Below are 65,121 nucleotides of genomic sequence, written 5' to 3'. Positions count from 1 at the left end.
ACACAAAGATGGACTACAAGCCGTCAGGAACAGTATCCCCGATACTGTCACGGCTAACCTGGTGGCTGAACTTTGTGACTTTGTCCTCACCCATAACTATTTCACATTTGGGGACAATGTATACCTTCAAATCAGCGGCACTGCGATGGGTACCCGCATGGCCCCACAGTATGCCAACATTTTTATGGCTGACTTAGAACAACGCTTCCTCAGCTCTCGTCCCCTAATGCCCCTACTCTACTTGCGCCACATTGATGACATCTTCATCATCTGGACCCATGGAAAAGAAGCCCTTGAGGAATTCCACCATGATTTCAACAATTTCCATCCCACCATCAACCTCAGCCTGGACCAGTCCACACAAGAGATCCACTTCCTGGACACTACCGTGCTAATAATCGATGGTCACATAAACGCCACCCTATATCGGAAACCTACTGACTGCTATTCCTACCTACATGCCTCTAGCTTTCATCCAGATCATACCACTCGATCCATTGTCTACAGCCAAGCTCTACGATATAACCGCATTTGCTCCAACCCCTCAGACAGAGACAAACACCTACAAGATCTCTATCATGCATTCCTACAACTACAATACCCACCTGCTGAAGTGAAGAAACAGATTGACAGAGCCAGAAGAGTACCCAGAAGTCACCTACTACAGGACAGGCCCAACAAAGAAAAGAACAGAACGCCACTAGCCATCCCCTTCAGCCCCCAACTAAAACCTCTCCAACGCATCATCAAGGATCTACAACCTATCCTGAAGGACGAGCCATCACTCTCACAGATCTTGGGAGACAGACCAGTCCTTGCTTACAGACAGCCCCCCAATCTGAAGCAAATACTCACCAGCAACCACACACCACACAACAGAACCACCAACCCAGGAACCTATCCTTGCAACAAAGCCCGTTGCCAACTCTGTCCACATATCTATTCAGGGGACACCATCATAGGGCCTAATCACATCAGCCGCACTATCAGAGGCTCGTTCACCTGCGCATCTACCAATGTGATATATGCCATCATGTGGCAGCAATGCCCCTCTGCCACGTACATTGGTCAAACTGGACAGTCTCTACGTAAAAGAATGAATGGACACAAATCAGACGTCAAGAATTATAACATTCAAAATCCAGTTGGAGAACACTTCAATCTCTCTGGTCACTCGATTACAGACCTAAGAGTGGCTATCCTTCAACAAAAAAGCTTCAAAAACAGACTCCAACGAGAGACTGCTGAATTGGAATTAATTTGCAAACAAGATACAATTAACTTAGGCTTGAATAGAGACTGGGAATGGATGAGTCATTACACAAAGTAAAACTATTTCCCCATGGTATTTCTCCCCCCCATCCCACCCCACCCCACCCCCCACTCAGATATTCCTCAGATATTCTTGTTAACTGCTGGAAATAGCCTACCTTGCTTGTCACCATGAAAGGTTTTCCTCCTTTCCCCCCCCCCCCCCCCGCTGCTGGTGATGGCTTATCTTAAGTGATCACTCTCCTTACAGTGTGTATGATAAACCCATTGTTTCATGTTCTCTGTGTATATACATTTCCCCACTGTATTTTCCACTGAATGTATCCGATGAAGTGAGCTGTAGCTCACGAAAGCTTATGCTCTAATAAATTTGTTAGTCTCTAAGGTGCCACAAGTACTCCTTTTCTTTTTGACTTAGTCATGTTTCCTTTCATCTGTCATAATGTTGGATGGCCATAGACAAAAAAGAGCAGAAGAAATAAGTTAACTGAAAACTACATAGTGATCTAATGGGTGAAGAGGGTGCTCTGTCCACAGTCTGTTAAAGGTGCTCATTCTGTCTGCCAAAAGTCCCAACTGATATGTTTGTTAGGAGATAATTACAAGACCACACTGTGCCACTCATTTTTAAACAGACATCTCCATTGGAGCTAATAGTGAGTTCCAGTTGAGAATGGTGGCATGGTATAGCTTCTGTGGTGGAATCTTTTTCAACTAATCAGATCGCAGCTTTCATCCACACCATTTGTATACTACACATATACTTGTTTGTCCAATTATAGAGTGGAATGCACCAGTATTTTTCTTATCTATAATGTGCCATCAATACTCCGCTGATTGCCAGGATCCTGATTCAATTGCCTTGCAGAAGTGTATTCATACTGGGCCCAATCTTTAGTCCTTTGAAATCAGTGGTGAAACCCCCTTTCCATAACCAAAACCAGGACCAGGCTCATAATGTGCTTCTGGTTCCCATTTCCCTGGAGGCATGCTCAGCTCACTCAAGATTTGCATAACAAGAGGACATTGAAAATCAGATTGACAGAAGGCCACGAGGAACTTAGCAGGCTCCAAGCCCTGGCTTGTGCAGCACGCTTGGTGTATTAACTTTTGTTGTTCCATTTTCTAGGTGGAACTGGTTGTGTGTGCAGTCTTCCAGGGGCTATCCATAAGACTAATTGCCTGATTCTGATCTCACTAATACCATTGTAAAACTGGTGTAACTCTGTTAACTTCCATTGTCTTACTCCTAATTTACACCAGTGTCAGTGGGGTTAGGATCAGCCTATGAGGAGGGCTGGATGCTGCTCCCTCCACGGTCTGTTAACACTGCTCATGCTGTCTGCCAAAAGGTGATTGCCACAGAGTGGAAGGAAATGCTCCAACCCCTATTTACCTAGGGAATGAAGGACTAAAGAAGACACACAAACTTGAATCCCTCATGTGTGGCCATTAGACTATTCTGGTTTCACATAATCTTACTGTTTAGGGACCCATTCTTACTCATGTTGAGTAGTGCCATAATCGGTTAGTAGTGCCATCATTTTAATGAGACTGCTAATGGAGTAAGGTCCTATTTGAGGTAGCAGAATGTAGCCGTAACCTGGCATATTTCAGAATGAGTGCAAGGTTGCTTTACCTGTTTCTTTATATTACCAAGTTTGAGAGAGAATACTAAAACTCTGGCAGCTGTTGCCCTCAAGCTGTCCTGATTGAATGGAATGTACTTCAGCCATTTGGGAAACTGTTATTCTGAAATTAAAAGAATTATTACTTTGACTTTGGCATTCTGGTTAGGGCCCTCACTCAAAATCTGCATTATTATCACAGCTGGGTTTACCTTCCCTTAAATGTTGCTGATAAGTGAAGTGTTAGATGGGTCTTTTATAAAGCACATTCTCTTATTAAAACACATTTAAAGGGACTTGTAAACCCTAGAGATTAACCCCAACATTTATAGAGAATTTGAGGATACTAATTCTTGCATACTTGTCATTCCAGAGCATGGCCTGATGGTGAACAGTCCTTTTCTTCACAAGAGCATGTGCATCAGCAGGATCTGTCCATGCTCTGATGTCTTAGGGGAATGAAATGAGATGGTAGGAGGGTGAGGAACATAGGAATTGCCTTTCTGGGTTGAACCAGTGGTCCATTTAGTCCAGTATCCTGTCTCTGACAGTGGCCAGGACCAGATGCTTTAAAGGAAGGATCGGGTAACCCCATAATGAACAGTTATGGAATAATCTTCCATATGGTAAATTTCTGGTTAAAACCTGTCAGAGGTTGGCTTATGCCCAGAAGCAAGAGGGGTTTTATTCTTTCAAACAATTTAAAAATATTATTTAATGCAATATATTCTTATCCATGCATATTCGTATCTCGTCTTTACTCCCAATCCTACTAAGTACTTGGCTTCAGTGATATCTGGTGGCAATGAGTTCCACATACCCTCAGCTTCCTCATCAACTAAACATCTATTACCTCACTGGCTCTATTGCCAATTTTTTCTCCTCCAGGATTAGTAGTTTGTATCATCTGTTAGAATACTTTTGTTCATACCTCAGAGAAATAGAAGTCTTGACCAATGCACTTTGTAGGTCTCTGCAGAGTCAGTCCTGCCAATTTTCAGAAGAGGTGTGAGAAACGCCTCTGGGGGTAGCACTTCATTGGTAAAGGGCTGATACACTAATTAAAATGCCCAACAGACATTCCCCCACTCTTCACTGTACACACCAGAGCCTTCCATCACCTCACATCACCCTCTCTACCATGCATATCCCTCAGTCTCCTCCACTACACACATTCACACAAGTTATATTCACACAAGCCACAGTTTTCGCTGCTTTTTCTTCTTCTTCCAGGTTGCTATTGCTGCCCAGGTCTCCTTTAGCTTCCTCCATGTGATGTTCCTCACTGTTGTGCCTTTCTTTCCTCGGGCGCCAGGTGATGGCTTGTGCTGCTCCTCGCGGCCCACTCTGAGCCTCTTCTCTGCCAGTGGTTACCAGTCCGGGGATGTCCTTTTCTGTTTTTTCCTCACTTCTGTAAGTCTGGGTGAAGCAACAGCACCAGCAACTCCAGACCTCCCTGCGGCTCAAGTTGTGCTTTGCTGCTCTTGGTCTTCACTGTCCTATCCTGTTCATGCTCACATTCCTGTCTTCTGGCCCTCCTTCAGAATTTGCACACAGCACGTGACCTGTGTGAGGCACCAAAAGCAGGACTGGCTCTGGGTCTATGACTTAAGATATTACTTACTTATTCAAGCTTTTGGGGAAAAACTTACAACTTCTGAGAGTATCTTTTAATTTTTTCCACAGCTAAGATTTATATGTCATCTTCTTCCCGCTCCTCCTAGAGGCAGTAAGTCATGTCAAGATCACAGTACTGGGGAATGAAGTAGATGTCTCACAGCAGCATCTACAATGTGAAAGGCTGAAGGGCCATTGATTTACATGAAAAGCCAGCTAAACCTTCTACCCTGAGCTGACCTGGCAAGGCACTGTGGCCCACTGGGATCTCTCTATCATATCTGGCTCCTGCTTCCTGGCTTCTCAGGTCTGGAAGCAACAGGGAGTCAGGAACAATCACGGTGCAGAGATGCTGAATGAGAGGGGATGCTAATAACACTTTGCTGGCCTGAACTAGACAATTTAGGTTCAAGCAGTGCTGTTGTGTCTGATACAGGAAACGGGTACAGAGGGTTGTGCTTTGCCAAGCTGCAGTGATCCCTAGTAGAAGGTGATGAAAAAGGCATGAAAATTATGGACTGTCTGGAAGCTGCAAGGAGCCTTGGCCTGATCCCTGTTATCTAGAGCCTGTCTTGGGATGGCTGATTGTTTTTATTGACACAACCATCCATTCTATTTGTTTATTGTTAGGGCTGACCTTTTACTTGCTGTTCCTACTGTACAGTGGTGGCCACCACAGCTGTTTGCATTTGCAGTGGCTGTGCCGAATGTTACAAAGTGCCATGGCAAAGGGACAGGTTGGTCTTGGCGAATGTCAGAACAATAGCAAGGTGTGGATAAAATACACTGTAGTCTGACCAAAGGAGGCCTGGCAGATGGGTGACATTTCATTAAACTGAATGGAGAAGCTTTCAAAAATAAGGGAATACATTTGCAGGACTGGGGCATTACAGCTGTGGAAAGTGGGTGTGAAAAACTACCATTCTGATATGGCAATTTTTGCACTAACTCTGCACGGGTATAACAGACTGACTGAGATGATCAGCCAGCGGAGACTTGGGCTCTCAGCATCCAGGGAAAATAATGAGGCTACTAAATTTAATCAGAATAATAAAATAAGTCACATCGGGTTGTTAGGGACAGTATTTTCCAGCTGAAATCTTCACCCACCACCACTAAGAAGGGGGAAAGCACTCACTGCCCATATTTAAGGTCTGACTTATTTCCCTCCTAGTCGAACAAATTAAAAGATAATGATAACTCACTATAAAACATGTGGCCAGGGAAACTCACTGGTAGTACAGGTGCCTCATCATAATGTCATGGGAGACGTTGAATTTTAGGGAATAATAGGCTCTCTCACTTCTGTGGTTGGCCACGCAGCCTCCTGGGAAGCATGTGGGAACGTAGCACCTGCTCAGCAGTTACCAGTTTAGAGATTTATGCTGCCCTCAGTGTCGTACTGGGTCTCTTTTCAGATAAGTGAAGCAAAACAGCTGATTAAACCTCAAATGATATTTTCCTGTTTGGATGAATACTAGACAACAAAGGACGTGGATCATGAGACAGCAGAGTGAGCCTCCCAGAATGAGCAAATTACTCTGATTTCCCTCTTCGATTGTGTAAGGTTCCTCCAAACTTCAATATATACTATTAGCAGCCTAATTTTAAGCTGTATTGTGGGAAGCCTTCAAACATATCACACTTTAGCTTTAGTTTCCCACTCATTTTCCTGCCATTTTTGACACTTGTTTTTAAGCAAGCACAACTTTTCCCCTTGGGTATTCGTCCAATGAAATGTTAACATGCAGTTCTGCTCTGAAAAGTGACTGTCTGCTCCCTGTGTTCATTCAAAGTCATGCTGGCTGACATTAGTGACAAATACAAGTTTTTACCACTTTTTCCTCCTGTTAACTCTGAAATGCCAGCACAGCTCTGTGAGAGTGAGCTGGAGTCTATTCTGGTTTTCATCCAAATAATTGTTAACAAAATACCATTTGCAGAACCAGCTGTGCAACCCCATTGAAGATGATGGCTTTCCACAGGAGTAAGTGAGCACAATTTGGTTTATAGACTCTTGTACTATTGATGATGACTAAGCCAGAAAGAACCCAGTTTGATTTGCAAGTAAAGTTGCGTAGGAGGCAGTTCGGAAATACACACAGGGTGAAATCTTGGTACTACTAAAGTCAGTGGGAGATTTGCCATTGATGCTAATGGAACCAGGATTTCACCTGCCTTCTTTTATATATAAACCAAGCAAATTATGGACCTGATCCAATTTCCAATGATTTTATTGGGAATTGGATTGGGCCCTTGATCTGTGAGACTATAAACACAGAACCCTACCATGCCACTTTCAGAAAGTCACTTTTCAGAGTGGAATCACACTTACATCATTTCCACGGCAAAATTATCAAGACACAAATGTTGGATTCTTTCTTCACTGTAGGATCAAATTGAAGGAGGAACTGGATTATGAAAGAACAAATTCTAGTGCTACTTACAACATCTGAAGCAATAGCAAAGGGAATGCAATTGTTTGTACGCTGTGCATATACATTTTTAAAAGTTTGCAAGAAAATAGAAATCTTCCATGAAAACAAAAATTTGTGAAAAGATAAGAAAAAATGTGATATATAACCATTGCACACCCATTACATTTTAAACCAGTCCTTTACTCTCCCTAAATTCAGTCTGTGTAACATAAGATGTGACTGGAATATCTGACACACACAACTGCAAATATTTCTCATGTGATAATCACCATTTGTTTGATATGGTAATATTTTTCAGCACCATTAGCTGTGCGTAACAGTGAATTAGTTTAAATGAGAATCTACATTGAATAGGCTTTGAAGAATTAGAAATAAATATACAATGAGCCTGACAAATCTCTCTTAGGATACATATGCCATAGATACCACTCTCCTTTAGGGGGATGCTAACAAGCAACACTTTACAATTGTATATATTTAACCTTTCATCACCAAGTTCTTTTTTTACCACATACAAAATGTGCTGCATGCAGTATATGGACCTGAGAGGTTATAGGTTAATTGAGGTTAATTGAGGAACAATCATAGTTCCTATCTCTTTTAACCATCCTCTTCCACAAAAACCCTTCTGCTGCCCTCTTTTCTAAAGCATAGTGTCTGACTTTGCTTGTAAGGTATGACTTTCGATGTGGTATGTTTTACAGTTCTCAGGACTAAAAGGCTCAGTTGGTTTCCTCACTCCTCTTTGGGGCACTAAGCTAGGTGTGCGAAGGGGACAGTGGGAGGGGCTGCGGAAGGTGTGTGGAGCTGCTCTGACCAAACATCTGTGTTCTGTGGCATTCTGACTGTATAGGGCAGGCGGACAGGAAGCCCCAGGAGACACTGGAGAATATACCCCACATTACATGCCTTTCAGCTGCATTTGAAAAGAGCAGGCTTAGCTCCTATCAGTGCCTTCTGCCTGCTGCTAGCAGGTGTGCAGGGAGTGGGCATCAAAACCTGGCCAGGCCTTCAATCTGGAGTGATATCCTCCCCACACGCCCCATTGTCAGATATAGGTAACAGCTCCACTGTGGGTGGGAAAGGAAGAAGCTCCCTATACTACTCTTCTCTCCAACCCCTCACCTGTATGACTGGAGATGTAGTGAAATGGTGACATCACAACAACCAAGAGAGTGACAGCTGAGGGACTGAGACGGGAAAGGATGCCTCATTAGAATATTTAAAATTTTTTGGGCCATATTTTCTGCTGGTATAAATGGCTTCTACTCCATGAATTTATCCTTTTCATCCACGGACACCAGCAGAGAATTTAGCGTTTTGTTTTTAGTTAACAAATATTGAACTTCAGTGATTACTTAACATTTTGGACAAAAGTAGCCACTGTAAAAGAGCCAAACCTTGCACCCTTTCCAATAAGGTGTTAGAGTTCACTAAAACCATCTTTATTCCCTAAGGCCTTGAGGGTCTTCCAACAAAACCAAGGAAGACTAGATCTAACATTTCTGATATTTCTAAGGTAAGAAATAAGCAGAAAAAAATCTTCAAACTCTTTCTGACCTTTCTTATACATCAGAAGTTAAAGGGGATGAAAGCCCAATTTAAAAAATAATCCTGTGTAAGCAGGGCCGGCCCTCAACATTTTGGTACCTGAGACGGGGAGCTCAAATGACACCCCCCTGCCCTCTCGCTTGGGCCAAAACTTTGAAAGGTCTCAATTCTGCCTTCTTCCTAGTGTACTCCTCTCATGGTACTGCTCTGCTACTTACCCCAATAAAGGAGAAGTAACAACTTAAAATGCCTCATTCAAAAATTTTAAGTAACGCTTAACTTTCAAAGGCCTGAACAGCAAATGTAACTTTTCTTGTCTGCATAGTAAACACTGGCATTTTTATCTGTTTGAATAGTCAAAGTGGTGCTTTCCATGCCTTCTTGGTTGCAAAGATTTGAACTGCCACCTGCTGAAGGTCCACAGTCTGGGCCAGCTCATGCTCTATTGAGATGGTTGCAAGACTAATCAGCCTCTCCTGTGTCATTATGGAGCATAGATGTGTTTTTATTAACTTTAGCTTGGAGAAGCTGCGTTCTCCACTGGCAACTGTTACAGGAAGTGTTGGAAGTATATGCAGAGCAACAAAAGCATTTGGAAAGAGGGTGGTCATCTTATTTGTGCACATATATTCCAGGACAGCCTTTGGAGATGATCCTGCTGAAATGTATCTTGAAAGGGCTTTCAGTTCATCACCTAAATCACTTGTGTAGCTCTTCTTCAGGTATAATCAGGAGTTTTGGAATATCCTACAACATCCCAAATATACTGCTGTGTTCCTTGAGCTGCATGAAACGTTCTTCAACTGACGGTATTGCACAATCTAGCAACTTTCTAGCAATCTAGAATTCAACTTTGAATTGTTGTTTGGGGTCTCTTATGAGATTATCCCGTGCCTCGTAATCAAAATGTCTTCTTCTTCAGTGACTCTTGTATTCTTGCATGGGTGGGAAAATAGCTTCAGAGTGAAGTTCCTCTGCCAACTTCTGTGCACTCTTCAGAATGTTTTGAAATCCTTCATCTGACCGGTAAGACTGTAGGTATGACTTTACTTTGTCCAGTTGTTCCATTGCTCCAGATATATCAAAGTCAACACCTTGTAGTCTCTTGCTTACAACATTTATTCCAAACAGTATGTCATGCCACAACACTAAGCTACACAGAAATTTGAAGCTATGTATGTTTCTGGTGATTCCATTTCCCTCTGCCATTGTTCTCCCACAAACAGTTCCTGTCATAGCATTATCCTCCATAATGGCAACTATGGCATCATCTATCTTCCCAATTTGGTGTTCGATAGGTTTTATCGCCACCACTCGACTTTCCCATTGTGTGGCACTCAGTGATTTCAGTGTCAGAGAGGATGTTTCCAGATGTTGCTTCAAAATTTGCCATCGATGAGTTGATGCAGAGAAAAATACATAGAAGCTTTGAATTACATTAAAAAATTCAGCAGCCTCACTAGAAGCTGATGCTGCATCACTGACCACCAAGTTCAATGAATGAGAACTGCATGGGACAAAAAAAGCTCGAGGACCCATGGCTGTGCTCCTTTGTTCTTTCCTCTCATGTTGGCACCATTATCGTAGCCCTGACCTCTCATGTCAGCTATTGCAATTCCCGTACCTTCCAGCTTTTTAAGAAGCACATTTGTCATACCAGCTCCTGTAGTATCATCAATGTCAATAAATTCTAGATAATGCTCTCTGACAGTCACCTTTGCAGGGACATTTTCACGAGGTTCTGTTGTTGTTACAAAACGCACCATTAAAGTCATTTGTTCCGTATGGCTGATGTCAGGTGTGCAGTCCAGAATAACAGAGTAATATCTTGCTGACTTCAGTTCTGCCACAATCTTCTGTTTGACTTTTGTTGCCAGTAACTGTATGATCTCATTTTGAACTGTTTTTCCAAGGCAGTGGGGTGTGTACATTTCTTGGGTGGTGACTCTTCTTAGTTGCTCCTGGAGTACAGCATCAAACTCAGCCATCAGCTCCACAATTTTAAGGAAGTTTCCATTGTTTGGCACAAACAGCTGATCTGAAGTGCCATGCAGTGCTAGGTTTTGGGTAGCAAGCACTCCACAATGGCAATGAGCCTTTTCAGAACATTTTGCCAGTAAAGAGAGACTGATGCAATCTTCTCTTGATGCTGATCATCTATGGTGACCTTTAACCTTAGTCTCATCTCAAGCTCTTTCCACCTATGGAATGCTCTCTGGTGATTTGCTGCCTTCTCATGGCATGCCAGATTTCTAGCCAGATTTTTCCAGTCCTTTGTTCCTGTAGAACTCAATGTGGCTGGAACATTAGACTGGAAGAGTTTGCAATAAAAACAGTATGCAGCATTCTGGGTTTTTGAGTACATAAGCCATGGACTCTTCACTTTATCACCATTGGGGATGTCACGCCAGTAATGTGTTGGGTGGAAACATCTATTTTTCATTGTCTTTGGGGAACATGAAGTTTTTCACTCGCTGTGGCTCATGCAGTACAAGGAAGTCCCTCAGGCTACTGCTCAAGTTGGCCCACAGTCCTGGATCATCTAGATTTAAGGAACTAAACTCAGCAGCAGCTGTTTCTTGTGCCTCCACCACACTCTTCTCTTATCTACACTTTTCTTCAGGCATGTGCATGGTTACATCCTTTTGAGATGCAGATATGGATGCTGCAGTAGCTGCCAGGTCACCTGCACTCTGACTAACTGGAAGATCAGATATCTCCTCACCACTCACATCCTCACTGTGGCTAGAAGGCTCACTGTGAACATTTGTGTCTATGTATCTTAGGAGAACTCCTTCCTGCTTAGATAGAAAAGCTTCCTTTCTTTTTCTGAATGCTGCCCCAGAGTGGTGTTTTCTTCTTTCACTCATGACTGCTGTTCTGGGCCAGCTATAGTGGCTCTCAACACTCAGTTGAAGGGGACAAATAAGCAGGCTGCTAGCAGGGCCTGAGTGAGGGAAGATATCAGCATCTTAAGGGCCTAACTGGCTCCTAATACTTCAGTTGACTGCCTGTTCTTCTGAAGTGGGTTCAGGGAAGCAGCAGGAAACAGGAAGCTCCCTGAGAAGCTGGTGTTAATCAGTCCAGGTTCCTGGGGGTGCTAGAGAGGTACATAAGAGGCTCCTCCTCCTCTCTCTCCTGCAGCTCCTGCTGCTTTCAGTTATTCCCTCTCACCTTTTCTCCCGCCTGCCTGTTATGTCTCTCATGCCCTCCTTCCTCCAGCACAGCACTCCACCATCTCTGTGCATCTAGAGCAGAGAGAATACATATGCCCCAGCACCAGACACAATTTTCTACACTCTGGGTCCTAGTGCCCCCCCCCCCAGGCTGGGACCTGAGGCAGCTGCCTCAGTTCGCCTCATGGTAAGGCCAGCTCTGTTTGCAGGTCACCTTGAATTTAGTTGTAACTGTATTTCAGTCAGGCCCTAGAGAAGAAGAAGAAGAAAAAAAAAGAATACACCTATGACTATGCCTTTATATGAAATGTGATATGCAATGGAAAGTTACCATACAGTTCTGGGATTTTAATGAAAATTAATCAATTGGTTATTAAAAATGTATAATGCATATTGTTTTACATAATACGTATTTTATTGTATAATGCATATTATACTGTAATATTTTATATATATTGTCGGGAAAAGAGCTGTGGTAGAAGGAGAAGGAAAAGATGACCTAATAGGATTTTTTTAATCTGCAATTTATATTATTTTTTGATTAAAAACTAATGGCCTGACTTACAGTTTTCACAAATATATCTGTGACACCATTTGATTTAAGCCTTTTCCTCAGACATGTAATATGGAGACAGAAAGATACCTACACTGGAGGATTAACTTATCTGTCAGCTTCATATTTCCTTTTGGTACATCAGTACATTGCATAAGCCCAGACCCTCAGCTGGTGTACATCAATGCTGCTCCACTGACTTCAGTGGAATGACTCCGGTATACAGTGAGGATGTGCCCCAATGTGTTTTCTCTGTGCAGCATTAAATGAAGCACAAGAGGAGCATAATACCACAACAAAACAAGCGCACAAAAACGAGAGCAAGGAACAGTTGATACATAATCCTGAATATTTAATCCACCACTTGAGCGCAGAGATGTTGCCAGGAATGTAAAAGGAATTCTGCTGTACCCCAAAGGGAGTTTTATATAGCACCTTAATCAACTGGATGAAAGGACTTTATTAGAAACAGCATCTGTGTTAATTGCGATTCCTGAGCTGTTTGGCTAACCTTACTGATCTATGTCATCCATGTTTGCTTTTGCTCAATCCAGGGTGTATCCATGAACTGTGAGGTCCACAATGCTTTCTGTTTATTGGTTCTGTCCTGTGGTAGTAGTACCTACACACAGTGGAACAGGATTCTGAGAATGCTAATCAAATCTTTGGCTTGGTCTGAAATGGTGGACAGCTATAAGAAACAAACACATAAGATGGGAGGTAGAATAAACAGATACTGTGCAATATCACATACCTCTTTTCTGTTTTGAAAAATCCTGGTAATATTTTTTATTTGGGCCTCATCTGCAGGGGATGTCTTGTTCCTGAGGAAGAAAAAAGTGGAGGGTAGTTCAATTAATTGAGGATATTTTTGCTACTTATGAGTAGAAACCTTTTAAAGGCATCCAAAGAGATGCACAACCCCAGAATTGTGTATTAGTGGTAATATATGATGCTTTACATAGCTTAAAGGTGCAGATGATCTATGCAGCCTGTCATTTCCTTTGATGGGAATGACATGTTCATCCAATGTAGGGTCACATCTTTGACCATACAGATTTACAGCAGAACCCTGGTAGTTTCTAGGAAAAACCTAGTTTGGCTACATGTGAAACAATACAGTGGTACAGCTACAGTAGTGCTTCAATGTAGACACTATCTACATTGATGGGAGAGATTCTTCTGTCGGCATAGGTAATCCACCTCCCTGAGAGCTGGTAGCTAGTTCGATGGAAGAATTTTTCCATTAACCAAGCGCTGTCTACACCAGGGGTTGGGTCAGCTTTTTTCACACCTGTGAGTGATGTAGCTGGGTTGACCTAACTTTTTTGTGTAGACCAGTCCTGAGAATTCTTATGTAAGATGTATAATGCATGGACCAGAAGGTCTGCACTTGCCTCAGGCTATAGCAATATCTGAGTGAGATGATATTCTGCAGTCTGACTCCATTCTAGAATAAAGAATAGAGCTGCCCAAAAAATGGCAATGAAAACAACATTTTGATGTAAATCAGAAACAAAACAAATGCCATTTCTTTTCCATTTTCAGACCAATTGTTCTGAGTGCCTTCTGAAGCTCAGTCCTTCTACATTATGTGACAGGGCAAGGCCAGATGGCTATGGAAGAGTAGTGGGAGATAGATATATTAGCTCCAGGCTAAACAAATCTCTGGGACCAGGTTAAGTGAAATGGAAGCTGCTCCAGGTCAATTAAGACACCTGGGGCCAATTAAGAACTTTCCAGAAGGCAGGGAGAAGGCTAGGTTGATTGGGACACCTGAAGCCAATCAGGGGCTGGCTGAAACTAGTTAAAAGCCTCCCAGTCAGTCAGGTGGGTGTGCATGTCAGGAGCTGTGGGAAGAAGTTGCGCGGTTGGAGAGGTTGAGTAGTACACACCATATCGGGCACAAGGAAGGAGGCCCTGAGGTAAGGGTGAAGTGGAGCTTGAGGAAGTGAGGGCTGCTATGGGGGAAGTAGCCCAGGGAATTTTACATGTCATGTTTCTAAAAGGTCAGCTACCATAGCTGATACTCTTAGGGTCCCTGGGCTGGAGCCCGGAATAGAGGGAGGTCCCGGGCTCCACCCCCCCCCACCTTTGCCCCTGATTCATCACTGATTCTGGGAGACAACAGAGACAGTGCAAGGAAGGATAATTTCTCTTCACCTCCCTCGCTGGCTTATGATGAAAATGGCTCAGTAGACTGTAACCCTTGTCTCTAGAGAAAGAAGGGTTACGTGGAGGGTCACAGTGAGCCTCTGAGGCTAGCAAAATCCACCAGGAAATGTGGGACCCACGGAGCCAAGGACAGAGCTTTGTCACAATTATTATTTCTATGACGGCAGCATCTAGACACCCCACTCTGGGATCAGAGGTCCATTGTACGAGGCAAACATAATGAAAATATGGTTCCTGCCCCCCACAAATCTTACAGTCTAAACAGGACAAGAGATGACAGAAGGATACATCAAAGAGATGCAGAGAGCACATGGTATCAGTAAGACAGTTATGATTAGAGTAATTAGCTGCAGTCTCAGTTATATTAAGTTCCTACTATCCCATCGTAAAATAGAACTTTAGTTCATGATATATAGCTGTAGTGCTTGCCTCAAGTCTGAAGACTGGATAAGGAAGAGAGAGATTCTCATAACATGGCATAGGAAAACCGTTACCCTTTCATGGATACCTTTTATGCAAAATAAGGTCCTGATCCTGGATCCTTGTGCCTGGACACTACCATACTGAAATCAGTCAGGCTCTACAGTCTGCCTGCATGAAGCTCTTTGTAGGATCAGGACCTGAGTGAGGACTCAGAAATGGCTGAAATATTGAACTTTTGAAAATCCGTCTTCCTCCAGAATGACAGGTTTCAGAGTAGCAGCCGTGTTAGTCTGTATTCACAAAAAGAAAAGGAGTACTTGTGGCATCTTAGAGACTAACAAATTTATTTGAGCATAAGCTCAAAATTTTTCCACCAAATGCATCCGATGAAGTGAGCTGTAGCTCACGAAAGCTTATGCTCAAATAAATTTGTTAATCTCTAAGGTGCCACAAGTACTCCTTTTCTTTTTTCCTCCAGAATAACAGAGACAAGCAATGTAGCTATTTAGTCAGTGTGAAAGACTTTATAAAATAGCAAATGATAAAGTATGCAGAAAGGAAATAACTTTAAATGTTTGAACATGTACAATATGACCAGTGCAGATACTATACATCCTAGATTAACAGACGTAGCAAACAAATTCATTGTGTGGCTGAAAATTATTTTTGCAAAGTCATGGAAAACTGAGGAAGTAATGGAAGGCTGGAGCTAAGCAGATGTAATACCAATCTTCAAAAATAAAATAAAATAAAATAAAATAAAGAGGGAAGTGTGATCCTGGCAGTTACCATAATATAAATTGAATTTCTATCCCAGTAAATTCATGGATCAAACGTTAACAGAAAAAATAATTTAAAATCTAGAGAATAATAGTATCTTGAACAATAAGGATCATGGGTTTATAAAGAACATACTTTAACAGACTAATCTGATTACTTAATTACAGAGTTAATATGGTTCCCTCCCTGCTTGCTTTCAGAGAGAGGTAATCAGCTCCTGCCCTTTACCAGTAGCAGACTACTTGTCCCCCTGCATCAGTTCAGCTGTGCTGGTTGGTACTTTGAGGGGCAGAATCAAGTCTCTATTTTATCTGTGTGCCTATCTGCCTATGCTCTCTCCACATGAATGGGGGATGTAATAGTTCTCCTGAACTTCTTGTGCCCCCTCTGAGTGGTGAATTTGGGAAGCCACATTGGGGGAGTGTAGAGGATGTGTCTTAGTCTCTCCCACTCTTAGAAAGCTATATAATAAACCCAGGCCATCGTCTTGGCTCTAAAAGAGTGGATAAAGGGAAAGCAACAAATATAAAGTATTTGGATTTCAATTTTAAAACTGCATTAAATCTCACTCTCAAAATTAATTCACATCTGTCTAGATATGTGCACTGTCCTGTCAACTGGAAACGTGCTAAAGGACAATAAGCAATACATAAGGAATAAGTACAGGATCCTTTCTTGTGGGCAGACCTCAGGCAACTGTGTGTTCCTAAACCGGACTATGTTTCCCTTCAACACACAGCAGATAGGCTCTCTTAGAAAGGAGGACTGCTCTGAATCTTATTCTTTCTTCCTCTCCTGCACCCCCAGATTCTGCCATTTATTTCGGTCTTGTGTTTGGATGTTCAGACTTTGAGTGTCATGTTGATGGATTTGGCCTCTTTCTCTATTGTTCTACATAAAATTTCTCTAGGTTTTCTCTTTCCAAGTGGTGTCCATATTACCACTTGCCACAGAAGTTATGTCGGCAGCAACCTTAAAGCGTATCCTAAATATGTTCTTCATCATCTTCTTACCATATTTAATATTTTAGATTGGTTTGCTCTACTTATAATTTCTGAAGTTGCAAGAAACTCTTTCCAATGGACTCTGAAGATCTTCCAAAGGCATTTACTTTGGAATGAGTTGATCTTCTTACCAATTTCCATTCTAGTTTTCCATTACTCTGCTCCATAAATAGAATAGACATGATGCTGGGTTAAACATTCATATTTTTATGTCAGAGCCAATCATGCTGCTTTTCCAAATCTTTTCACGGTTATGAAAGTTGTTTGCTGCTTTTGATATTAATTGCTTGACATCTAGCCTGGTGTCACCATTGTTGCACATCTCACTCTCTAGACAGGTAAAATGATTGACTTCTATTAATGTTTCTCTGTCCACGCTAATGGTTACTTTGGGGCTATTGATAGCCATATATTTTGTCTTCCTCTTGTTGATGAAAAAAACAGAATATTGCTACAGAATATTGGAGTCAAGTTCCACTACATAAATCAGAGTGCTGAATTTTTCTAATTAGGGCTGGATCAGTACAGGATAAAGTGTAATGCTTTGATATTAGAATAATTTTCATGCTGATCAGCCAAACTGCAGGAGAATGCTATACTCTGTCGAAAAATGTCACAGGGACTTGACTCTCCTAAAATGTTTATGCAATATCCTTCCCTTCACCACTGGTGGAATTAGCCTGGTTCACTTGAAACTTATTTCTGAATTTGAGAGGGTGTAATTTACTTGATGTTATCCTGGTTCCCTCAGCTCCCTAATCCATCACCCACCTTACTGTATTTTCATGTGCTATATTTATACAACTGCTATTTTAAAAGACAAACATATGTTATAATAATAATAATAATTAATAATAAAACACCACATTACTCTCAAAGGCATTCACACTCATTAACACTCATCTGGATCTATGCAAACTCATTTTATACCTATAATTTGATTTCCAAAAATGCTAAATTTTTACCTGTGCTCTGGAATTTACCTACCGGTAAAGTTTTTCTGTATGAATTGGACCATTGGTACACTCACCATAATGCATAATACAAGGTGCAACAGAAACATTTTTTGACAGGGCTATATGCTAAAAATATACAGTCCTGACATAATGCCCCTTGTCCTATGCAATGACACAACTGATATACTAATATTAGATCACAGAATAAATATTGACTATTGGTTGTGCCCATTTCTATGGTAATTTGAAATTTTATTCTATCAATTACTTTTTTAAAAATGATTAAATGATATTGTAATGTAATGTGAATTTGATGCTTTTAAATTTGCTGCATTGGCAGTACTAAAATTGATTTCTCTGTTTTTGTTAAGAGAAAGTAGAGTATGGACATCTATGGGGCATAGACTTCTGTCATAAATTATTTGTTCAGCATTAAATAAAGAAGAAGGATCATTTCCTGTCTTAGTCCATTAATGCCTGTATTTATTTAGCCCCAAATCACTGCTATTGCCAGATAACATTTGGGTTTTTTTATACCATTGTCAGTTCATAGCTTTAGGGAAGGTAAGTGCTCAGCAGACAATCACAGAGGGGCAATCATTGGAAAAAGAACACTCCCTCAGAAGAGTGAGTTTTCAGGAGCTTTTAAAATGCAGTGAAGGAAGATGCTTTTCACCCATTAATGGGAAGGTTGTTCTCGGGGCAGGCCTGTTCCAGCGTGACAGAAATTGTGAAATTATGAGGGGGTGAAAATGATGAAGGTGAGAGGTTGGGGCAGGCATGTCAAAGCAGGAAAAGGCATAGGATGAGACAAGGGCCAAGTCTAGCCTGATTTTTAATGTCTGTGGCAATAATCCTGTGGTCACTTCCCTTAACACTATCCAGTTGAACATTCAGAGAAGAATATTTTCATAGCTTCTTATCTATGTTTCCTTTCTTAACCGTTGTGCCACTTTCAGAGATGGAAGCATTCCTTTTCTGCGTGTATGTTTCCTGAAGGTATGTATAGATTCAGCTCAAGTCCTCATTGCACCTTACCTTTCCTAGATTATAGACGTTTAGTTCCCTCAGGCTCTTATTGTCTGTCTTACTTTCCAATCACCATATCATTTTGTAGTTTCTTTATAATTTCTCAACATTTTCTATACCCTTATTAAACTGTAGGGACCAGAACTATGTATGGTATTGCCTGTGCTGTGGTACAAGAGCTATATAGAGTGGTACTATTAAAATCTTTATCTATATTCAAATAGCATTGTTTGCAATGACATTGTACTGCACATTCATACACTGACGGCTATCTTCTGTCACACCCCAATCTGTCTTGAACTCACTGCATGAGGGCAGGACTGAAAAAAGTCCAGCTTTGTCAGCTCCTTAAAGAGAGAAACTGCATCTTTAGTGAATTTTAGTATTCACCTAGGGCATGCTCATCTTCTTTCTGGGTCTCTATCAGCAGCCTGAAGGGTTAAATATCTCATTGTCTGGTCCAGGCCCATACTTCTTAGTCTAGTCTCTCTCAGAGAAGCAGCCTTTAACCATTCTCTGTGTTTAGAGACTTGAAAGCTGGCTCACTGCCCACAGCTTTTTGTCAGAAACCGGAATCTTTTCTCCTTTCTGAAAGCATCAGTAGAATTGCAGCAAGTGTGCCTTGCCTGACAATGTACCAGCTGGATGGTGGTGTATCTGCTGTTCAGAAATGTTTCTGGTCTGGTGACTTGCTGCTTATCTGGTGAAAGCATTCAAGATCCAAGATGTGACATTTTTTATTGGAGTCCAAGCAGATACAAATCTTTTACTAGTGGCTCATTAAGTAAAATGTGTTCTTAACTAAGAAGTGATTCCCCACAGATCTACTTACATGGGATACAGAGTCTTAGAGAGTGTAACCTATCTCCAAGTGGTTGTATATCTAAAACAGCCCTTTTGATTGTGATTTATAAACTAGTGCACTTTCTGGGCCAAATTCTCTGCTGGCATAATTCTATTATCTACCATAGACCTAGTAAAGTTCAAAATAGCTGTAAGCTTGCAAGCGAGTGCAACACCTAGCAGGCTAGTTAGACCACTTGTCCCATGGAGATTAGACACAAGGGTGGGGGGACGACACACTGAGCCAACAGAGAATTTGGCCATCTCTGTCTGCCCTCTTTTTCCCATTCTCCACAGGGGAACGTGAAAATGAGTCCTTCAAGCTTACAGATTTGCTTTGGACTTGGCAGGTCTAGTATTGGCATACAGACAGGTTAGAGGCGGCATGCCTATGCAAACATTAATACAGATGCAAATTCAGATTACTTTTTCTTTTTTTGCTTCATCCGGGATAGAGGCTCATTCCTAAGAGTAACTGGAGCACCACATTCTCCATACATTTTAATCAATCTACTGCAATCAAGACTGTGTGGATACAAAAATGTCATCTCCCTAAAGGGAATGTGCCCCAAAATACTGATGATTATTATTATTATATTATTGTGTTCCTTATATAATGTTGAGGTGTGTCTGATGCTTTCAGTATAGATTATAGACCTTATTCACCACTGCATTACTCCAACTTTCAGCCAGTGGAACTCTACTGAAATCAACACCTTGGTGAATCAGGTCCAATATTTGGTGCAGCTCCCATACATTAATGATTCACATATCTAGACTTGCCAACATTTTTTTTTTATGGACAGGCCTGTGGACCCTTCTATGAAGACTGCAGTGTTCTTGGCTAATGTACTTAGAAAACAGATCTGTTGATAAAAATTAGGCAATTGATTTGTTTTCCGATCCCTTACGTGCAAAGGAATTGTTGAGAGCTGGTATTTCACTGACCACAATACTAAATCAAGGGACAGTGAGGATTGTTGCTATTTGCATTTCCTCCATTCTTCCACAGTCGGAATAGGCTTTTTGTTTGTTTGTTTTTTTACAGGTTATGAGCCACCTAAGGCACCAGGGCAGGGGAGTTCAGAGGCCCCATCATCACACAGTGCATGGAGCTGGCTGGGAGAGCAGCCACTGCTGGCAAGCTCCTTTCCTTCCTGTGCAAGCGGGAAGGCAAATGTGGGGAATGGGTGGAATTTTGGGTCTGTCCCCATCTGCACCAGCCAGCACTGCTTGGCCAGAAGGAGCAGGGGAGAATGCAGAGTCAGGCAAAGGGCTGGGCCAGGTTCTTCCCCCCTGGAGCCAGGGCTGGAAGCAGAGACCAGATTCACAATTTGGTCCCTGTTCTGCTCTGGGAGGAGTGTAACTATTTTTTTTTTGGCCAGGTGCCCATCCATCCCTATAAGATTAAATCACACTTGCCTTTTCTACAGAACATAACACTGTTTATCCACAGCTGCGCAGTTTGAAACTAGGCCTCGTAGCAAAGCTCATGTGCGGCTGAGTTTTTCAGCAACAGGCCAAGATGAGCTGTCATGGTATGAAGGGTATATACACAAAGGGTGTGAAGTATAGTATTCCAAATGCATTACTGTATTGGTATTTTTTTGTGTCAGGGAAACCTCATTGACTATGTGGCTTCCATAACTCCGTGCAACTGAGCAGCTGGCTGATGTCCTTCAGGAACCAAAATCCAGGAACTAAGCAGCGTGTGTGTGTGCGTGTGCATGTGCATGCACATGCACAGAACTGGGTGTCGGGTCTTTGGCCTCACAGCTTCATTTGACATGCTGCATTTTTCCTTCTTTATACCCATCCTCCACCCCCTCTATAGAAAGTCTCCTGAGGGCTCCCTGCCCAGAAGTGGTGCTGAAACAATGTTCTTCAGCTGAAAGGAGGAACCATTTTGAGCACAGCTTCCTACTAACTTGGTTAGGAGATGCCATCATGGTAGTGGACAAAGGTCTCTCCTCCCCACCACCTGGCAGAGAGGGTAACCTTTGCCATGTTCAAATCCTCATGGCACCGGAAGTAAAAATGACATGCTACCATCAACTGAACATTATTACGCTCTCTATGCCTGCCACAGTGAGACGTGCAAATGAACCCCTGATTTGCACCAGGCAATCTAGAACTTACCTGAAAGGGCAGCACTTGTTGTCATTTATTTAAGAGCAACCAAAGAAAGCTTCAGTGCGTTAAGTGTCTTTGCACAGTGAAGCTGTGACTAGTGCTCCTGGGTCTCCCTTGCAGCAGAGCAGATCTGTGCCATAGGCCTGATGGGGGAGATATTTCCAGTGATCAGGCTCCAAAGTGTGGATGAGTCTGTTTATCACAGAATATATGCAATGGCTTTGCAAACATCCTAGAGTTATTCTCAAAAACTCTAGGAAGAAGCTGCAGCTGAGTACTATTGATTACAGAATACTGTGGAGTTTCTGTCTGTGTGCCCCTTTACTCTCCTACAACAAAGTGTATTCCTTTATAATCCAGTGACTGAGAGGTGAGCGCTGACACACAGACAGAGGACGTTATGCTTGAATCTGATATTTAAAATACCATTTAGTTAATTGTTGATGTAAACAAGGAATGCATCTGTTAGTTAATGAGACCCAAGGGTAAGACTATAAAACACTGTATCAACCATCATACACAACTAACCAATCTGCCCTGGCTCATTCAGTCACCTCCACCCATTGCTGACTTGTTGTTTGTTTTCCTTTTGTCCAGCATTTGTATCTGCCCAGGGAGGGGCTGCATTCATTTTTCCTGTAGCATCTGGATAAACTGGAGAAATGGTCTGAAGGAAATAGGATGAAATTCAATAAGGACAAATGCAAAGTACTCCACTTAGGAAGGAACAATCAGTTGCACACATACAAAATGAGAAATGACTGCCTAGGAAGGAGTACTGCAGAAAGAGATCTGGGGGTCAGAGTGGATCACAAGCTAAATATGAGTCAACAGTGTAACACTTGCAAAAAAAGGGAACATCATTCCGGGATGTATTAGCAGGAGTGTTGTAAGCAAGACACAAGAAATAATTCTTCCGCTGCACTCTGCGCTGATTAGGCCTCAACTAATCCAGTGTCCAGTTCTGGGCACCACATTTCAGGAATGATGTGGGCAAATTGTAGAAAGTCTAGAGAGGAGCAACAAAAATGATTAAAGGTCTAGGAAACATGACCTATGAGGGAAGACTGAAAAAATTGGGTTTGTTTAGTCTGGAAAAGAGAAGACTGAGTCGGGACATAACAGTTTTCAAGTACATAAAAGGTTGTTACAAGGAAGAGGGTGAAAAATTGTTCTTCTTAACCTTTGAGGATAGGACAAGAAGCAATGGGCTTAAATTGCAGCAAGGGCAATTTAGGTTGACATTAGGAAAAAGTCCTAACTGTCAGGATGGTTAAGCACTGGAATAAATTGCCTAGGGAGGTTGTGGAATCTCCATCATTGGAGATTTTTAAGAGCAGGTTAGACAAATACCTGTCAGGGATGGTCTAGATAATACTTAGTTCTGCCATGAGTGCAGGGGACTGGACTAGATTGCCTCTCAAGGTCCCTTCCAGTCCTATGATGAATGGAACTAGAGAAAGAGAGCAAGGTGTCAGGAGGGATTTACTGTGGTGTGGAACCAGAGGACTCAAGTGTGCAGAGGCCTGACTGCCTGCTCTCAAACTCTATTACATGAGCATATGATATTGGCCACTCAGCATGCCTAGTAAAGAGCTTTTTCCAACGGCTCTGCCTGTCACATCACTTGTTGCTTATGAATAGTCTTGGAAGGACTGGATTTTTGTTAGCGTTTGATTCAAGGATATTTATCTTATATATATTTGACATGTGGTATTTACAACCGTTAAAGCACCAATTGTCAAGCTTTAACTTTTTAAATCTCAATGGATGCTGTCATTAAATAATTATTGTCTGACCAACCTCCCAGGATTCTGTACAACCATGAAAATTGAAATGGATAAAAATAGAGAAAAATGCTTAAAAATAAATATCAATGTCTGTCAAAATGATAAAAATAATATTTTTCCAATTTTATGAAACTCTTCTGCCCACGCACAGAAGATGCTCCTCTACACTGTATGCCTCGATTCTAATATGCCTGGCTTCTGGGATCTCTAGTTCAGCTGTAGACTAATGAGTTGCTTTCCTGTGTCTTGTCCTTGGTACTTACAGAATGTGTTCCTTATCTCCACAGCTTTACTATCTATCCTGTTGTGCCAGGGTTTCTGGCAATCTGATGGGTGAGAGAATATGATACAGGCAGTTGCGTGTTCCTTGCCGCTCTTAGGTTTGCACCTTTCTGCTGTGCCTACTGCTGCATTACCAGGTGGGCAGGTGTCTTTACATTCAAACATCTTTGAACCCCTCTGCTCCATTTTAGATCCTGGTGCAGAGGACTCCGCTAATTTCCCATGAATATAATAGAAAAATATTATGAAAGACCAAAATATATTTTAAAGTAGACCATAAGGAGTATAAAGCAGGAACAGTGTACGTTCCTAATTCGTGCCAAGGGAGGGAGAATGCAATGGAGTATTTCATAATCTGCCTTCACCTGATTTTTCCCTTGGCTACTGCTAAATTTTCTGAGTGCTGAAGTGAAGCTCTGTGCAATTACCATGCTGGTGACTCTTCAGTGTATACAGAAGATGCATAACAACACTCCTATGTAGTGTTCAGGCACCTTGCCTATCTTTACTTAAAACATGGTGCAATGCGTCCCTTACTAGACACTTGTGCAGAATATATGGCCAAGGTGAATAAAAAGCCAACCTTTGGTAGTGCTACAGCCAATACCCTGATTTCCCATCAGGTATAATCACATATAGATTGTAATAGTACTGATGTTCTTTTTCTTATTTGGTTACCATCATCTTTTTTAGCGCATTTAGTATTGCACCACTTGTGTCTTAGAAATGTCCGATATTCTATTTCTGTCTCATTTGTCTTGCATTTTACAACATAAGACTTAAGAGAGAGGTAATAATAGTAAGGAATAGTAATCAACCTCTCTCTCTCTCCCCCCTCTTTGTTCCTGCATCCCAGCTCTGGGAGTTCCCTCCAAAAAAGCCATCTGGTAGCAAATCCAAAATCAAACACCTGTATGCCAGATGTAAACTGCTGTCAGTGTATCATTCATGATCTAGCCACAGTAAAAGCTACATGTTGGTGGTTCTGCTTAGAATAGGAATGGTTAAGAATGGACCCATTAAAGAGACAAAGTCAACTGCAAGTTAAGTGCATTTTCTACTCTCTCCTTTCCTGTTTATTGTAGGAAGGAAGCGTGTATGTAATTGGGTGAATAGGAGCTGGGTGTTGTTAACCTGGCCACAGTTCATTAAAGCGGTTTATGCCTGTGCTTAACTTAAACACATGTTTAAATGGTTTCTTGAGGAGGGATGCTTTCCTGGCTAAGGGCTCTGTTACTTGTCTTTAATAACACTAGTGGGTAGCCTGCCAGGTTGGATATTTCAGACATGCCCCCACACTTATGTTTTCCAGTCATGTATAATATTACGTACCATGAGAGTTTTTGATAGGGAATTAGGATAATAAGCTGCAATTTGCAGGCACCACAGGTTTCGTAAGGGCATCGCCTTACGGCAATATTACCTGTGTAGGCTCTACTGTCTGTAGATTGAGATGTGTTAAAAGCAAAAGCTACCAAAATATAACAGACCAAATCTGCCTTTTGTTATCCTTATACATTAGCTGACTTTTTGATGTTTGTTTCCCTTAACATTTTGCATGTTCAGAATATTGTGGATTCATATAATAAGTTTTGGTGGTGGTGTTTTGTTTTTATTTTTAGCCTGCAACTTCTTGTCCTGTCCAAAGGGAACTGCATGGAATGCCATTTCCAATAGTCTGTGTTTACATGCCTCTTCTTGATTTAATCAACAACCCCTGACCCTTTGCTGACAAATTCAACAAATATATGAATTTCAATATGGATCATGGGTTTTTTATATAATTCTCGCATTCCACTAGACAGTTTACGGTTTGACAATACTGCTATCATTGCTTTCTATTTGTATTTTCAGCAAGCTACTAAACAGTTTAAGCTATATCAGATCACCGTGGTCTCTCTGCAGTTCTCTTATTATAAGCCCCCAAGGCTTGGCTCAGGTTTGATGTTAAATCTAGGTTATAATAAAAACAACCTGTGCTTTTTTAAACAATTAAAGCATGACATATATTTGCTCTTATTTGTCATGTATTATAGGAATTTTGAGTTAAAAGAAAGCTGAAAAGATGTTTTCATGCAGGTAATGTATAGTCCAATCAGTTTGCTGTAATGCATTCATAGCCATAGGCAGCAGGATAAAAATGTAAATGAATAAACAGAAGTAAATAGTAATCTGTTGCTTTTGCAAGCGAAACTTGAGTGAATCTCAGAGACAGTGGTAGAGTGAAATATCTTTGGGTAGATTTTTTTGGGTTTTTTTTCCAGTAACGCTGCAGCTGAGTATTATGGGTCAGATTCCTCAAAAGGGTGGATCTAATTGTTGCCTTTTAATTTTTTAAACAAATAAATGGCATCTGTAATTGTATCCCTGTTAAAATGTGAGAGTAAACAAAATCATAAATAGTTCCAAGAATGATGGCTAATTGTCTATTTTATCCATTCCATACACATAGAAACCTAATACAAATAAACATAATAATAATTAAGCAACTACACATGGGCCCCATTAAATCAGTTGCTCACTTGAAGTAGTCTTCTTATATTGACTGAGAATATTTTGAGTCTCTTGCTTAAAACAGGAGATTACCTAATAACTGTAGTCTCTTGTACATATGTATATTCCATGCCATTTTTCCAATATGTTGCTATGGTTTTGCTTATGGTGACAAGTCCTAAGAAGGGGTGGATTGACTGGTGTCTGGTGTCTCTTGGTCCTGTCTAATTTAAATATCACTTACTTAATCTTCAAATGTCAAAAGAAAATGTCAAGCTGGGCTGGTAATGACAATTTCACATTGCATGCTTGAGAATTAGGGATTCAATAAATAAAATTCTGTGTTGTTTCCCCCCTGCAAAACAGTTTGTTCTCAGAACCCCAGGAACAAGATAAACCATTCTGAGGTTGCCCGAAGGCATTCTCACAGCAAATTTCAAACTTGAACGTCAGAAATCGGAAATCTGAGAAAAGTGGACAAATGAAATATATTAGCTTGGAATTTTGTCTTGTGAAGAAATCTGGATTTGGATAATGTAATTTACAAGAAAAATCAGAGAAACAGAAGATGACATTTAAGCATGTTTAGTGCCTGGACAATTTCCTAATATGCAAAAATGACTCTGATTTCAGATGAAATCTGATGCATCAACTCTGGAGCCTAGCACCAGAAAAAATAAACAACAATAGGTAGGTTGAGCTTCCCAGCAGAAAGGACTAAAAAAAGCAATATCTACTGGAAAAAGCAATTGACTTGGCATGGTTGAGTAATCTCTATTAATGGTTACTGACACTGTGCTTTAATGTAATTTAGAAGTGTCTGTTGTATTGTTCTGTGTGAAAATACCACAGCCTGCAGGGAGGGAGGGAAGGAGAAGTTAGCCTCTCTTTTTATTTGATCTAGGGGGCAGCTTGAATGGAAAAAGAAGTGAAGTGGTTGAACACAGACCAAGTTTTTCAAAAATAGATGTCCAAAACTAGTCTCCTAAATACATATTTAGATAACTAAATAAGTGACCTAATTTTCAGAAGCACTGAGAGACTTACTAGCTTCCACTGAAATGACTGGGAGTACTGAATGCTTAGTACCTCTGATCAATGGGGTATTTGGACCTCCATTGGAAGGGATGGTCACTGAAGTTATTCCATTGGAAATGTTAAAACATGAATAATTCCATTTACTCACCCTTTCCTGGATGGCAGGAAGAGTAATCATCTGAACAGGTCATACAGGTCACATCACAAGTGGGAGCCTATCTGATTAATTTTTAAAAATGCATTCTTTTCAATTAGTGGATCTGGACATCAGAATCGCATTCACTATTTTGTTGGTGATAACAGTCCTGATGAACGGCCTGGGGGAGAGCAGTTGAAGCTGGGTTTTTTTACTGGTACGTTCAATCATGGGGGAGAGAGCAGTTGGGTGATACACCTGGTTAACAGTGCCAGATTTTCATCAACTTGTACTGGTCTAACATTATGGGGCCCTGATCAGATTTTTCAGCATGATGGCTGGATCAGTCCTGAGAAGACTTTTTTTTCCTTGTACAAAGCAGAGGAGAGCACATAACTCTGGAGAGACTTTAAATTAGATTCACAAGCTGTTGCCATGTCTCATACTACTGCTGCTACTACAGCAGATCTGGAACCAAGCATAGGCCTGTTATTGAAGACAGGACGTCATGTCATAAGCCCAGATATAAAAACACAGAACATGCAGCACAGAACAGGAATGAAGAGAAGTCCAGAAAATACAGACTACTACTATCTCTGCAGTTACTAAGAATACCTCTGAGGTTCTTTACAGCAAAACCCCACCTCATAAAGAACGGCATGGTGCCTGCACCAGTTTGAACCAAACAGGTACTGCTGGGCAGCATTGAAGGACACTCTCCTGTCATGCACTACACACCAAGACAAGTTACAGCAGTACAGCACGAAGTTTGGAAGAGCATGCAGGACACCAGGTGTTGCAGTGGAAACTGAATGTTATGAGTTGCCCCCAACTAAATCCTAATATGACAGCTGCTTCTTCAATTGTGAAGAGAAGTTGAAAACTCCTCGTGATTCAGATTTGGGAAGGAAGTGAGAAAAGTGCTCTAAACCTACAAGAAGTTCCATGTTCTAGATTGGCAGCTTATCTTGCTTGTTCAGAGATCTGCAGGGAGTTAAGAGGTCTGAGGTCAGATTTCTCTGAGAGGAGGATTTAGCCCTCCAGGGCAAATCCTCTTTGCACTCCCCACATCAGGTGTAGAGGATCCTGATAGCAGCAGACCATCTGACTGCAGCAAAGTCGAGCTGAGGTCAACAACGCCTGCACACCAAGTTAAAAAGCTGCTATAGCAGGGTTGCTCAGAAGCTGTGCAATGGCTATCCTTCTCACTCCCATCACCTCTCCACTGCAGCCTATGCAAGTCCCAGCAATAGAGGGTGCTGAGCTCATAACTTTTGGCTGAGCTCATAACATTTGGCTTCCCCTTCCCCAGCACCCACTGCTTTTCCTACTTCCTGTCTAATCTGGCCCCTGCCTGTCTTGACATTGGTGAAGGAAAACAGGTTTTAAAACCCAACCATTTCTCTGCTAGATTGAAGAGCCCATTATTAAATATTTGTTCCTTCCCTGTGTAGGTATTATAGACTGTAACCAAGTTAGCCCTTAACCTTCTCTTTAGTAAGATAAACCGATTGAGCTCCTGCAATCGATCACTATAGAGCATGTTTTCTAATCCTGAAATTATTCTCGTGGCTCTTCTCTGAACCCTCTCCAGTTTATCAACAACCTTCTTGATCAGTGTGTATCTCCTTGTGCAAGGAATTATGCTTCAACAGCTTTATAGTCGCTTACATTGGGCTGTCATAATGCCGGCATCACAAATGACATATATATTTTAGCAAGGTGGCTGCCTTTGCTGAAAATCAGAACTGGCAATTTTAATTAATGCGATTATTTTTAGAGATGTGTTAATGCTCATGCATGGTAAGGAGTTTGAGATTGCTATGAAAATAGGACAGCTTTTCTTTAATATGTAAACAATTGAAATGGAAATGTGATTTGGATACGCCTGTAAATATGGAGCCAGCTTCTCAGCTGCTATAAACTGGCCCATTGAAGTAAATGGAACTGTGCTGATTTGCACCAGCTGAAGATCTGAATTGTAGTTTTGTTATCACAAAACGTTAGAGCTGGTCAATACTTTTTGTGTGAACAGTTTTCCATCAGAAAATGCAGTTTTATTGAAATCGAAATATTTTGCAGGAATGTGTCAATTTCAAAGACATTTTTGATAGGAAAGAGTCGCAATGATTTGGAATTTCTTATTTGTTTTGGTAATGCTGAAATATTTTGTTTCAATAAGATAAAATGTTAGCTTTAGCTTTTTGTCATTGTAATTAATTACATCTTGACTTTTATATTATATTAAAATATCCTATTTGATGTTTAATATTATAATGTTTCAACATTGTTGAAACAAAGCATTTTTCATTGTCAATAGAAACTTTTCAGAATATTAACCTCACAGGAATTTTGAAACTTTGGCTTTTTGCTCTGATTTGGAAAATACTTTTTTTTCCCCCCAAAATATCGGAATGTAACCATGGAACAAAATTCCATTTTCCAACCAGCTGTACAAAACATGAGTTTTGAATGAGTTTCCGCATCTATTATTAGGATGTCCATGGCTTCTAAACTTTTTAAAGAAACCTAGATCTTGCTATGATTTCCTCTCAAATATGCCACGATAAACCTCATCTTACATGGTAAATCTGTGTCTGTCTTACCCAAAGAGTATAACTGCTCCTTTCCTTTCATTCTGATTTATTAGGCAAATTTATATTGAAAATATCTTCATTCAGTGGATCTGTGTATAGACAAAGGGTCAGATTCTCAGCTGGTGTATTTGGCAAAGCTCCACTGATTTGTGTAGCCCCGCTAACAAAATGTGGCTCAAACCTCCTGCCTGGTCCTTGCTCTTTGGAGTGGCTTCTCCCCTCTCCTCACAAGGGATGGGTCCTGGATTCGTTTTTTGTGCAGCCTGATGCTTCCTCTCAAGGTGACTCCTAACGGTGCACAAGGGTGCATGAACAATGCTACCACTGCTGGCAAGGAGTATAAAATCCAGTACCCGGGAAAAAACAAAGTACATCAACACAAACCCTAGCAAAGAAATGACACACCCAAAATAACAGCGTAACAAAGTGGGGACTTTAGTGGGAGCAGGAAAAAAGGGTCTGGGAAAGGTTTAGGTTAAACTAATAAATACTAAACCATCAACAAATCAACCAATTCCTCTTCTCCCACCACTCACACCTCTCCCCAACCCCCAGCTCTCTCCCTGCTACCTTCCCAGGTCGGTGCTACACTGAGGATGATTCCGGAGTCGAATGCTGCAGCCCTGTGAATGTTGGCCGGCTTAAACAAAAAAGGGTTCTCTGAGAGAGTCTTCACCCTGGGAGGGGCAGGGCCCTCTCCTGTATCCCTGGTCTGGAGTCCTGTGGCAGTCTCAACCGGTTCTCAGTAGCTGGTGCCAGGTCAGACCTCTGCTACTGTGGCCGCTGGTCTCCACAGGGCTGGAACTGTCTGACCCATGCACTAGATCCCACAGCCATTCAAAGTCACCTTTTGTGGGGAGGGGAGTTAATCAGAGACTCCCTGAGCTGTTCTGCTTCCCCCTCAGCTCTCAAACTCAAAGATGAAACTAACATTAGTGGCTTTGTCTCTGAGTCAGACTGCTTCCTGCCACTGACGGGCTGAGTAGCCCTGGCTCATCTCTGGCCCAGCAAACTGTTTGTCCATATCACACCCGGCAGAAACATCCCCATTGGCCTCAGCAGGGATTTCATAGACTCATAGACTTTAAGGCCAGAAGGGACCGTGGGATCATCTAGTCTGACCTCCTGCACGTTGCAGGCCACAGAACCTCGCCCACCCAGCCCTGCAATAGACCCCCTAGCCTCTGGGTGAGTTACCGAAGTCCTCAAACCATGTTTAAAGACTTTGTTACAAACCTCCCTCGCCCCCACTATTTACATTAGTTTAAACCAGCAAGTGACCAGTGCTCCATGCTACAGAGGCATGTGAAAAAGAAACCTGGGTCGCTGACCTGGGGGGAAATTCCTTCCCTACCCCAAATATGGCGATCAGTTAGACCCTGAGCATGTTGGCGAGACCCACCAGCCAGACACCTGGGAAAGAATTCTCTGTAGAGAGCCCTCCCCATGTAGGGTCCCATCACCGGCTGTTGGGGATTTTGGTACTAGCAGCCGCAGATGGCCTCATGGCATGATAGGCAGTCTCATCATACCTTCCCTTGAGAAACTGGTCAAGCTCATTCTTGAAGCCAGTTAAGTTTTTGCCCCCACTGCTCCCCTAAGAAGGTTGTTTCACTGCGCTGCTCTGATGGTTAGAAACCTGCATCTAATTTCAAGCCTAAACTTGTTGATGACCAGATTATATTCATTTGTTCTTGTGCCAACATTGGCGCTTAACTTAAATAACTGCTCTCCCTCCCTGGTATTTATCCCTCTGATGTATTTATAGAGAGCGATCATATCTCCCCTCAGCCTTTGTTTTGTTAGGCTAAATAAGCCAAGCTTCTTAAGTCTCCTCTTGTAAGGTAGGTTCTCCATTCCTCTGGTCATCCTTCTTTGCACCTGTTCCAGTTTGAATTCATCTTTCTTAAACATGCGAGACCAGAATTGCACACAGTATTCCAGGCGAGGTCTCACCAGTGCCTTGTACAATGGTACTAACACTTCCCCATCTCTACTGGAAATACCTCACCTGATGCACCCCAGGATTCCATTCACCTTTTTTTCATACTTGCATCACATCAGCAGCTCAGAGTTATCCTGTGATCGACATTGCACATGCCCACTACACCAGAGGCAGGAATGGGGGCTGGTGAAGGAGCTACTATGGTGGCTCCATGCCACCAGAGGAGTCTCCTGTGCTGGGTGAATCCTCCACTGAACAGCTACACTAGCTTTAGGGCAGCTTTTACCTAAACATCTCCTCTCTGGGATACTAAAAGTGTATGTATTTAGTTGTCCTTAACTGAACACTTGAAATGGGTTGTTTTCTTATGAGATTTGCTGGGTACCTTACGGAGAGAGGGATTTAGAGCTAGCTCCAGTACAGTGCTCAGCACCTTGTGGGAGATACCAAGGAGTCCTAATGTTAACTGTCATGGGGCTTGATGGCCCCTAGAACCTCTAAGGACATGCACAGCTCCTCACCAGATTGGCCCCTTAGGAAGCCAAAAATGATGGAAATCACTAATTTCTTAAAGTCACAACACATTGTTGTTTTTTTTTAAAGCAACCATGTGGCCTTGTTTTAAAGTGCTTTTTTGGTTTTTTTTGAAGTTCAAAGATGCCTACATTTATAGCCGCGTGAGTCTTTATTCTGGTTCTCTTCCTAAAGCCTGTCTCTGATTTATGGCTGCAGTTTGAGAGGTATTCTGTGTCAAAAGGAAAGATATTCTTCCTTTTCTTTGAAAATTGAAAATTTCTCATAAAAATTGGACAAGCTGCCAAAAAAGGTCACTCACTCGAAATGAAACACAGAACAGCTTCTACTCAATTCATTGATCTAGGCTTATATCATGATGTAGTAATTAAGTTCACATGTTTATTTTGACTGAATAAATTTAAATACTCCAAAAGAGTTCAATGATTTTCACCTCTATAGGTATAAGAGTATCCAGCAGTCACAGAGAAAACAATGGCCATTGTCTTCAGTTGGTGTAAAGTTCCACGATTCTGTTGAAATCAATGAAGCTTTGCCGATTCACAATGTCATCTTCTATAGTCTGAATCACAAAGGGACAGATTTGCAAGCTTGCCATTATGTGCAAATATTTGAGCATATTGAGCTCATGTGTGCAAAGGCAAGATGTACACAAATTGAGGCCCTGATCCTGCAAACAGTTATGCATGTGTTTAGTCCATTTGACCTCAGTGTTCTTCTTCCTGCATAAAGTTAATCTCTTGCATGATCATCTGCAAGATTGGAACTTTGGGAATTTGCTCACATGCATAGCCAATAAGGGGTGAGTGAAAACTTGACTGTATTAAAGTCAATGGGAGTTTTGCTGTTGACTTCAGTGGGGCGAAGATTTCACTCAATGTGCTTTACTGGCCATATGTGTGTGTACAAGTACCTGAAGGGCAAAGGCTCAGTGGGTATTCACATGCACAGGTTACACATATATATGCCGAGTGTGATTTTGGAAGTCTTGACAATTTAATTTCAATTATTTTTAATAGTCTAAATAATATTAATAAATAAACTATAATATCAACTTTCTTAAAGGATAGACATTTCCTTTCCTCTATTTATTCTACATTAAGTACAAGTGTGCACACTTGATATCAACTGACAATAAAGATGTTCCCATATAATGTCAATTAAGAATCACTGACTTCCTGCTCCAATAGCACTTCATGTCGATGATTGTAGGCAGTGCGAATGGGCTTTCAGTTTTAACCTGAATTGTTTAACTGAGGCTGATTTTAGTTTTCTGTTGAATTGTATGGTTTTGTATGTGCAGCAACCATGTGAAACAAAGTCCTGGACAGATTGGAATGGTGATTTTACTTTCTGATACTAATGCCTCCACCATTTTGATTATTTCATGGTAACTTCAGGAAGGTGACATCACTTGAACAGTGGAAGGGAAAACGTGGCATTGTGAGGTTGTAGAAGTCTCAGTCCCCTATTCATAGACATGCAGTACATTTTTCTTTCCCCCATTAAATGAATAGCACAACAATAATCAATGCGGTAATCGTAATCATTATATAACAGAAATATTGGCCAACATTTGAAATCTGTGTGCCTAAGATTAGACTCCTGAATATGGCTTTAGGAACTTAACTTTAGGACCCAAGTCTTGAATTTGCAGTTGAAGAGGATTGGGAGCCAGTCAAAAATGCAGACCCACAGGGGTGATGTGCTCATGGTGGCTAGTCCCACTGAGGAGGCAGACTGCTGCATTGAGTTCAAGCTGAAGACACTTGCTTCACCTTCAGCCCCAAATAAAATGAATTATTGAAGTCCACTTTGGAGGTGATGAGGACATGGATCACTATGGCTAGACCCTTTCTGAGAGGAAGGGGCAAATGTCCTAGCATATGAAGGCAGAAAATGACATCTTTATTCATGTATTTTTTGTTCTGATTGTTCAGGCTCAGTGATGAGTCCAGCAGAACCTGACTTTGACAAATGGGGGACAGATGCCTTTGATGAGAAGGGAGGTCAGCAACTTGGCTTGTTTTCCAAGACATTTTCCCCTTCTGTTTAGCATGACCTCCATCTTGCCTGGGTTCAGTTTGAGCCAGTAGTTCAACCTAGAAAGGCCAGGGAAACCAGGAGCTGAGAGGAGTCTCCCTCTAGCTGCCAGGGAAGCCTAAGGGTTCCTAGAGTGAGGCAGGGTTGGGGAAAGGCCAGAGGGGCTGGGGAGCTCCAGGCCGGCAACTCCCCAGGCTGCAGGGCCTTGTTCAAGGCCCCATAGAGGTACTGGGTTGCAGAGGAAGGCAGCTGGTCAAAATCTCCCTTGCCTATGATGACTGGCAGTAGCCCATAGGCTGAGGCATGGTGGGGATAGAGAGTGTGGGGGGGCCCCAGGGAGGGGAGACCCAGGAAGCGTGTGGGGGTATTGCAAGGAGGCAACACCCCAGGTAAAAGGGCACTGGGGTCCGGGAGGGACACGTGGGCCAGCAACAGCGGGACACCAGCAGAGGGCACTCCAGGGCTGGAAAGAGCTAATTCCCTGGACAACCAGTAGGTGGTGCCACAGGGTGAGTTCCGCCCTGTCACATAGACGTTATGACAGCCTAGTGAGGAGGATGCTTCATCGGTCTTTATACACCAACACCCAGATCTTCATTTGTATCCTTTGGCCAGCATGTCTCATGCAAGGTGTGAATAACTGACTCCCTTGTTCCTGCTTGAAACAGCAAATGAAAAGCCTCTTTCTGGAAGTGATGGAGCCTCCTTTTCAAAGGGAATCTCACTTAGGAGATTAGTGAAAGTGGGTCTGAATGATAAGTGAGAAACAGGTGGAGTTTCCAGGTATCTGGAAAAGGTAATAGGTATTCTTGACTTTTATAGTAATACAGGCCCCTGTGCTAAGAAAGTAGTAAGAAGAACAGACCCAACTTCCACACCAGTGTCATCCAGGGCAATCTTATTCCTTGAATAATAGGAGATGTATAGACAGCTAAATAAATTCTTCAAAACACTTTCTTCTGCCGAAGTTTTGAAAAGTAGATGTCTCCCCAAGGAAACTCACAGAAGTTCAATGCATACCTGTGGGCCTGTACAAATAACTGAGGCCTAATTGGGTACACAAAAATGCATGTGCAGTTGGGGATCTGAATATACATGCAAATACACTGCAATTCAAATGAGAGTGCAAACTGAATGATACAACTTTTACATGATTATCTAGGTTTCTAACTAGATATTTACACCTGCCAACATCTGACTTGTATACATGTCATAGCAGTTGCATGTACAAGTGCAGATATGGAATGTTATTGTATTTATTTATTTGGATCTATAACAATAATAGAAAAGAGCCCATCCAAGAGCACTGCGTGCCCTGCCATTAATTAGATATACAAATTAAACAAACCTCAGAACCCTAACCCAATCCACCCTTTATCAATTCAATAACAAACCAGTATTTCACTCCATGTCTTATCCGTCTATATCCTGCCATCTTCAAATGCTTGCACCAATTGTACACACATTGTTTTCTGGGCATGCCATTTTTTTTCTTTGCATAAGTGAATTTCTGCATTTTAAAAAATGGCTCTGTATATCTGTCCAATTCTTGGCCTTTCTACTGATGCAACCAATAAGTGTATCAATTAACACCAGTTATGATGGTGCTTTGGATGCTGTGGAGATCTGCTGTTCTCTAAAGAAATAAAACACCAATTATATACTGATTCCATATATTCCATCTTGGGAAAAACTTTGAGTCAGTATTGACCTAGGATGGGTTTGAATTACTGATTTAGAGGTGAAAGGCTCCTCAACTGATAACTAGTTATCTGAATCCTTCCATTCTCTGGGCCCTAAAACCTATGGCTGTAGACTATTCATCAATTGTAGAGAGAATTGTTTGCCTCCCCCCACCCCGCATCCTCCACAGTCTGATTATGATCCTTCCATAATGGCATGAAGGTTACAGTCTAATATGATGGTGATCAATCTGACAACTTTGAAATCCACAGTGGTGTCAAACAGGCATGTCTATCAACAGTCTTCAGTATATTCTTTTCTCTGCTGCTTCACCTAGCATTGAGGGTGTACATCAGGTGGAAAACTGTTCAAAATTATCAGAGAAAAAAGCAAAGTCAAACACCTGCTGATAAGAAAGTTGCTTTTTGGTGACAATGCAGTGCTTATCTATTGCACACAGTGAAGAGGAGTTTCAGCAACTTTGCAATAGCTTTGTGGTAGTTTGTGATGAATTTGGACTTAAGCAGCAGTCTAAAGAAGACAATGATGACGGCACAAGGTGTGTTGACTGCTCCAGTGATTTGAAGAGCTAACCCCATGATAGAAGTTGTGCACAAGTTCTTCAATCTATGATCAACTGTATCGGATCCCTTATCTCTAGATGACTAGCTTAATTCTTACATCAGAAAGGCAGTGACCACATACGGCTAACTGACCAAGTGTGTGCGTGGTATAACATTGAAAACCAAGAAACAGGTCTACCAGATGTGCATTTTGAACATTCTGCTGTATGGTGGCAAGACCTGGACTACCTGCAGCAGGCATGAGAGAAGGCTAAACACCTTCATCTTCCTATCTTGGCTGTATTCTAAATATCAAGTGGGAAATAAAACAAAGTCCACGAGAAAGTAAAATTGCCAAGTCTAGTCCCTACTCTCAAATACAGATATCTCCGTTGGCTTTGTCATTGGATGGACATTGGACAGATTTGAAAGGATCTCCTGTGTGGAAACTTGCAGATGTTCCAAAGCCACTGGGTTGACCTAGCCTCAGGTTCAGGGGCATTTGTAGGAAGGACTTGAAAACTTTCAGCGTCAACACCTCAAGCTGAGAAGATGCAGCTTTGCTAGCTGGAGGGCTGCACTGTGCCAGGGAGTCAAAGAGTCTATGAGAGGAAAGCAAAGAGAGGAGAGTACAGTAGGCCTCAAGCTAGTAGCATGCAGGTTACATCCTCTGGCCTTGCGCCTTGTGCCTGCACTATTTGTGGCAAGAACAGTTGCTCGAGAACTGGACTTTTTAGCCACTCGTGATGCTGCAGCAGGACAGAGTAACTGAACTGCTCTGGCGCTTACACCAATGTCTTTCAAGATGGATGGTTGCCATCTGAGCACACCTGGTATTAGTTCTGAGAAATAATTCCATAACTAAAAAGAGATGTTACAGCTGAGAGAGGAAAATTGCCAGAGGAAAGGGTTTGGAATGGCAACGTAGGAGACTACTTGACATTAAAAACAAATTGATTTGTCTGTAGAAGTCTGAATGCATACCACAATAAATCTGTGGCACAGAAGGTGAAATCCTGGCCCTGTTGATATCAGTGGGGACCAGGATTTCACTGTACTGTACTATTGGCAATTCTGAAATATGACTTTCTCTTGGTTAATATGAGTTGTTTATTACAAGTACAAGAATATGCCACAGAAGAATGTACTGGAACAGAAAATAAGGCCCTGATCCTGCAAGAAACTCCGGGTGGACAGAATCCTTTCAGTCAGTGGGACTCCGTACGGATGCAGGGTCCACCACCAGAATATTTGTTGCAGGATCAGGACTTAAATTGCCAATTTTTTCAGATTGATTTCAATGGGCATTAGGCATTTAACCTGCTTAGGTGCTTTTGAAAATCTTACTAGCCATCCATCCGCATCTTTAGGTGCCTAAATACCCTTAGAAATATGTCCTCAAGTCCTTGAGGCTTCCTTTTTAATTTGTTTCCTCCTCATTTCCTTTTTTATGTGGTAAGACTAGCACCAATGATTGATGGTGATGAAGAGCTAGGAGTTGTAAACAAATATGGACCATATTTTTAAAGGGGATTCTAATTTTGTGCTACTAATTTTGTCCCTGCAATCACCTAGAAATGCAATTCTGGGATGGCAAATTATCATGTACTGAGTCCTAACTACATAATTTTCAAGGTCAAGTAGGTAAATAAATGTCAATATGTTATCATTTGCACCCAGAAATAGATGCTAAATTGGAGGTGAAAAATTAGAGGTTGCTTTTAACTATTTGTCCCAATATTTAAATTTTGAATTTTGCATTACTAGGAATTCATAACTGTACTAGGAAACAAACCATCATTAATTTTCAGCAATACTGACAGCCCTATTATTATTTACTTAATACCGTAAGTGTGCGTGGCACTTAATATACAACTATCAGTCAATGTAGATAGGCTCTGCTATAGGATACATGAAGGTTCCATACCAAGATAACATGAATCTAGGAAACAAGAATCTAGGAAAAGTTATTTTTAGTAATGATTGTGGACATGACATCTGATGTCTCATGAAAGATTTCATTCTTATAATATTTAAATAGTTTCTCATCTTCCATATTGCAATTCATTTATGGCAAGGAACCAGAGCATAGAAACTTGTACTGCTCTTTTTCCATTGGAAAACTGAAGAGACTTGTATTTGTATTATAGATCTGACAACAATAACAAGAAAAATCTTTGGGTACATTTAGTTTTACAAGTTTATAAGAACTATATTAAATAAAAATGGCAGGTTTAGAAAACAACATAGTTTATTCTAGTCAGGTTAATTGAGGTACCTGAGCATCACTGTAGTACCAGCACTCAAATAAAATGAAAGGTGCTCTAGATAGAGATTCTAGGGTATGTTTTCCATCTTCCCATACTGAGGTAATCAATGGAACTATATTGGTGACAGCTGGGAGGGAGTCACAGAGTTTGTTCACACATGTTAAATGTCAAGAAGGCATCTGAGAGAAATGATAGGCTCATGTAGGGAAAGGAACAAATAAGAAATAAAAAGCAGGCTGAAATTCAAATTCTGAGGATATACAGCTAAAGTTGTTTGTTGTTTAACCTCCAGCCAAATCTGACTCCAAGGAAAATCAAGTCAAATACTGTTTATTGTTGCCATGATGCTTACTCGTACATCAACCATCCCCCTTTTAGATTATTCTATTTTTAAGGCATAATTTCTATCTGCTGTTTGATCTTCTACCACATAAGACATTTAGCTAATAACAACATCCATCAAATCCTAACTTTCCTTTAGTGTTTAAACACTATCAACTGAGGACTCCATCCATCATATCATCATTGATTCTGATCAGGTACATCTTGTGAATGGTTAGGTGTGCTCCAGAAGCACAGCCAAGGTTATCAATTTAGTTTTAATTAGCAAGATAGCTTTGTTGTTACTTGTGCATTGTTGTACTTCTATAATGTAATAGGATTAATAATAGGGAACCTAACATTCTGTGGCAATGAAATGCAACATATATTGTACCTTAGGGGAAGGCAAGACAATGATTTCACAACTACTGAAATGAGTGTAACTAGACAAATTTATGATGTGTTTGTTATTTGTGTCATTTTTTCAGTAGTTTGGATCTGTCTTCAGTCTGTCAGGGAATTGAATAGTTATGTTTGCATGTCTCAGACAGAAAGCCTAAACAAAACAGATTGAAGAATCACCATTTAACAAAGGTTTCAGAGTAGCAGCCATGTTAGTCTGTATCCACAAAAAGAAAAGGAGTACTTGTGGCACCTTAGCGACTAACAAATGTATTTGAGCATAAGCTTTCATGAGCTACAGCTCACTTCATCAGAGCTGTAGCTCATGAAAGCTTATGCTCAAATAAATTTGTTAGTCTCTAAGGTGCCACAAGTACTCCTTTTCATTTAACAAAGGTTACACTCTTCAGAAGAGGGTGAATAATGGAAAATAAAAAAATGAAAATATTTGTTTGCAATTTTAAATAAATTCACTTTGGCAATGCTTATGTCCTTTATGCAAGCATTTGAGGGCAAATTTCAAAATTGCGGGGAAGATTATTTGCAGAAACTGAATTTTAGATTGGTACACACATGTATTTATGTTGGAAATACTTGCTTGCTCATTCAATCAGAGAACACAATGTGACTTATCTGGCCAACTGCAGTAAAAACACACAGCTTGAATTTAGAATATCTGGAGTCAGTCCGTAGAATAAAAAATTCCAAAAAAAAAATATTTGGCCAAAAAAAAAAGGATAATGAATAAATCCAGGGAAATTCAATTGACTCGTGGATGTTTTCCAAACACAAACAGAGGCTTAAGTTGTCAAATTATTTATTGCAAATTATTTGCTCAGCTCTAATTATCTTACACCTCATGCTCAATGTATTATCTCAGATACTGTACATTCATTTAGGAGGGAAGTAAATTCAGGACATTTACTTCACTCCCTTTTATGCCACAACAAGATAGCACTTGAATTTAAATGAAAAAAAGTGCATTTACTTTTCTTTCCTGGCTCTCCACTAAGAAGTCCCTGAAGAGGCGAGCTTGGCTGGTGGTGTTCAGTGATTTCTCAGATAACAAGAGCTTCACATTTCTGTGGAATTCCCATTTGCCAGTGAGCTGCTGCTGCCGCTCGCCTGATTGATATATGACTGCAATGGCACTTTTCCATTTGACATTCTCTCTCCCTCTCTCGCTCCCTCTCTCTCGCTCAAACAACAGCCCTAACTTTTGTGTGTTGCAAATATAAAAGGCAAGCCATGTGACAGAGGGACAGAAGAACAAAAGCATTTGGAAGTAACAGGACCTCTCTTTCGCTCTCAGAAGAGTGTGAGGGAAGGAAGGAGAGGCACATTTTCCAAAGGTAAGCACTCAAATAAGCGCTTACTCATATTTTGGGTATTACATGTACTTAAACTGAGCATTTAATTTATTTATCTGACAAATACATGTTCTCCAAATAGCATGTTTAAAATAAAGTGTATTCATTTAAAAAATGACTTCAGTTCTACTACCTACATCATCTTATTATTATTTCCTTAATTACACGTCTGTCTGAGGATGCCTATGTGTAATCTCTGGGAAGAAAAACCGGCAGTGTACTGTGGTTTTGGATAAAATGATCAAATAAATTTCTTTTTGTAACTTTGCATTGATTCTCATTTGTATGAATTTGTGAGGAAGGGAGGCTCTCGATTCTGTCCTGAATTCATAGAAAGAACTATAGTATCTCCAGGACTGTCTTTGTCCCATTACAATAGAGCTCCATGGACACAGGCAAGCCTGCTAGTTTCAAATGGAACTGTTTACTTTTATTACTACTTATATATGCTGCTCTCTTGCCAGTCATCTGCTGGAGTGCTTAGAATAATTTGAAACAATAGGCAATATTTATTTCTAGCTTTGTGTGTCATGCTTTGCAGGGGCAATTTTAATTTGCACATTATTATTTAACCAAACTTCTGGGAAGCTTTGCCATGGATTGCATAGCACTGGTTATGGATTAGGATGGATTTAATGTACATATTTGATTGGCTAAAAGCGACAAGGAAATCCACAGTGTTTGTCTTGGCTGGAGCACAGAGGGGTATATTTAGTAGTCAGTTTACCCCTTCAGCATAACAAATAATGCAGTGTGGATGTGCATTCAGTAGCTCCAACGGGAGGATGCTAAGGCAGGGCACTGCTTTCAGTGACAATCTACAAGACCTCAAAACGCCTGCCAGGAGGTATAAAGGATCTTTCAGTACACTGAAATCATTGATTTGCGGGTAAAATTTCTCTTTAAGAAGAGTGTCATTGTAACAGGCATGACCATAACTGTTTTCTGTGCTTGGGACAAAAGAAGACTATAGCTGTGAACTGAATAATATATCAGAATACAGTATAATTGGCGTCCATTATAATGGATAAAGTCCAATTAGAACTTGATTAAAGAAAAAAATCCCATGTAGCTGCGGAGATTCAGGTGAGCACAAGAATTCTCGGAAGGTTGAAATCAGCGGATTAAATAGCAATAATCACACTAACAGAGATGTACAGTTGAAAATGTGGAATTCCATTTTCACTTTAATTATATTAATGAAATTACCTGGAATTCATGAAGCAACCCTGGAAAGAAAGCTTGGGTGAGAAAAGTGTTTTACATGGGGTGAATATTCATTTTTGAGAGAGAGAGAGAGAGAGAGAGAGAGAGGTGGTCGGGCAATTAGGGCATGGGACATGGGGCCAGAATTCTAATCTCATTCCGTAGCTGATTTAAACTCTCTACCTCAATTTCCTGGTCTGTAAAAAAAGGCAGAATAGTACGTCTCTACTGTACCTACCTCATCGGGGTGTTGAGAAGATTAATTTGTTAATATCTGTACTGCTTTTTTAAAGATGAAGAGTGTCACATGACTGCCAAGTATTATTAACAATTTGTAGTAACTTCCAATGCAACCTGTCATAATTGGTGTATGCAAGGGACAGTGTGTACTGGAACTAAAGAGCACATTTAAAGTGATAAATTAAAATAACAGTAAGTACAAATTCACTTCATACCAGTGCTGCATCATGTAATGATTTCCTAATGGAAGCAGCCCAGATGCCTGTTAGGGTCACTACACGTGGGTATAACAGGTACTGTTCTGTCATTTGTCCTTATTTATAAGAACAACTTGTTTTCGTGGAATCTACTTTTTTCATTGCTAGTAATACTCCTTTTGCTCAGATTGCGAGACCCTGACTCGTGCTAATGAGCAGCTGTGCACATGAATAGCTCCATGGTCTTCAATGAAACTAGTTTTGTGAGTAGCTGCTTACCAGCTTGAATTAGAGATTCCCAGTCTGGCCCATATGACATATAAATTGACATTCTCTTGCTGGAATAATGAAATTTTACTTCTAGGATAAATATCTTATTGAGTATCTTTCAGATAAAACATAAAGGGAATTAAATAGATTTTGTTGCTACAAGTTTACATAATGAAAATGGAATTTTATTATTATGAAGCCAATTAACTATGGATGTCAGCCAGCTACTGTGCCACTCTTTTATGAGATCATTATTCAGATCATCGCCTGCCAGTGCTGCGTCTTAGAATTCAGTTTTTTTCACATACCACTTATTTTTAAACAGATGCATATATGTAAATTACCCTTGCTTGGCTAGCATAGCAATATCACCATTCATTATATCCAGTACTGTTTACTGTTTATAGTAGTAGTTTTCCATTCAGCCATCTAAGCATGGGTAATCTGCACAGTAGCAGTTGGTCTAGTTCAGCTGTGCCTTAGGGGTCAATGAAATCACCAGGTTATCTTGCCTTCTACTTTGATTGGTGGGATTGCAACACCATTCCTTTCGGTGGGAGGGATGTTAGGCACGCTCAATGACTCAATCAACAAGAAGTGCTCATGTAGTCAACTCCATTCATTGTATCCCCTGAGGTCTGACCACATCACCTCTCTGATTTATCTGCTCTGAAAAGAACGAGGAAGTGAGAAGCTCGAGGTTGTTCCTGAACCTGGATGTCTCTAACATAAGCTTGCAGTGCAGTGCTGTTGTTAAGTCATCAGGCCATTTATCTTTACAAATGTTATAGTAGATTTAAAAAAAACAAACATATTTTTCAAATTGAATTGAATTGAAAGTCCCTGTGCCTCTAATACCTTGCACTTTGGCCATTTTCAGGAGATAATTGGCACTCTTGGTTTTAGTACCAAAGGAATGATCATTTTGGATTGGACCACTGGCCCAGTTTATTGGGTATTCTGTCTCTGACAGTGGCTAGAGCCATCTATTTCAAAGGAAGATATTAAAAACTCCGTAGTAGGCAGCTGTTTAATAACCTGCCTACAGGGAAAGTTTCTTCCTAACTCCATCAGTTAAAGGTTGGTTTACGCCCTGAAGCATGAGGGTTTGTAATCCTTCCAAAAAGTCTTTAAAAATCTTTATTATTATAATGCTGGATGCTCACATTAGCTGTATAAATGTCCAATACTTTCTTGAACCCTTCTTAGTTCTTGGCCTCAATGATACCTTGGGGACTTGAGTTCCACAGGGTGGTTGTATGTTGTTTGTATGTTGTAAGTGTGTTTCCTTTTCATCAGTTTTAAATTGTCTGCCTTTCAATTTCACGGAATGTCCTCCTGTTCTTGGCTCACGTGAGAGTGAATAGTAGTGCCCAATTCAAATTCTCTCTACTTTTTGTTATTTTGTTTACTGTTGTCTGACTTTTCTACTGGATGCTTATTGCATTCTAACTCATGTTAATTCCTGGATAAAAGTTTGGATGCAATCAGATTAACTCATTCACATGTCTCTCTGCAGATGACCAGATTGTCCTAATTTCGCACAATTCTGTACACGCTTGTTGAGAGGTGTTGTCGCCTGCTCTGACTATGATCAGCTGTTATTTCCTTTTTATATGTGTCAGTGTGGAACATATTAACATTTCTCAGTAATGGTATGTTTGGAATCCCTCTGATGCCCCATCTCTAACTTAGCAGAACAATAAAAGCAAGGTTGTAGTAAGCCTTTGAGCAGCTGGGTAGTCTATATATTCCTTCTTTTTTCACATAATCTAATTCAAATAGAATTCGGGTAGCACTGGTACTACCACTTCTAAACACCATCAGCTCTCATCTTATTTACTGGATTTATACTGCTTGGTATATCTGACTAGAGTCCCCTTATATTGTAGGCAACATAGTCTTTCTTCTGGTATCACACCATTTGTCTGTAGAGTACTTAGACCAGCTGATATACAAGAAACACAGCTATGAGAAATTCCACAAGACCAATATTATTCTAGTAACATTTTTTTACATCAATCATTGTTAAGGTTTCTGCTGCTGAGATCTGCATGCATATTATAACTGAGCTGTAAACCACTTTAGAGTGGCAATGCAGAGGCGGTGTGGGTTATGTTGCCCTTTAAGGCATGTGAGTTTAGGATTGGAGTTAATGCTCCAGCTTTGGTTTGGCAAAGGTTAAACATACCAGGACAGTGATACTTGCATCACTGACATAGCAGTGGGGCTCAAATTGAGTGGGAACTAGATGGTCCTCTTATTACAATGCATGAATTGCTATCCTGAGCCAAATCCTGCAGTTCTTAATCAGTTTTTTATTCACTTGGTCAAATTCTTATGGACACTAATGGGAATTTTTCCTGAATAAGGACTGAGAGTATAAAGGAGTACAGGATTTGGACCCAAACATGTTAGGGAGAGGACAGAAGAAAAGGTGTTTCTGATGGCTGCTAATAACTGAAGATCGGAATCTAAAAATAAATAAATAAAATCAAATCTTTCTGAACAGGCATCTAGCCTAATAAATACCATAGAATCAGAAATTCCCATCTCTTTGTAACACTCCAAAATGAACCGTACACGTGTTTGAATGCCCTCAAGCAGTGCTAGGTCTCAGGGCAACTTTTAACTTGGTCAACAGTATTTTTTCATGACATTATTATTACTATTTATTAATTGTATTACCATCACACCTAGGACCCTTGGGGCACCAGGACCCCATTGTGAGAGGCACTGTACAAATATTATGTTGAGCTGTTAGACTAAAGTAGAGGTAATTATAGAAACTAAAGCCAAAGTAAAAGTTTGGATGTGAATATTTTCACTAGGAGGACAGACACTTGTCTGAGTTATTGTAAAGAAGTGTATTCAGTGCAGGGCTAGAATTCCCTATTTAAAAAAAAAATCAATCCTGTGCACTGAGCTTCACCCATAAATGATGCTGTTCATTTCCTCTGTACTAAAAGGTGTGAAAATGTATTCTTCCCTTTTCTTTTCCTCATTGTGGGAGCTGGATTACTCTTTACTAAACTGCCCCAAATGCATTCAAAATTAGAATAATACAAGTATACAAGTTTAGTGCATCTCTATCAAAATTAGCACTTGCCTGAGGCTTTGCCACAAAGCTCGACCAGCTCCTGGGCTCTAATGGGAGTTATTGTATACAAGTCACTAGGGGAATCTATTTAAAGACTCCTGGCATCATGAAGGGAAAGGGTAAAAATACAACCCCTCTTTTGTCCACCGATGATTTTCTTTGGGAGTATATTAAAACCCTTTCTACATTTCTGTCTGGCTCTGTCCACTGGCAGTGTGCCAGCCCATAGTACCCACTTCTGGTCACCATTTCAAGACTGCAGTCACGAAGGACTGTATCTGTTTCCCACAGCAACTAAAGGATGGGCAATACCCCTGCAAACTTAAAAAGAATGCTATTTGGCTGGTTCCAGAGCTATTCACCTTAGTTTGGCCCACTTCATGCACTAGGCCCCAAACCTGTAAACACTTATACTTTGTCTTTGGTAGTAATATTGTTAAACTCAATGGCACAACTCACGTTCATACAGTTACTTGTATGTGTGTTTGCAGCGTTGGGATCCTGTGCTATATTTGCTGCAAATACTGTTCACTTTTCCCTCACTCCTCTCAGTATAATATGACAGTGCCATTAATGTTTCTAGTCCACTTGTAGGCACTGGTATTTTGTACTGTGATATTAGATGTAATATTAGAATAGCAGATAAGTCTTGAATCAGAAAATGAAATTTGTGAGGTTTCTTTCAATTATTGTCATAACATTCAACGTTTCTGAATCTTCAGCATTAGAGTCCATCATCTCTTCCCATTTTTAAAAGCCCAGCATTTTGTTTGGTACGATGAAAATTATGGTACTGTCTCAGTACTGCTAGAAGATGTATTTTCTTTGCTAGAGGAGATGATCCTTTAGCCCATTTATCCTTCTCTGTCTTTATTTGTCTTTCAAGCTCTTATTTTCTTTGCTCTGGCTTTTCAATTAGTGGTCTTTTTCTGATTGAGCCTCTGTGCTTTTTTCACTATTCCATTACACTGGTTTTCTGCTGGTGGCACTGAATTCAAACTGGACAAGAGGATGGAGACTGAGGCTCTTGGTGTCCCTCACTAGATTCCTAAAGATACTGAGACGGACTTTCAAAAATCACAGTGCTCAAAAGGCTTTAATGTGTCTAACATTTTCATCATTCCAGAGCAGGGGGCTTTAAAAAGTATTTTAAAATGAGTAGCCTCTTTTTCTACAGTTGCTGATACTTAACATGCTGAACCTGATTCTCAGTTACACTAAGGGCATTTTGAATTACAGGGCGTTAAAATGGAAGTAAATTATTTATACCCAACATACAACCCCTTTACATGACTAGGGCATTGTCAGTTGTCAAGTGGCCTTAGTGCAAATGAGAATCAGGCCCACCAACTTCAATATATTAAAAACAAAATCATGGTAGGAATGTTGAAAAGCAGACTACAGAGGAAAATGAAATCTGTTTATTAAAACCGGAGCAGGGATAGTCACAGAAAGCAGAGTGGGCAGAAATCAGCAGATATGACCTTCACATTTGGACAGTATAAACAAATGTGCATTATTTAAAGCAGAGATACTCAGACTGAGACTTGCAAGCTGAAAGTGCCTCATTAATGTGTGTCCTGCAGCTCTTTGCAGAACATGATATTAAAGCAATGTGATTTAATTATTAACCAATTGTAGTTGATAGATACTTGGTCAGTTATGTTGCTGCGAAAATTGTGTGTGTGTGTGTGTATATATATAATACCATAGTATATATATAGTAAATGAAACTATGAATTCACACTGACTGTGGTTCTTTTGGGTAATGTTGATCACTAATTTGGCTCCTGAACCACTGAGGACTGAGTATCGCTGATTGAAATGTTGTATACAATAGGTAAAACCCTTGCTCCATGCAATAAATGGCGAAACTCCCATTGACTTCAATGAGGCCAGGATTTCAACCAAAATTTATCCTGGATTGCCATGTGTCAGTGTGGGGGCCAGTTTCTCAGCTGATGTAAATGAGTATAGGCCTCGTGACATCAATGAAGAGATGCTGGTTTACACCAGCAAGGATCTGGCCTCAAATGTTTAATTTGGTATTTGCACAATTTCAGGTAGGGGGGAAAAACTATTTAAGTTGTGAATGGAAATCTTTTTTATACCATGTCAGTTCTATATATTCACCTGTTCCATGCTGAGTGTAGCACAGCTGATTTAAGATGACCTCATTGGGCATTTTAAAATTTGACTCTAACACAGGACAGGGGTTTTGAATGCACTGCTAGGATCACATCCCTGACCATATAGAGACTGGCAGGGGATAACAATTTGAAATGCAAAAATAAATAAATGGAAAGACAGCATCATCTATTTATAGAACTAAAAGAAACTCTCTGGGTCCATAGCAGTCAATGGGCATTTTGCCATTAATTTAAGGGAGGGCAGGATTTGGTACATTATTTTAAAATATAAATACATATTCACGGAAGCAGACATATGCAATGACTCCCACCTTAAGTGGATAACTACTGAAAGAATAAACCTGGTAAGGGGGAAATTCTGCTGCTGCTGCTGCCCCCGTGTGGTGATAGAAGGACCAAGTGCAGCAGTACAGTGGTGGGAGTAAAGCTATGGAGATGCTGCACATGGGGAGTCTGCAGCCCGTCACAAAGCTGAGTTCCAGTAGCTCACTGCAGGAGCATACAGGGCAGGTTGGAGTGCAAAGTTTTGGAGGGCCATCGATAAGTCTATCAGCCGCATAGATCAACTAGCCACAAATCCAGTTTATGGGGGCTCAGTGGGTTATGCCACTACTGGGGGCTAATTGACTGTAACAGCAACTGTGGAAAGGGGTATGGTTATCCCATGTCCTGCTTCTATCTATCCCAATGTCTGTATAATTTCACTCTCCCTCCAACCCCAAGCACATTTAATTGCTCGTTGCATGGGAACTGAGAATTTCACCCTAAAAGAATGAATTATGATGCAACTTGATAATGCCTATTTAACTGGCCTCTCTCTTGAAATAATTATAGCTATATAAACTATATATTATATAATTTAGACAGCCTAAATAGTTCCATTCTCACCCAGATTTGGGGAGTTTATAACTTTCCAAAACTTTAATCTTTTTGATGTAAGCTTTTCCAGGCTTAATAAAGTTGCCTGAAAGTCATTAAAAAAAAAAAGTCTGACCAAAATCAGATCATTTCTGAGTATAAGAACAGTGAAAAATATATTCTTTATATAATAACAAAAATGTTGTGACATTTTTGTTTCTGTACAGCTGTAGTGTTGACACGACTCTGAGTAGTGTCTTGTCTTTTGCTGTGTACACAATAAACTCAAAATGAAAGAGCCACATGGCATGATGGGATCCAAATAACTGTGTTTACTAAATGTACCCAATATGCAAGGCCTCAATATGTATACAAACTGCTGCTCTGGCTGCTTTCTGCCAGCTTCTAAAACTTAGAACACATTGAGTGCCACTAAAAGGCTCACAAACTCTTAAAAGGAATAGTACCATATTCTTGTAATACTACAAGCAGGGAATTTAAATTTGGCAGGGAACTAGCCTTTATTGAGATGTGCTTTTGACTGCTCCATTGAAAACAAGTTTTAATCAGATATTTTTCAGGTAGGAGTTCATAGCTTTAGTTTGTTTTTTAAAATATATACTTCTACATACATACAAATTAAAATGTAACCTCTTGTTCCAGTGGAGCTGTGTCTCCAGGATTTCCTAAGATAGTTGCTCCCCTTTTATCACTTTATTAGAGCTATATTAATACAAACTGAGAGCTATATTACCATTTTGCATGGATAGTGTGCTATGTTGGTACAAATAATGTGTAGGCCTCTTCTTCCTGTCCCCTGCCTATCCTGTCCCAGGACAGAAAGGTATGCAGGGGTCCCAAAAAGGTGGGAGTAGGGAACAGTTCCATGCAGGCTGCTGAATTTGGACACAGGAAGGCCTAGGTCTGTGTATAGTGATGACTACAGGAAACTTCAGTTACGGGTAAGTGATCTCTGTGTGGACAATGTGGAGAGAGATTCTAAAATATCCTTTTATTGACAGATTTTCTCCTTTCCTGTCTTTCCCCCTTCATTCCAATCTATTACTTTCCATGATACTGGCTTACATGAATCACGTTTTTCTAGTTAGTCTCTGTGTTCTCCAAGCATCTCTTAAAAAACAGGGAGATGGGCCTTCACAAATCAAGTCTGGACTTTGAGTCTTAGCCATAGTTATTAACTTCAGCAGTCATACCACGCTACATGCAAAGCAATATGAAGACATGGAAGGCAGCTTGTAGGTGGGAAATGTGTTGGGACACATATAGTGGAAATTGAGGCCCTCTGAGCATATATTTACTGGCGATGCAAATGGGGGTGTGGGATTAGAGGTAAATGTATTTGGGTGGAGAGGGAATTTCTGGGTGAGTAATACACGTTAATTATGTTGGAGAGAGACCTTTCCAAGAACAATATATTGGCCAGCTTGGTTATGTTAGGTAAGCAGAGGGAGCTAAGAGGAAGAGTAAAAGATTGGGTGCCCTATTCTTTGTGATAAATAATGCTCAGGGATCATTTTAATTACAAACAATCCTATTCTATGCAGGGATCAGCTCAATATCTTGGATTTTGGTCATATCTTGCTAAATTCTTGGCAAATGTTTCATTGACATCAGTAGGACAGTTCACAAACAAATCTGAGTTCCTAAAGACTTTAGGGTTTTCAAGTTTTTGCTTTGCTTGCACAGTATCTCTTTTTCAATGTCAATTCTCATCAGCTGAAAAACATTTGCTTGGGAAATATCTCAAGGCAAGGGAAGGAGTTGGTGTCTGTAACATATGCAAGTTTACATTAAAGTTATTCTTCCTTTTCTTTATCAGCAAGTGAACATTGCCGTGAAAGCAAAAAAAGCATTTTTTCCCTTACATCTAATACAAGAATAGCCCGACTAATATTTTTCACATTTTAGAATTGCATTTCCGTGTAGGTAGAGACTTCATGTGTCCAGGTTTAGCCTGAAGAACATTGGCTGCAAACTTGTATAAACTCTGGAACAGCTTACCACAGCTATGCACTCGCCTTTCTTTACAAAAGTGTAAGAGCAGCCTCTAAGACTACACACAAACACTGAGTTCTGCAATTCTTCAATGCCTTTCAATTTCATTTCATATTGAAATCTTTTTAACAACATACTTTAAACAAAATAGTCAGCAAAGCAGAAAGGCAATAACAACCCACGTTATATTATCAAATGGGCAACAAGCTCTGTGAGAAATATTTTTTTTATCACATCAACTATATCTGTTCAGAAAGTCCACCTATTTTAATGCTGCTTACCAGCTTCCTTTGCTATCTAAAGTTATGTTTAGTCCAATTATTTACAGTTTCATCAGGTTATATCTGTAATAAATATAAAATTAAATGGCCAACTCAAGACTATTGGCTCCATAACAGATCTTTCAAGGGATTGTGATGGAGAAGTTTAGGGAAGTGTCATACTTACCTTGTAAGGACATCACTCCAGACAGTTTTAGTGGGGTGCTATGTTCTGTTGTCCAGGGGATTTCTCCCATTTTCCAACATGGACCAGAAATCCAGATGACCATGTGGCTATCTGTGTGACTTCGTCTGCAGATATGTATTCCCAAAGCATCGCTGGGATGTACTTGGAGGTTATACAGTTCAATGTATTTTTCAGATCTTGTTCCTTAATTAATGGCAGGGAGAGAGTAAACTCAGGAAGCGCAACCAGATGAGCAAACAAGTAAAAAAATTTAAACCTTTCTGTGGGTGAATTTGGTGCTTGTGAAAGTGAAGATCTAAGACCACTAACCAGAACCAGATATGTGGGTAGGTGCTCTGCAACCTTCCCTATTGGGTATCTCTACACTGCAATTAAAAACCTGTGCCTGGCCCATGCCAACTGGCTTGGGCTAAGGGGCTGTTTAATTGTGGTGTAGATGCTTGAGCTCAGGCTGGAGCTTGGGCTCTGGGACCCTCCCATCCTAGAGCCCTCAGCAGAACTATCTATCCCACAATTAGACAGCTTCTTAGCCCAAGCCCTGTGAGCCCAAGTCAGCTGGCATAGGCCAGCCAGGGGTTTTTAATTGCAGTGTAGACATACCCTGAGAACACACTGCTAATGTACCTCAGCTTTGACCTGCAACATCCCTCCATTCCAGTCACAGGCGTCTCTTGAATAGAGACTGGCACTTATTCCAAATTGTGTGATGGCTTGTTGATGTGGATGTCTGACCACTAGAGACTGGGATGAGACCACCAAATACATTTTCACGTGCTAACTGAGCCAGAATTTCCATCTTTTAATGCAGAAGATAGATTATTTTAGTCCCTTGAAATATGCCCTTCAGCATTTTAAGTGAAGGCAGGCTCTTTCATTTGCAGAAATCCTAAATTGTGTTACAAACCATCAGTATTGAAATGAACCCACTGGAGACATTATAAAGTAAAAAGTGTTGGTATTACAGCACTTGTGATAATGAAAGTTAATATCATCATTATTAAAATGATAGAGCAATGCTTAAAGTAACAAGGCCTTGACCTTCTCCGTCATAATCTCGTATACTGTACCTACAGTGAAAATGATGTTCACTCAGTGAAAAATATTTTGGCTAGCCCAAATCCTTTTAGCCTTATATATGTTTGTTTTTATCTTGCAGGCTTTTGGGGGCGTCAGGACTGTAATTTATGTTGTTTTTGTTCCAGCCACATAGAAGATTCTTTGATGGATTACAACCCCAACAAAACTCCAACTTAAAAAGAACAATGACAACCAAGACACTTAAACCAGGTTTTTCATCTGCCTTGAAAGGAACTGAGTCCCAGTATTTAGAGTTCTTTTAATACTCTACCTCCCTCTGCTGTTATTATTGAGAAGTTCTTCAGCAATGGGAAATCATGTACTAGCGGCTTCAATTTCCATGCTCTCCCTTCTTGCAATAATGGGAGACACAGACAGTAAAACGGACAGTTCGTTCATGACTGACTCAGACCCAGGTCGCTGTATGAGGCATCATTATGTTGATTCCATCAGTCATCCCTTGTACAAGTGTAACTCAAAGGTAAGTACCTGTTTAAAAAAATGATACCAGGACTTCGTTATCAAGAATATTTCTGAAACCAACTAATAATAATTATTATTCTGATGTGAAATTTTAGTACCAAAAAAACATAGAGCAGGAAGCTGAATGCTTAGATCAGAAGTTTTGTGCTTTCTCAACAGCATAGTATGTGAACTTGTGCAAAATAGTTATCAGATTCACTTTTAAAAGGAGCAAGATTGAAGCTGAGTTGTTTGTACAATGCTCCTAAGGTTGGAATCTCAGATCACCTTTCAACTTTCTCCCTCAATGTTTAGGCTTACTCAGAGGGAATATTTGATTCCGAAGAAATGAGAAGAAATGGGGATATGTAGACAGATACCTGAGCCACAGAATTCACATCCAGATCTGAACTGTCCTGTGCTGTTGGGACTGTACGAGGAAACTTCCTTGGGAGATCTCCAAGTGCTTTATCATGGAGGGCAGCATCAATATCCCCATTTTACAGATGGGGAAAGTGAGGCACAGAGCAGTGAAGTGACTTGCCCAAGGTCACCCAGCAGGCTGCTGGCAGACCCACAATTAGAATCCAGGTCTCCTGAATCCAAGTCCAGAGCTCTGACCACTAGCTAACACTGCTCAGGATTTTGATACAGCACATTATAGGGTGGGGTCTAGCTGTGAAGGTCAAATCATCACTGTCCAAACTTCCTATAAACTCTGATCCAGTTTTGGTTTGGTCAAGCTCAGTTAATATGGATTGCATAAAGACATGCATTTTGACAGGCTGTGCTTGAGGTAAAGAATTAAGCTATATAAAAGTAATGAAAAAGGTTCTGAAAAATTTACTCAAAATTTTTGAATATTTAGTTTCTAGTGATTTTTGCACCTCTCAATTTTGCTTTTCCACCACATTTCAGAGTGATCACTACTTTTGGCTTAGGCTGTTTTGCATTTGCTCATGTTTCTATCTTTCATTTGAAATTTCAAGCTTGGAAAACTTTGAGCCAAAGTGTGTATAGTCTACATTAGCTTCTGACATGAATTATAAGTGAGGCACGAAGAAAGACATAGAGTGAGAGAACCATTACTGATCCCTTTCTCCCTGTCTTAATTTCCTTCAAAAAAGTTAGCACAGCGTGCATTCAAACATGTGGTCAATGGTCTGATCATTAGAACTGTGTGAATAACTGATTTTTTTGATTCACTGACTGAACCAAAAAATTGGGGGGACGGGGAATGGGAATAATTGTGTCAAAAGAAATGTTTCATTGTGCTTTTGAGGCTTTTTTAAACCATCTTTGAAAAATAACATTGCCAAAAAATTCAAAACAAGAAGTCATTTTGAATAAAACAACGGAAATGTCATGTTGAAAATGTCAGTGTTTAATTTTTTTCAGAATTGTTCGTTTTTCAACTGAAACAAGTTAGCACATTCCACATAAAGTCACAACATGTTTAGATTGACCCAGATCTGCAATTTTTGGCAAAAATTTTGTCCAAAAATTTTCACCCAGCTCTGCTGACCATCCCGCTGTCTGTTGGCTGCTTGAATGGCCTCCGCTCCCCGGATAACAAAAGAGAATGGGCCCTTCAAGCTCTCCCCTCAGTGAGTTTCCATAAATGCCCACAGTTGCTAATGAATAACAAAGGGTTGCTTTATTAGGGCTGCCAGAAATACAAAGTGCAGTTCAAGTTACAAACAAAAGATGATGAACACAATAGGTCCCAACTCAGTCTGTAGGGCAATTCAGCACAGGAGTGTAAAGGTGGGGCTCCCCAGGCTTTGGGCTGGGGATATTCAGATCAGGCTATCCCTCTCCTGGAGGCAATCACATACTGGCCTGCAGATCACCTGGAAAGAGTCTAGTCCTTTCATTCAGGCCTGTCCCCGTATCTCCTATCCATCAGCCACAGCTTCTACTGGTCCCTCCTAGCCAGGCTGTCAGCCCTTCAGCACCTAAAATGCCCAGCCTCAGCCATAGCTCCTAGGCTGCTGCTCCTGCCTACTGGTCCTGCTCACTCACAGCCTTTAGTTCCCTCCTGAGCCATGTCCCCTCTGGCAGTACTTCCCTTTCCTGTGTTGCAGGGATTTTGGAGCCCACCAGGAATTAATTCCATTGCCAGTAAGGGGCCAGCAGTTTTCATTATATTATTGCTTGGGTGTCTCTCTCTGCTATGCCCTTACCCCGTGGGCATCCTGGATTGGAAAGTATGAGTTTCATAATGTTGCCAACTTTTGAAATTTTATTGTGATGTTTTGATGTTTTTCTTAATCCCCAATGTTGATGAGATGAGAGACTTCATGAAAATCTCCGCTTTCACTTAAAAGCAAACATTTCTAGTCTTCCAGGTGGCAGAGAAAAGCCAATGTAAAGTGAGTATACTGTAAAGACTCAGAAATCAAAAGGCAAATTTAAAAAAATTCATGATTTTTAAGCCAATGGCATGATTTTTTGCGGGGAGGCAGGGCTGTGACTCATGATTTTTCAATTTTTGAGGTTGACAATGCTGGTTTCAGTCCAAGATCTTGCAAAGTTTATCTGATTTCTCTGATTGTAAATGGAATGTGTTCACACTAAATCCTTAGAGATACCAGCCCTTTTAATTGGATTATGCATTTACCGTCACTGGGATGATATAGTGCTGCTTTCTTCTGGCTTCATTAATAGATTTATTATTTAACTATTAATAGAGTTGGGGGAATATTTTGGCACAAAAAGATTTTCTGATGAAAAATGAGTCTTCAAAAACAGAACTTCTTGTGGAACAATTGGTGACATCTTTGAAATTTTTCATTTTGCAAAAGCTTCCATGACATCTTCTCTATTTTTTAATCAAAATTTTGTTTGAAATTGTTAAGTTCCATAATAATTTTGAAAATGGTTTTGTTAAACATTTGAATTTAAAAATTTCTATAAAAATCTTGTGGGAACTTTCACATAAACTGGAAAATGGGTCCATTTCAAACCCTGCAAAATGGAAAAAAATAGAAAATTTCCTATGAAACTATTTTTCAACCAGTTCATATTGTTAAGATCTTGTAGATCCAGGTCATTGCTACTGTGAGAGTGACTATTCTGAAGCTACCATACACTACTAGCACAATATTAGATTCCCTTATGCAGATTGGCCTCAGAATCTGTCTTAAAATATGATCTGATAAAATATTAGTTTGAAATATATAGGTATGGTGTGTTCTTTATATTTAGTGTAGAAACACTGAGTTTCTGTTGGATTAGCTCTGTGTTTTGTTACCCTTTGTACTGTTTCTTTGTAGAACATAGACTGATAATCTATTTCAACCATAGATTTGTGTCCTTTTTTCTGTGACGGGTTTTTTCTACTGCACACCTCCTTTTCTACACAGTTCTGCTAATGGACCTGTATCCTGATCTGTGTTACTCTGCTACTGCATCATACAGTCATCAAAATTAAAGATGGAAAATCCCTATTAGGTTTTCTTCTCCATTCTGGGCTAATGAAGAATTATGTCCTAAAATATATCAAGAGCTTTGTTTTCACCTTCGAGGCTGCCAGTTGGGTCCATTTGGAAGGTGTTTCTGTGACATTTAATATGTCCATTGAATGCAATTCAGTTGATCAAATCCCATTTACTTGTGACCTCAACTTGTTGAACACAGGCCTCAGGACTGAGAAACTAACTTAGTAATACACTATATACAGTATGTAGAAGAGACACCAAGAAGAGACACTAGAACAGGGGTGACCAATCTGTGGCTCCGGAGCCACATGCGGCTCTTCAGAAGTTAATATGTGGCTCGTTGTATAGGCATCAACTTCAGGGCTGGAGCTACAGATGTCAACTTTCCAATGTGCTGGGGGGTGCTCACTGCTCAACCCCTGGCTCTGCCACAGGCCCTGCCCCCACTCCACCCCTTCCCACTCCTCCCTTGATCCTGCCATGCCCTCACTCCTCCCCCCCGCTCCGAGCCTCCTACACGCTACAAAACAGCTGATCAGGAGGTGCAGGGGGGGAGGAGGAGGCGCTGATCAGCGGGGCTGCCAGTGGGCAGGAGGCTCTGGGAGCAGAGCCGGGGGGAGCTGATGCGGGGCTGCTGACGTATTACGGTGGCTCTTTGGCACTGTACGTTGATAAATTCTGGCTCCTTCTCAGGCTCAGGTTGGCCACCCCTGCACTAGAAGGTCATTCAACCCTAAAAGACAATGTTCTTCTACTTTGATCTAAAGCAAAGCATTTGTTTCAGCTCATAATGAATTGAATTCCCTGACCAGTCTTAGCTTCCATCTTATCTCTGCCACCAAGACTTATTGGACCCTAAGGCATTGAATCCCCAATGACTCTTAAATCAGTATCTCCTGAATTACATTGCTGTCATAAGGCTCTCTTTCTGGATGTGCCAAAAGAGTGCTGCAAGTGATATCTGGGAATAATGAGGCCAGGCTGGATAGAGACATACTGTAAGAAGAGTTTTTAGCGTATGGTTAAGATAATAGTGGTAGTGGAAAAAGATCCCATGAGATTTGCAGTAATTCCAGCTCATGCCAGGCCAGAAATACTACAGACATAAAATTAGGACACATATTTCAGCATGTACACCATCAGGCCCAGCGAGTCACGGGAAATGTGCAAATGAGAAATGCTACCACTAATAAAAGATTGAATTCCCAAAAGGATATGGTTTGAGTTAGGGAAAAGCTCTAGGCCCCTTTGTAATTATCTCTGAACCTGTTATAAGAACTACTCCCGCTCCTTGCACCCAGTCTTCAGAATAGTTGAGTTCTGCTGACTGTAAATTAGGGTGGGGTTTTTGCTTAGCTCATCCAATCCCAGTACAGAGGGGCAATCATGATCCTCCCCGTCATTCCTATATTGCATTAGGAAAGTGGTACTGTACTTCCTAGGGTGACCAGACGTCCTGTTTTTAAAGGGACAGTCCTGTATTTAAGCCCTACTGCTGGTGTCCTGAGTTGTTCTTAAAAATGGGCAAATTGTCCCATATTTTCTGTCTCCCGCCCCCCGCATCAGTACTTCTGGCCATATCCCGGCTCGCCAGCTGCCCACCCACCAGCGGGGGGGAGGGGGAGGAGGGGAGAGGGTGTCCAGTGGGCAACAATGGGGGTGGGTATGCAAGGCTGGAGGCGGGGCAAAGCTGCAGCGCGAGCGGATGGCCACTCCCCCTGCTGGTCCATCAGCACAGTCCCTCTGCGTGCCGGCTCTTGGCCAGCTGGGCTCCCCCTCATCCCATTTCTGGCCAGCGCTGGCTGCGTGCTGCAGTGGCTGGTGGGTGCGGGCAGGTGCCAGGCAGCAGCCAGTTACGTGTCGCCTTGGCTGCCCACCCATCGGCCCTTTACGTGCTTCCCCTCTTGCTGACCTCTCCCTGCTTTGCCCCTTCACCCCCCCCAGCTCCCTGCTCCTTCATATTCCCCCCCCCCCCCGGTGGGGCGCATCCCACTCCCAGTGCTGTGCAGAGAACCAGCCCCTGGTTGGAGCGCTGAGCTCACCAACAGCCTGGCCAGCAGGCTCCTTCCTTTCCCCTACTGCCTCTGGCTGGGCCGGGCACCCCGGGAAAACCCAAGACCCTCTGGCCCAGGGCACTGGCCAGGAGGAGCTGAGCCCTGTGTGTGCCAAAGCCCCGCACAGTGCATGGGGAAGCCTCTCTGCCCCTCAGCTAAGCTCTGGAGTGGCAGGGGAGGCAGGAGGAAGCTATTTCCAGCCTGTTTGCACCCTGACTCTGTAGGCTCCACAGCAGCCATTGGGGCAGGGGTTTAGCACCTCACCCCCCCCCCCCGGGGCCTGCCTCTAGGAAACATGGGGCTGCACCATCCCCTAGGCACCCTCCCCTGCTGAGCCACCTCTCTGGCCGGGTTCACTGAAGCCCCTGCAGTCAGGTTCCCTGGGCCCTGGTGTACAATGCAGCCTTAGGGCTTAACCCCTTCCTGTCCACACTGTAGCTGGAGGCAGCTAGGTTATGTCGGTGGCCAGCAGCAGCCTGGAGGTGTTAGCTGCCTTTCCACACTGTGAGGGCAGGAAGGGACAAGCTGCTTCCAGCCACACACAGGGTGTGGGGAGGGAAGAGATGAGCTCTGCAAAGATACATGCTAGGTTAACCCTTCCCCCTTCTTCCTCCCCTGTGGCTGGAAGCATCTCCCGTCCCTTCCCTCCCACACAGTGCTGAAAGGCTGCTGCTGGCCACATTCTGGTGTGAACCCTGGCAGAAATCTGGGGGTGGGGGGGCATGTGACCCGGTGTGCCCCCCCCCCCCACGTGTTGCCTCAAGAAGACAAGGCACCAGGTACCAGGAGAGGTGGGTCCGTCCAGGGGGCCCAGCCAGGTGTGGACAGCAGAGAGTGCCGGGCAGAGAGGGTTAGGTTGGTCAATCACTCCCCCCCCCCGTGTGAGAAAGGTATACAGGAGTGTGTGTGTATCTCCTCTCCCCATGTGTGTGTGGGGCATTTAAGGGGTGTGTGTCACCCCTCCTCGTGTGAACCCTAAAGCCTTAAAGATAAGAAGGTAAATAAAAAGAATCCAACTACACAGTATTTCTTTTTAACAGGGGCTCAGTCAACTTGATGTTAATTTGAATGTTTGTACTGCATAGTTATGATTGATTGCCGTTGAACTCACTTGAATACGAGTAATTTTTAATTATTTATTTAGTTACAGATGTCCCATATTCAGCATAGGGAAATAAGGTCACCATAGTACTTCCGGAATAGCATTACAATATGACATGTGCATGGTTGTGTAGGGGAAGAGGAGAACTCACACATGGATATTGGGTTATAAAATACCCCATACATTTCTACTAACTATACACTTACTCTATTAGTGTGCTGTGTCATCATATCATTACTAATTATTGAATGGAGTAATAATCTCTATTTCACTATAGTATACAATGCAATAAACAGCTGCTGCAATTGATTAAATGGCAAAGCAAAGCTTTTGAAGTACATACTATTTCCAGCTCATTTGCACACCTGCCAAAATATACTGGTGCGGTTTTGGATTTAAGAGGAGTTGGTTAAGTTACAGGTTAGTCCAAGAGTTTAAAAGGCCATCTAAATGTGAATTCTGACTACTTTTTTTTCCTACAGAGTTTATGATTCCCATGATGCAGTGCCACTCTTAAAATGTAGACTGTAATCTATAAATAGGGGTTGTAAGGAAAAAACATAGTTTTAAAAATTACCATGCACTAGGAAGCCTATCTTTCCATTGATACCTGAGCAAAATTTTGCAATGATAAGATCTGCAAAGTGTGATGTGATGCTTTGTTTTAAAATCACTATGTTAAATTTATTAGGCTAACTAAACAATTACAATGCAGTTTTATTGAAAAAAAGTATCTTTTTTGTGGAAGACTAGTATTAGTGTCAGCTCTGAATAGATTTCTTGCGGGCACATAAAAAATTCTGCTTTGCAGTTATGTTGTGTAATCTTTATCCTGTCCCCAGTTCCGTTCCCCAGTTCCATTGTTTTCTGCAGCTTCTGGTGACACCGGCAGGATTAGGCAGAGAGAGGTGAGATTAAAGATTTTTTTTTTTTTAGGACAGTGGAGCCAAAAATGTATAAACATTCCCATGCTAAGAACACCATCATTTGCAGGTATTCTTCACCACATGGTAACGTATCCTATGATGGATCATGTAACATGTCAGTTGAAATGCTTTTCTATTAATCATTGAAAAATAATTCTTGCAATTAGATAAAAGATATAGTGGCACAATTAGGCATTCTCAGGATTATGGGGAAAAAATTAAACTTAAAATGTTAATTGAAGAGGGTTCAGAAAAAGAGCAACAAGAATGAATAAAGAATTGGAAGACTTGCCTCAGGAAGCTCAATTTGTTTCGTATCAAAGAGAATGTTAAGGAGTGATTTTATCGCAATCTATAAATACCTACGTGGGAAACAGACATTTGATAACAGAAGGCTCTTCAGTCTAGTAGAGAAAGGTATAACACAGTCTGGTGGCTTGAAGTTGGAGCTAGACAAAGTTAGGAATTTTTGGGAAGTTCAATGGGTTGTGTTACACAGGCAGTCAGACTGGATGACCACAATGGTCCCTTCTGACCTTGGAATCTATGAATCTGTCTTGGCTAACTAAAGTTTGCTGTTCTAGTTTGAAACACCTCGTGTAGGCATAGCAATTACCAGCTGTAAAATCATGCTGGTTGGCCATGGTGTAGGTTTAAAGTTGTTAAATACTGACTGTGTCTATACAAACTGTTAATTACTGTGCTGTGGTTTGAAATAACCCTTAACTCGATTTCGCTAACATGCTTTTAAAAAGCACCCTTTTTTTTGTCCTTTAGACAGGGCCTAACACAGTTTCTACTCTTCTTCACAGCTGGACAGCAGATTTTTTGGAGGGGAAATAAATGGGTAATTACCATGGAAGCTCTTTAGTTCTTTCCAGGTCTGTAACATGTCTTCGTCTATTCACAGTTCATTCAGTGGAAGAAGAGAAAGACCAGTGGGCCTTTAATATTGTTAGGAAAAGTCAGTGATAAGCTTTCAAACCCAGCAAAGAGTTTATATTGGTTTATATTTTCATTACATTATATCTTCATTACATTATATTGATTTACCTCTTTAAGGTGATCTTTGCAAAGAAAAGGTCTGGAAACTTACTTTAAAAAATAAGAAAGTTGAAATTCTCCTTTTATATTTCTAAGGGATGCACAGACCATAAAAGCCTAGGTCTGGTGACCACCTGTTTTATTAACTAGAAATGTGAAATATTAGCCAACTAAGAGTCTCGACCTGATTGGTCAGTTATGATTTCAGGGCTTGATTTTCAGAGAGCTCAGGCCAAGGCACGGTTGCAGTAATTGCACATACAACTGTATTTGAAGCACAAGCCTTGGCTTTCTGAAAACCAGGCCCCAAATCCCCAATGGATGATGATGTCCAGAACTCAAGGACGCTGATGGTGCTTTCTTCTAAACGACTGTACATAAAATACAACTTAACATTGAACAATCTGAACTGGACCTAGCCCATTATTACTGTCATGTATCATGCTAGAGAGTCAAGAGCCACCACCAGGTGTTTCCCAGTTAATCCTGAGACACTTAAATTTAGTTACATTTGATTGAACTCCATGTCTGTATTGCTTGGCCACACACTAATACAGTGTGTACGTTTCCTAACCCTTCTCTGTTCTAACTTGCAGATGGTGCTGCTGGCTCGCTGTGAAGGACGCTGCAGTCAGACATCACGCTCTGAGCCGATGGTCTCCTTCAGCACAGTCCTAAAACAACCATTCCGTTCTACCTGCCACTGTTGCCGGCCCCAGACCTCCAAGCTGAAAGCCATGAGGTTGCGCTGCTCAAGTGGCATGAGGCTCACTGCTACGTACCGCTACATCCTGTCCTGCCATTGTGAAGAGTGCAACTCCTAGGGGGACACCAGTTGCAATGAGGAGAGGGGGGACACTGGTCCCAGAAAGCAATCACAGCCACTGAGAGCTCACCAGTACACTATTAAAGTATTCCCACAACCAGGACTCATCAAGCTGGGTTGGATTTGCGAGGTAGAAAATGAAAGACACCAGGGCCCTGGATTGTGCTGATTGTGAAAACAAAGACATCCATCTGCTGGTCTGTGCTGAAGGCAAAACCCTGGAGACATGAACCCTATTTTCCCCCTGAAAGGATACTTTGGGGGGTATGTTTTCAGGCTCAGCCTTTCTTCTGCTCTGGGAGTTTTGAATAAGGACTGATGGGAGTTTTATTTTTTTTTTTTTTTGCCAGTGAACAATAAAGACACAGAGAGAGAACAACGGGGGTCCATCTGCTGGAGATACTATATTCTACAAAAGTCAACATTTGGAAGCAGGATCGCTCCATTCCTGCATATGACTGCTTATTGTGTCATTTTATTCTCGGTCTTTTAGTTATATTGCCCTTCAAAATGAACTGCGTTGATGGTAAGGGATATATATTACTTGATCTGGCAGACAAGTTCTGGATAATTTTAACTGTGGTTTAGCTGAAATTATGAATAAATAATTGAAAAGTGAACTGGATAGCGAATGAGGCATGGGAATTGTCCATCTCTAGACGGTTCAAATGATTATTTGTAGTGAATTGCCTCACAACTTGGTGGCTGAGTGATGTTTAGGAAGAAAAAGGTCATGCCGTTCATTCTTTCTCCTCTAATATCCCAGGGGTGATCATTATAGCCAGACTGTAGCTGTCACAAAATGCACTAATTAAAAACTAGAAACGAAGCACCGGTTTACAATTTAAAAATGGAGCCTCTTAAATAGAATCTCTTCTTAAACTGGGCTGGCCTCAGGAGGAACAGATCCCAGAGCTGCCAGAATAATAACAATATGTAGGAATAATTTGTATCCATAGATCTCAAAGTACTTCATCCAAAGTGAGTAAGTATCACTATCCCTGTTCTAAAGATAAAGAATCTGAGGCACGGGGAGTCAACTGATCGGCCTACAACAAGGCCTTGGCAGACCCTGAATCCCAGCTGTGTACTAATTACTGGATCATGCTGCTTCTCTGCAAGGGAGGATCCGACCACCAGTTGCCTTCCCCCTAGGACCACTGTTGTACAAGGAAATAGGCCTAGCCCATGAGTTAGGAGGTTGCCTGGCATGTAAAAAGAGATGATCTGTGTGTGTGTGAGGGGGTCACATGGCCCCCCAATTTGCTGCTTGGCTTGTACTGAGCAATTGAGCATGCTTACGTGGACTGAGCATGCTCAGTAACATCTGCTGAAGCCACTGCCCTCACTGTATCCCCCCCCCCATCGGAAGGCATGGGTCATCTCTGCAAAGTTTCAAAAACGGTGCCCCTAAGGAACAGTTTACTTTATTTGTAGTTAAAGCTGCCCCCGCTCTTAAACATTTAGCTTTTGGGAGAGTCAGTTGAACAATAAATACCCATAGCCTTCCACAACATGGAAACTACATAAATTTATTTGGATCTTGGCTCCTTTTAATGGCGATATACTGAGTAGGATAGTCAACCTGCTACAGAATCTCTTCCCTGAACCCAGATCAGCCTAAACAGGTATTCCATGTGAGACAGTCAAAGCCAAAGAAGTAGAGAGCTCATGGGTCATAATGCCATGATTCAGTCCAGCTTCAAATCCACACTGACACCCACATGGAATATGCATAAAGTCCAATGTTACTCCAGCAGTAATCTGAACGTCATTGCACAATGATGAATAGGAGGGGCAGAGGTTGGGGTTGGGAGTGGGTAGACAAGTCCAGAATACAGCTCATCTGTTGCATGCCATCTAATCTGTCTTGAACAATTGCCATATATAGCAACCAGGCTTTTGACAGTTACATCACAGGAATTCCATTGAGCATGCTCAAGGACTCCCCAAGGTCTTTCTCTAATATAAAGAAACAGATTAAGTGGCCTGAAATTGGGAAGTGAGCATTTCCATGGCTTACATATGCATTATTGTGGTTGACCAGGCAGATCCAATGTCCTTGACCATTACCGCTCCAGGAGCACTATGGGAAGTAGAGACAAGTGGCAGGCATATACTCAGCTGAATTTGGAGCAGGATATAATTCAGTAAAAGTAGAAAATGATTGGGGCCAAATGTACACAGACACTTATAGATATTAGTGATAGGTGGTATAGACTGAAAAGGGTATCCCCTGTCTGCTGGAGAGTATCTTGTCATTGATGGCCAGTTTTAAATAAGAACTCTTAGAGCTGTGGAAGAAGAGTGAATCAAATTGTTATGAGCTGTGTAGCTCCTAGTCAAATGCCAGGACCATGACTAAAGGACCACAATGAGATCATTGGATGTGATTCATTATTTCATTCTGATGGTGATTCTTTTCATATCTGATGAATAGCTTGAACATGACAGATAGGAGTGTGTACGGAGTATTATCACTTAACTAGTTTGTACAAGACCCTCCCTCCTCCTTCAGAAACATTTTTGTGTTCATTATCTAAAACTCTTCATTATCCAAAACAGGATCATGTCTCCATATTAATTATATAGAAAATCCCCTTGATTATCTGAACCATTAATAATCTAAAATTATAG

At 41.2% G+C, this 65,121-nt stretch overlaps 1 protein-coding gene across 2 annotated transcripts; it reads left to right on the top strand.

Moving 5' to 3' along the window:
- The first annotated feature begins 40,698 nt into the window (after positions 1-40,698).
- LOC119845726 (norrin cystine knot growth factor NDP) lies at positions 40,699-62,855 on the top strand. Of its 2 annotated transcripts, none has more exons than XM_038378413.2 (3): positions 40,699-41,027; positions 52,753-53,108; positions 62,255-62,855. In XM_038378413.2, the coding sequence occupies exons 2-3, from the start codon at positions 52,935-52,937 to the stop codon at positions 62,480-62,482; spliced, it is 402 nt and encodes a 133-aa protein (XP_038234341.1). In that variant the 5' UTR covers positions 40,699-41,027; positions 52,753-52,934; the 3' UTR covers positions 62,483-62,855. The 2 variants fall into 2 exon arrangements, with proteins under 2 accessions (XP_038234341.1, XP_038234331.1); XM_038378403.2 differs by having other exon boundaries at positions 40,700-41,027; positions 52,707-53,108.
- The last annotated feature ends 2,266 nt before the right edge of the window (positions 62,856-65,121 follow it).

Source organism: Dermochelys coriacea, chromosome 1 (assembly GCF_009764565.3).
Source record: "Dermochelys coriacea isolate rDerCor1 chromosome 1, rDerCor1.pri.v4, whole genome shotgun sequence".
Taxonomy (NCBI): domain Eukaryota; kingdom Metazoa; phylum Chordata; order Testudines; family Dermochelyidae; genus Dermochelys; species Dermochelys coriacea.
Note: the sequence above shows the minus strand (reverse complement) of the source record. Positions and strands in the feature narration are given on the sequence as shown.

Bases quoted from the DNA above. Each gene is read 5' to 3' on its own strand.
- LOC119845726 (XM_038378413.2), top strand. From the start codon at position 52,935: ATGGGAAATCATGTACTAGCGGCTTCAATTTCCATGCTCTCCCTTCTT. The intron at 53,109-62,254 runs GTAAGTACCTGT...TCTAACTTGCAG, and splicing joins TGTACAAGTGTAACTCAAAG to ATGGTGCTGCTGGCTCGCTG.